Source organism: Chanos chanos, chromosome 1, assembly GCF_902362185.1.
Source record: "Chanos chanos chromosome 1, fChaCha1.1, whole genome shotgun sequence".
NCBI classification, from domain to species: domain Eukaryota; kingdom Metazoa; phylum Chordata; class Actinopteri; order Gonorynchiformes; family Chanidae; genus Chanos; species Chanos chanos.
The window spans coordinates 44,670,817-44,742,702 of NC_044495.1; the positions used below are offsets into that span (position 1 = coordinate 44,670,817).

Here is a 71,886-nt window from a genome sequence, read left to right on the forward strand (position 1 = left end):
GAAGACATCCAACTTTTAATGGCACAGAGACACGCCTCAAGGTTAGCCAATTCAGAGCGGTCATTGTGCTTGATTGGTAAGTAGATCATCAGCATAACAGTGGAAGCTAATGGTATAGCTGCGAATAATGTCTCAAAGAGGGAGCATGTAAATAGAGAATAGGAGAGGGCCAAGGACCAACCCCTGAGGGACACCATAGTTAAGCTCTTGGTACTCGGATGTCACATTATTGTAGTGGACACACTGCTTTCTCTCTGAGAGATAAGATTTGAACCAGGAGAGCGCCAGGCTACGGATGCCAATTTGATTTTCCAGGCGCTTTAACAGTATGGTGTGATTGACTGTGTCGAATGCTGCACTCAGATCAAGAAGGATAAGCATTGAGGTATCACCAGCATCCATGGCTAGTAACAGATCATTAGTCACTCTAGTTAGTGCAGTTTCAGTGGAATGAATTTTAGAAAGAAACGGGAGATTAGAGATTGGCCTATAATTATTCAAGCTTTCTGGGTCGACGTTAAGTCTTTTAAGTAAGGGGCTAATCACGGCTGTTTTAAAGGGTAGAACGCCTGTAAAGGAGGGCGGCCCCTTTAACTGAGTTTTTATTCCCTGTCCATGTAAAAGCCATACGGACGATCAGCCAATCAGATCGCAGTGTACGACAGCAAGACGAAAGGGGAGACAAACAAGTTAGAACTGGACACAAATGGCCATAGTGAGAAACCATTAAGTTTTCCCTTGTGTAGTTAGTGAACTATTACACCTTTCCCTGTGTGCGTTCGTGACTGTGAAACCACACACACACAAACACGCCCAAACCTGCAAAGTGGTCAAGCCTATCCAATACAAATTAAACCAATTTAAAGGATCAGATGTGCCCTGTCTCCCTGTGTTCTGACCGACACTCTGTGGCGACGGCCAACCCCCACCCTTGAACCAGTACACACCCTCATCCACAAAATTGGTCCTTCGAGCCGGATTGGGCCATTACCATGGCAATCCCAGGGCACAGCTCCTTCAGCTCTGCACCTGCATCCTGCCAGTGCCCGCACAGAGCAACCCAAAGGCCAGTGTACCTTGATGACTACCTCGGTAACTACGCCGGTATGCCAGCCATGCAGTCAGTTCAGCATAGAGAACCTGCAAACTGCACCCCCTTCGGTCCCAAACCCCCACAAGGGTCAGCAGGTTCACCTGACGACCTCATGCAGCAGATAGTGGAGATCACAAGACAACAGAGTGAGACTGCTAGACGCCAGACAGAACTCTTGGAGCGCGTCCTGCTACAAAGTACTCCAAGGGCATCCACTCAGTCCTCCAGAGCATCATCACGCCATCAGACACCTCGGGCCCAGATCCTGAAATCAGAGGAGAGGTAACAGCTAAAACCTGATGTAAGTCCACGTGGTGCCTCCTCAAACCTTCCTCCCTGGCAGCTGTCCCCTAAGCCTCCAACCTCACTCATTGAAGAGCTGTCTCAGGAACTGAGGAAGACCCACCTGAGTGGCCCGCATCTCCTGTCGCCACCTCCTCTGAGCAGAGATACTACCCTCTCCGAACATCGTTATGCATCACCATGTTGCACCCCATTGTCAGAGAGAATCCAGCAACATGGTGAAGCCGATTTCCTGATGCGGCCATCACCTCCAACCCCTGTGCCAAAGCAGAGCCCACTAGAGCCATCTCCCTTCCAGCCTCCAGTGGCCCCAGAGCCCCACAGTCAGTCTACACCCGCACCTAGGTCAGTGCCACCACACCAAGCATACCCCGCTGCACCCGCAGCTCCTGTTGCAGTTGGTGGCGGTCACTGGCCACCAGATCCAGTAGCCTTCTCCCAGCCTAACGTTAACACCCTACCCTATCCACCCACCCACTTTCCACCTTACTGATTTCCAATGGTACCACCTTTCCTGACTTCACTGAAGAAGAAAGGGCACAGTATGTGGAGCTCCGAATGGCTCTGAGTAATCTTCTCCATCCCAGCCTGTCAAAGAGGTACAAGTACTCTCTCCTTCTCAGGCACGTGAAGGTTCCTAATGCCCACATACTCGTCCTGGCACATGCAGAGTCATCCATGCCCTACACCAACGCCCTACAAGCACTAGACAGAAGATATGGACGACCCTATCAGTTCGTGCTTAAAGAAATAGAGACCCTTGAGAACCTACCACCCATCTGTGCTGGAGATGAACGAGCCTTTGATGAGTTCTCTCTTCGTGTGCAAGCTATAGTGGGAATGCTCAAAGCCTTGAAAGATGATGGCGTTGAAGAACTCCAATGTGAAGCGCCTGCTAAACAGGTTACCTTGCCCTCAGCAACAGCAGTTTCGTAGACATCACCTTAAGAATAACCCTGACAAGGCGAAGTTTTCCCTCCTTGAGTTCGCTGATTGGCTGCAGCTGGAAGCCAACTGCATGGAGTTTGACCCAACTGACAAGGCCCCTGCAGAGAAGAAGCAGTCAAAGGAGCAGAAAGCTGCACCTCGGGGTCAGAAGAAACCCACCTCCATACTGCATGGAGCAGAGCAGCGGAACACTGGCAGTGGTTCCACCTAAAGCACCCACCAAATCCAAGGTATTCTGTCCATACTGCCAGTCTACAACGCATTACCTAAGCCAGTGCACGGCGTTTGGAGCGCTCACCAAGGACCAGGCTGTCAGCTGGATAAAGGACAACGAGCGTTGTTGGAGATGTGCTCGGTCTCACCTGGCCAAGGATTGTAACCTCAAGAAGCCCTGCTGTCTCTGTCAGGGAAAGCACCTTTCTATCCTTCATGACATCAATCAACGGAGTAGTGACACCACCAAGTAAAGTAGCAGTCTCTATAACTCCACCGTAGAGACTCTTTACCTGGACCAGCCCCGCTGTGGCAGCAGAGTGTTCCTGAAGGTCATTAAGGTCATCCTCTACCACCAGCAGAAGTCACTGGAAACTTTTGCCATCTTTGACGATGGCTCAGAACACACAATTCTGCTGGCCACGGCTGCACAACACCTCAGCCTTGGTGGAAGCCCAGAACAGCTGCAGCTATGAACAGTGCACCAAGACATCAGGACACTGCATGGTACGTCTGTGACCTTTGACATCTCCACCACTAGCAACCCACAGAGAAAATTCAAGATCCACAGTGCCCTCACAGCAGATCAGCTTGGCTTAGCAGAGTACAACTACCCAGTAAGTGCCTTAAAAGAAAGATACGTGCACCTCAGAGGGATACCCATACCCCCTCTCACCAAGGCACGGCCCCTAATCCTCATAGGCTCAGATCACCCAGAGCTTGTCACCCCAGTGGAGCCAGTGCATCTGGGCCCACCAGAGGGCCCAGCAGCAATCAGAACCTGCCTCAGCTGGACCCTGCAAGGCCCATCTAAACACCTACAGGAGCGGCTCCCAACGTCCCAGTGTCTATTCACATCCATCTGCGCTCCATCTACCGATCTACATCATCAGGTTGAAAAGTTATGGCAGCTGGACGTCTTGCCCTACCGAAGTGAAAAGCTGATGACAAGGTCACGACAGGATCAAGAGGCTCTCAAGATGCTGGAAACACAGACCATCCGTGTGTATGTGGACGGAGTACACCGTTACGCAACCCCACTTCTACGAATCAAGGACATGCCTGCATTGCACGCGCCTAAGGAGGCAGTGATGTGTCACCTACGTAGCACAGAACGTCGGTTGGCTAGAGACCCACAGCTGGCTGCCAAGTACAGAGAACAGATCCAGAAGCTGGAGAAAGCTGGCTACGCCATCCAAATACCACCCCAGAAGGTTGAGCTGTCAGAAGAGTCGTGGTACCTTCCCCACCACATTGTGTCCCACAACTGAAAGCACAGTGTAGTATTCAACTGCTCTTACACCTACAATGGACAGAATCTCAACAAGCTGCTGCTACCTGGACCTACACTGGGACCCTCTCTCCTAGGAGTGCTAATCCGCTTTTGCGAACATCAAGTGGCCATTAGTGGAGACATAAAGGGGATGTTTCACCAGGTCTGCCTGCTCCCCAAAGATAAGCCCCTCCTACGATTGTTGTGGAGGGATCTGAAGCCAGAGGCACAATCGGCCGTGTACGAATGGCAAGTCCTTCCATTTGGCACGACATGCAGCCCGTGTTGTGCGACGTTTGCACTGCAGCAACATATCTTCACCCACTGCCAACCAGGTGACAAGACTCAACGGTCAGTTGAACGTTGTTTTTATGTGGACAACTGCCTGCAAAGCACTCCCTCCACTGACGAAGCATGTGAGCTGGTCAACGAGCTGAGGTCTCTGCTGGCCACAGGTGGATTTGAGATAAGACAGTGGGCCAGCAATGAAACCTTGGTTGTAAGCCACCTACCAAAGGAAGCTAGATCTGAGAGCACTGAGCTGTGGATCTCCCAAACCCAGACAGACCCACAAGAGATGACCCTGGGTTTAAGCTGGCACTGCCTGCCTGACACCCTCCATTACCACCATCGACCCTCCCCCTACCAAGAGGCGACAATGCGGAATATATATCGCATCTTAGCGAGCCAGTATGATCCCCTGGGATACATACTCCCCTTCACCACCAGGGCCAAAGTTTTGGCGCGACAGCTGTGGGTGAAGGAAAGAGAATGGGATGACCCACTTTTCCCCTCTGACCTCCTACAAGCTTGGAAAACATGGGAAGTGGAACTGCAGCACCTACCCCTGATCACCCTATCCAGGTGCTTTGTGTCTGCTGACCTGGATGTGCCAGAAGTCAAAAGAGAATTGCACATCTTTTGTGATGCATCAGAGGCAGTTTACGGATCGGTAGCGTACCTCCGTACTGAACATGAAGGAGAGGTCCAGCTAGCATTTGTCCTTGCCAGATCCAGGGTGGCTCCGAAGCGCCTTCAGTTAATGCCCAGGCTGGAACCCAGTGCCACACTCACCGGGGCACAGCTTGCCAAGCTGCCTCACAGTGAGCTCTCCCTGGAGATTAACAGCACAATCCTATGGACGGACTCAACAACCGTTCTTGCCTGGCTGCAGTCTGAATCATGCAGGTTCAAGGTGTTGTGGGAACGAGGGTTGCAGAGATTCAAGAGCTCACAAACGGCCACACCTGGCGCTATGTGGATTCAGCCAGCAATCCAGCTGACGACGTCACCCGCGGCAAGACTCTTATGGAGTTAGCGCAGCCTAACAGATGGAGTCAAGGGCCTCAGTTGCTTCACCTACCACCTGAGTCATGGCCTGAATACCCAGCTACTGAACTGACAGATGATCCAACCGAGCTTCGCACAGTTAAGTTCTGCGGTCTCACCTTGGCAGCATCTGACCCACCACTGCCAGATGCCAATCAGTATTCAACTTTGAAGATCTTGTGGAGGCGACTTGCAGGTCCCAACATGGGGCTGCAGGCCAGACAGGCAACCCTGGAGTGGCAGACTACCAGAAAGCTGAAGCAGCACTGATTCGGCAGGCCCAGAGGGACAGCTTCCCAGAAGAGTTTCAGGCCCTCAAAGCTGGTAAGCGTGCCCCCCCCCCAGCCGTGTCCTCACATTGTCCCCAGAGTTTGATGTCAGCACTGAGCTCATCCGTGTGGGTGGGAGACTGCGTCATGCTGTAGACTTCAGTCCTGACACCTTACATCCCATAGTTCTGGATCCCAAACACCTCGTCACCCGTCTCCTCATAAAGCAGTATGACAGCAAACTGTGCCATCCTGGCCCAGAAAGAGTCTTTGCAGAAGTACGAAGAACCTACTGGATTCTCCGAGGAAGAGAAGCCATCCAACGGCACCAGCGTTCCTGTGTCGAGTGCCAGAAGTGGAGAGCTACACCCAAGATCCCAAAGATGGCCGATCTCCCTCCAGCCCGCCTTCGCCTCCTGAAGCCAGCCCTCTACTCCACTGGAGTAGATTGTTTCGGACTGTTCATGGTAAAGCGGGGGAGATCCAGTGAGAAGAGGTGGGGTGTAATCTTTAAGTGTATGACCACACGTTGTGCTTACCTGGACCTAGTCTATAATATGGATGCAGACGCCTCCCTTATGGCCCTCCGACGATTTGTGGCCCGCCGTGGAACCCCCCTTTGAAATCCTCTGTGACCAGGGAACCAAACTTCGAGGGGGCGACAAAGAGCTGCAGAATGCCTTCAGTGCCATGAGTCCAGATCTTCAAACACTACTGGCCAAGCAGAAGATCCAGTTCCAGTATAACCCCACTAACGCACCACATTTCAGAGGTATGTGGGAGCGTGAAATTCACTCTGTCAAGGCCGCTCTCCACACCATAGTAGGAGCTCAAACGCTGACTGAAGAAGTCCTCAGGACGCTCCTGACCAAAGTTGAGGCCATCCCGAACGCAAAGCCCCTGGGCTATGTCTCCTCCGATGTAGCCGATCCTGACCCTGTGACCCTCAACTACTTGCTGATGGGGCAGCCTGATGCTTCTCTGCCACAGGTCGTTTTCCCAGAGTCAGAGCTACTAAGCCGACGGAGATGGCGTCACACTCAGGTACTGGCAGATCAATTCTGGAGCTACTTCATTAAAAATTACTTACCCTCTCTGTAGCGATGACAGAAATGGACCAATGACACTGAAGACCTCACCCCTGGGACCGTTGTGATGATCAGGGACAACCAGCTCCCTAGAGCACTCTGGCCTGTTGGGTGGGTGGAGACCACTTATCCTGGAACAGATGGCCATGTTCGTTCGGTGGACATTCAGGTCAAAGGCAAACGCTACCACCGCCCTGTAGCTCGGCTCATCAAGCTCCCCGCCATCCCTGACGATGACAACCAACGGGCACCTCCTACACAGATCACACCATCTACAGGAAGTACATTCACACAGTGAATGTAGGGGCGGCTGTAAAGGAGGGCGGCCCCTTTAACTGAGTTTTTATTCCCTGTCCATGTAAAAGCCATACAGACGATCAGCCAATCGGAGCACAGTGTATGACAGCAAGATGAAAGGGGAGAAAAACACTGGACACAAATGGCAATAGTGAGAAACCATTAAGTTTTCCCTTGTGTAGTTAGTGAATTATTATACCTTTCCTTGTGTGCGTTCGTGACTTTGAAACTACACACACACAAACACGCCCAAACCTGCAAAGTGGTCGAGCCTATCCAATACAAATTAAACCAATTTAAAGGAACAGATGTGCCCTGTTTCCCTGTGTTCTGACCGACACTCTGTGGCAACGGCCAACCCCCACCCTTGAACCAGTACACACCCTCATCCACAATACCCGACTTAATTGACAGATTTAAAAGGTTGAGGATTGTAGGGCCGAGGATTGAGAAAAGTTCTATGTAAAGTTTAGGAGGTAGGGGATCGAGCAGGGAAGAGGCTGGTTTACTGGAGTGCACCAGTTGGGAGAGCGTGTCTAGGCTCAAATTGGGTTAAAGAGTGCACATCCTGATTAGGCTCTGGGGCAGCGATGGAGAGTATACTGGTGCATTGATTTTGTAGATTACTTTGAGTATCACAACGGATTAAGTCTATTTTTTGCAAGAAAAATTTGACAAAGTCACATGCGGTAATAGAGCTGGATTGAGGGGAGCAATTCTGGGTCAATTTTGATACTGTATCAAATAGGAATCTTGGGTTGTTTTTGTTGAGATTAATTATTTTTGAATAATAGGCAGATTTGGCAGTGGAGAGGGTGCATTTATAGGCTATCAGGCTATCATGCCAGGCGAAGCAGACCTCCAGTTTAGTGGCGCGCCAGTTTCGTTCTAATCTTCTGCATGCTTGCTTCAGCACACGTGTATCGTTATTAAACCAGCGTGTTATATATTTACACCTATTTTTTAGCGTTAATGGTGCTACCATATCTAATGCATTACGGAGGGTACAGTTTATACTGTCTGTCAGATCGTTCAAAGACCCTTGTTGATGACTGAAGGAGGTGAGGGCAGCGGGAAGCAGGTTAGCAAGTACAGCAATGGTGGAAGCATTAATGCAGTGGCAGCAACGAACCACGGTAGAGACTACAGGAGGAGAGGGGAGCGTGACCTGGAAGGTAATGAGAAAATGGTCAGAGAGGGCAGTGGAATAGGGAGATACAACCACATGAGAGATAGTTAGGCCGCGAGCTAGAATAAGATCTAAGGTGTTGCCATTGGAATGAGTAGGCTCGCAGATGTATTCATTGAAGCCAAAAGTGTCTAAAATAAATGTGAATGCCTTATTAAGAAAAGCAGAGTTGTTACTGATGTGGATATTAAAATCCCCCATTATAAGGATTTTATCCACTGTAGTTATAATGTTAGAAATTGGACCCTATAGTCAAATCTAGAAATTGACTATAGGGTCCAGGGGGCTGATAGATCACTACTATGAGGAAGGATGAGGTAGTGCAGGATTGCTTCATGGAGAGCACCTCAAAGGAGGCAAACTTTGGTACATTAAAGATGCTAGGAGAGAATTCAGTGTTATAAATTAGGGCTACACCCCTACCTTTCTTCGCAGCTCTAGCAGCATGCGAAAAGGAATAGTTGGGGGGTGAGGCTTTATTTAAAGAGAAATAAACATCTGGCTTCAACCAAGTTTCACACAGACCCATCATGTCAAGGCTAAGATCAGTGATAAGATCACTGACCAGCAAGGCCTTATGGGAGAGCGATCTAATATTAATAAAACCTAACTTCAGAGTTATCGGGCTTACAACGATCAAGAGGGGGTCAGTTGAATTGGAACTAAGTTGTTGTGAGAAATGGGCTGTCTAAATCTAGACCGAAGTGACCTGCGTGGGTGTGAGAGTACACTAATAGGAAAAGCCAAATTGCTGCTGACAGAGGGATGACCATAGTGCAGGTTATGTTGTGCAACTGAGGCAGAATGAGGACCAGGCTCAAAGGGGGTCTCTGCTAAAGCCTCTCCACTAAATGAATAACTAGTCCTATTAATCTTAGCCTTATGTTGGAGGAGAGGAGTCATTGACTCATGGGACTCAGCAGCGTCTGAGGGCTTTTCCTTAGCAGGTTCTCTAATCACCTGCGACCTGGCCTGCTCTGGTGAAGGATGTCATAGCTGACTCAAACATCTATCTATGTTGCCTGATAAAACAGCGGCGCCATGCCTATTAGGGTGCAGGCCGTCCACTTTTAGCAAGCCAGGTCTACCCCAGAAAGAGGGCCAGTTATCTACAAAATCGTATCCCTGATCTGCACAAAACTGCACCAGCCAGCGATTCAGTTGCACTAGTCTACTATATCTTTCATCATTACCCCTAGCTCGTAGATGGCCACAGACAATTAATTGATGCTGACACATCTTTCTAGCGAAGTCACAAGTCCTAGCTATGTTGACTTTTGTGACTTCTGATTGCCTCATACTAATATCATTGGTGCCGACATGACTAACGATGTTGTCATAGCTGGTGTCTATGGAGTGTGCGTTGTCGATACGGCTATTCCTGTTTGCCAGCACCCTAAGGTTAGCTTTTATGTTGGGAGCTCTGGCCCTGGAGAGACACGTAACAGTCGCTGGCGTTGCTAACCTGATCCCTCGGGTCTCTGAGTCCCCTATAACTAAGGTACGGGGCTTGGGGTGGTCGAGGGAGGCAGAGGACCCGGGCCAGCAAACAGAAGGAACAAGAATAGCAAAGCGATTCACAGCCAGAGCAGTTGTGAGTCGGGCCGTACAGATGACAGCTGGCGTCGGCGTTGGCAAGACCTCCTGCCACACACGACCGTAACAAACTCCTTTTCTGCCAGCGAAACTGCACTAAAGGGAGAGGCTGAGCCGCTAATCGGCTCAGAGGCTAAACTAATGCTATCTGGGGTGCCCGTCGTATCTATAGTAATAAAACTAGAACTAGCGCTACCTTTCTCTAGCTGATGGACACGTCTCTCTAGGAGAGACAACTTCTCTACAAGAGCGAGGCAGAGAGAGCAAGACATAGTGGCAGGCAATGAAAGGTAACTTAAACGTTAACTATCAACACACTATTGCTGTGTAAGTAAGGTTAGCAAGAAGGCTAAGCTGGTATTAGCAAGCTAGCAGCCAAACAGTAGAAAGAATGTGTTGATAGGTAATGCTAACGAAGCAGAGACACAGAGCAAGATTAAAACAAGCACACAAGATTACAAGTGCAGCACAACGTAATTGTTAACGACAGACCATAGAGCAGTGACGACAATCAGCACAGCAGCGGCAGCAGACTTGCACAGGTGCGAACCGGAAACCGGAAACATCCAAGTGCTCATGGAGTCAGGGAGAACTTCGGTCTTGGAGTTCAAAGGAGGAGGCAGCCACTCTTCCTCCACACCGCTCATGGGACTGTGCCATTGACCTATTGCCTGGATCATCACCACCACAAGGTAAAATTTATCGACTTTCCATTCTTGAATCTGAAGCTCAGGATCAGTACATCGATGAGGCTTTAAAACAAGGAATAATTCGCCCTTCTACATCTCCTGCAGCTTCTAGTTTTTCTTTGTAGAAAAGAAGGATGGAGGACTTCCCTGTATTGACTATCAAAGCTTGAACGACCTTACTTTAAAGTTTCCTTACGCACTCCCATTGATCCCTGCAGCCCTAGAACAAGTCCGAAAATCCAAAATATTCTCGAAATTAGATCTCAGAAGTGCACATAATCTCACTGGCATATGTCAAGGAGATGAATGGAAAACAGCCTTTATCACCACTAGGGGGCACTATGAGTACCTGGTAATGCTATATGCCAATGCACCTGCAGTGTTCCAGTCTTTCATTAATGAGATCTTCCACGACATGATTAACCACTTCTTGACTGTATATATTGATGATCTCCTTATCTACTCTTCCAGTCTGTCTGAGTACATCAGCATGTCCAGTAGGTGCTTCAACGGCTCTGAGAACATCACTTGTTTGCAAAAGTTTAGAAATGTGAGTTCCATCAGGTTACCACTCCTTTCCTAGTGTACGTGTTGGGCCCCAACAGAGTTTGTACGGAAGGTTTCGGAAGGACAGCAAGGTTTCTGCTGTTCGCAATTGGCCAGATCCTAGGACAGTGAAAGAGTTATAGAGGTTTCTGGGCTTCGGAAACTTCTACTGATGTTTTATACGGAACTTCAGCTCAGAGGCTGCTCCACGCACAGCGCTGATTCAAAAGGCCACAAAGACTCTGCACTGGAATAATGCGGCTTGTTCTGCTTTTCAGCATCTGAAGGATTTATTCACCACTGCACCCGTTCTGAAGCAACTTGACCCAGCTGCGTGCAGGGGTGGGTGCAGTTTTATCTGATGTCTCTTTTCCACTACGACGGTGCTGGTGCCCGTGCCCGTGCCGGTGCGGAGCCAGTGCTGCCTTGGTGCCTTTTGAGAACCGGCCCGCATTTCCACTGGTTTGGGAACCGAACGCTTCATAGCGAAAGTTTGGGTAATTTCCGTGGGGAAAAAATAATATCGGACAGAACGCATTGCTTGCTCTTTATAAATTTACTTTTACGCTAGCCTTCCACACAGCGAAACACCTCACGAATTTTGTCCCAGAACTTTTCGCTCTGGGGGCAAAATTCATGGAAATAGTAAGTCTGTCACCTAGCTCAAAAGTTAAAACGAGTGTTTAAATGAAGGTCTGCATGAAGTGGTTTAATTGCACCAGCCAGAGCCGAGAGAGAGAGTGTCTTTTTCTACCACTCTGGGTCCGACTACGTTCATGTAACATGTAAACAACAGCCCGTATTGATGTAGACACAAATTGTCACTCATGCATCTTTTAATCATATACATATTTTCATGCTACAAATATCCTTTAGCCTACCGCTACTTGGTCAGACGTTTTTTGTTACTCCCGCCTCTCTAAAGAACGTCACGTATCAAACGCTGAACTGATTGGTTCTCGCGTGGTTTTTATTTGCATAGCCTCTGACGTCAGCGGTTCCAACTTTTGGGACCAGCATTTCTGTGGTGCCGTGCCGGAGCCAGCTTTTCGGCTCCGGCACCAGTATTTTGTCAGTGGAAAAGCGCGGGTGCCGGTGCTCGATCGGGCACCGGCACCGGCACTGCGGCAGTGGAAAAGGGGTAAGAGGGAGCCAGTTAGACCTTGGCGACACATAGCCATGGACTTCATTACTGGCTTGCCCCAGTCAAACAGTTATACCACCATTTTAGAAATTGTGGATCGTTTTTCCAAGATGTGTCATCTAATCCCACTGTCTGGCCTTCCTACAGCCATGGAGTTGGCTGAGTGTGTATTCAACCAGGTCTTCAGGTTTTATGGGATTCCCAAGTCTCAGACAGAGGACCCCAGTTCACTTCTTGGGTTTGGAAAGTGAACATTTGGGGTCAGCTTGAGCCTATTCTCAGGTTGCCACCCACAATCTAATGTTCAGACAGAGAAGCTCAACCAGGAAATTGGATGTTACCTGTCAGGAAAAACTTAGGACTCTGCACAGGGAGGTTTATTGTGCCACGCAACAGTATTTCAATACGCTTGACAGAGAGCAGAATCCAAAAAACAAGCAGATGTCATTACCAAAAAGCAGTCAGAGGCAGGCAAACAATCCAAAACAGCAGACAAAGGCCAATTCCAGCAACAGAGAAGGTTAAAAAAACAGGTGCAGGGCAAGACAGGAAGGCAGAGGAAGCAAAATCCAACAGGTGAAAAACAGTCAAAAAAAACAGGCAGAGGTCAAATACAGAAGGCAATCGGAATAACTGAAGGCTAGCATGACACACTGGAAAAGCGGTACAAACTAACAAACAATGGGTAGAACAGGCAGGGTTTAAATAGATAGATAGACTAATAGACTAATACAACTCCAACGAACAACAGGTGAGCACAATGACACAATAAGTGAGGGGCGGGGCCAGAGCACATGGAAAACCAAAATAAACAAAAGCACATGACCGAAAACCAAAAGCAAATGACAGCCAACACCAGAAATGACCAGCAGGGGCACAACAGACAAAACAGTTCATGCAGGAACCCTGACAGTTACCTTCGTCAATACTGCTCTAATAATCAAGCAGGTTGCAGTCGGTATCTCTCATGGGCTGAATATGCTCAAAACTCTCATTCATACCTATTTGAGATTAACACTAGAAGCGCCGAGCGCCGTGCTGGTTTGACCGCAGTGACCAAAAAAAAAAATCTTTGCACTCAATCAATTTCAGGACCCTCCTTTCATGGCTTTTCCTAGATTTGTGTGTTTTATCACCCAGCATCCTTAAATTTTCAAAATCACACCAGTGCAAGCTAATTTTAAGCTATTTTGCTCCTATTTCTGTGAAATTGCCGTAAGCCTGGCATTCGGTCATGTTGTTTCCTGCCTTTCAAGGCTGCGATTCTCTTTTCTCTCAGCAGATGTTGCAAGGGTTTGTTCGTACTAGTTTTTCTGTGAGTAAGATTTGCATTTATAGCAGTATAATAGTGTATGTGTGTGTGTGTGTGTATATATATATATGGTTATAAATGGTTTTCCTAGTTGAATTTGATCAAGACTTCTTCCAGAATTTATGCCTTTAGAGACACAGTTGCCACAAATAAATAATCAAAACATTATGCTGAATGATGGAAGGGCTGGACAACAAACATTCTAATGAAATAACCACCGACTATCAACACTGAAATGAATGATACATTGGCTGAACTCAAGTTGATCTTGTGAGCAAACTATTTGCTTTGTGCAAGAAGTGCCATCTAGTGATCATTATGTGTCAGTAACAGTGTCCATGTGTAATGATTCGGCGGTCTTTTGACTGCCTAGCCGTGCTATAAGTAGCTAAAACCAGCACGGCACTACTAGTAAGAAGTCACAGCAGTCAAATGACCGGCACTCTGCACTTCAAGGTATAAGTAGGTCAAACCAGCACAGCGCTTCTAGAGTTAACCCCCTTCCAGTGTGCTGGGATCATCCAAACCCAGCATTGGGTACATCATCTTCCTCTTGTGAAATAAGAAGAACCACAATAGTACAAGGCAACAGAAGACTGGGCAATAGGATTCACTGTCAGCTAGTCTTAACTTGCAACTGAGGTCATCAAATCTGTCTCTTCACAAGTAACTGGTAAAGAGCTACAAGCAGCAGCATCTTATTTCTGCTTGGCAGGTAATTTTTACAGTATGATAATCAAATGAAGGAATGATTGGTGCAACAATCTTCCAGGGACGACTATAGATCTTTATAAGTTTTTCCTGAGTAAAGATTCAAGAGACTGAGGTGAAGTCAAGTCATGTCACAGGATTTTGTTGAGTGCTGGGCTGTTGCACAGACATTGACTCTATTGTCAAGGACAAGGTGCTTGTCCTTGCCGTACAGACGAGCTGTCTAATTTGAGAAAGAGAGAATGACAAAGAAATAAGAATAATTCAGATTTTTCCTCTCTAAACGGCATGTTTAATGCAATATCCACTGGCAACCTTGGCTGTCTCCCAAATGTTGGCAGATAGTGACTAAACCCAGTGGCAGACTGTGACCAAATCCAGCAGCAGATAGTGACTAAACCCAGTGACCACATAGTCTGTAAAACTCTATGTTTGTGTGAGTGGCTTTACAAAATCAAACAAAATGTCTTTTTCCTCGTCTTTAAAAGTGCTGAGTATGCCAAGCAGTGTATGACTGTAATGAAGGTGGCAGAAGACCCAAGTGCAGAGCTCTTGGTACTTTAATAAATAAATTCAACAAATCCAAATCAGAATCCTCAGGAATAGTCAAGAACACAAGCCAGTATCAAAATGGAATGGAGACCATGAGGCCGAGGAGCCGGACGATCAGGGCGGGTGCGGTGGAATTCCTCAATGAATGAAGGGTCAAGGATGTCACATGCTGGGACCCATGACTGCTCCTCAGGGCCGTATCCTCCCCAGTCCACAAGGTATTGCAGCCTTCCTCTACAGTGTCTGGAGTCCAAGAGACTGAGTAGGTTGGTTCGCCAGCAACAGCAAGAGGCGGGGGAGGATGGGTAGAACCAGCGGGTAGATTCATCAAACATTTTTGAGCCATGCAGGCTTGCAGCAAATACCAAACATGTCTGAGTTAAGTCTGACAAGTCTAAGCTGGAGGCTTAAACTGAATCTATAACATTGTCTGTGCCAACAAACTGTGATCAAACCTGGGATTATCCCTTCACTTAAAAAAGTTTGTTGGGATGGATAAATCAGGGTTGAGACCCTGTAGTGTGCTTTTAGCATAATACATTAAAAATTTACCTGTCTTCACAATGAATCCCCATTGAAAATGTAATTTAGTGGTCTGAATGCTTGAGAGAAACAAACATAACCAACATAACATTATGGTGGTACATACACTCTAATAGCTATGAACATAAATGTGATTATCAAACATATGGAAAGTAACAGTTAGTTCCCTGGCCAGTTGAATTGTATCTCACTGTAATACAATTCAACTGGGCAGCAAACAACAGTGTCCCAAATTTTTTCCTCTTGAGGTCAGCAACCATACATGTCCTTTCTGTTTTGTTTTTCTACGCTTATGGCCAAATGAGAATTCCATAAAGATGTAATTAAAGAGTTCTGATTGACTGATTGATGGGTGGCAGTAGAATACATTATAGAGCCCTGACTTGGCAAAATGTGATGAAACAAAGTTTTATGAAAGCCCTTTTCCATTATGGTGTATTTTTGTCACAAATTCTGGTAAAGTCAGTTGTAAAATTATTACCATAAATAGCTTGTAACCCAGTAAGCAGGGACAGAATGTTTATTTGCACTCTGTTTTACTCACTATCTATTTTACAGCTTAAGTTTCAGCAGCAAAATTTTCAGATGACTGGTCTGTGTTATGATTGTTCATGTGAGCATTTTTGTCTGAGTAGCTTTAGAGATTATTATGTCCATAGAATGGGTGAGCAGAGGTTGTGTTTTAGTTTTTATAAGCTGTGTGCGTGTGTGTGTGTGTGTGTGTGTGTGTGTATGTGTCTTCACCACTGTTTGTACTATTGTGTTTAACTGAAGCCTGTATATACTGTGGGGCATAGCTGAATACTCTCTGTAATAACAGAATGCTCCCAGTATTGAGATAACAGTGAAGACATATGTTCACACATTGGTTGTATAACAGTATGCTCACATATACATCTTAAGCATATGCATATGTTCACACATTGCTTGTATAACAGTATGCTCACATATACATCTTAAGCATATGCATATGTTCACACATTGCTTGTATAACAGTATGCTCACATATACATCTTAAACATATGCATATGTTCACACACTCCTTGCATAATGGTATGCTTACGTGTACATTTTAAACATATGTACCATACATGGAGATCTCATCAGAATGTACATTTCTCTATCTTGTGCATTATTCCATGTAAGGCGTATTGACCCCACTCTCAGATATGGGTTAACGGTATTTACTATCTATGGCAAGGTCAAAGGCCTTGTGGAGCATGGGTATATCTTTGCACGAGAAATTGTTTCCTTTAGTCAGTACCATCATGACTCAGTCTGGGTAACATCATGTGCACAGTGTGTAGGAGAGTCTCTTCTCCTCTTCTCTCCTCTCTGTTCCTGTTTCGACTGTATCATCATTGAACTCCAATAAAAGTAGACTACTACTGAAAACCATCTTTGTGCCTGGTTACTATTTTTAACATTAAAACGTCGTTGCCCAACAATACCAATTTCTAACTGAAGTGTATGGAAAGGAAAAATATTGATGCTGGAAACTGTTTGATTCCTGCCATTCCAGCATACATATATAAGACAGAATTATGACACATAACTTTACTATATAACTTTAAGAGTAAAGGGGGGAAAAATCTAAAATTTCAGGGCACTAGCCTGACAGGCTGGTATAAAACTCTATCACCAAAGCAGGGACTTCACCATATGGTCTAACTGAAATATCTGTAGATTTTAAATAATCCAAATTCTGACTATTAAATTTATATTTAGTTTGCTGACAAACTGTAATAGGAGTCTGCAGCTCCAGTTTATATACAATTAATGTACAGATCTATGTACAGACCCTGCCAGGCAGTCAGTCGTTACTGTCTTGGAGATATTCTCAACTGGAGTCATGCTCGTGCAATGTCTATATTTATGTTTGGTAAGAGACAAGAAGAGTTCAAATCTCACAAAATTTATAGTAATTTGAAGATTTAGCATTAAATTTCTAATGTGATTATTGCACACATATGCAATCAGTGTGTACAAAGAATCTGGATCAGATCAGTGGCTTTCAATGTTTTCATGTAGTGCAAAAAAATATTCTTTTGTTTTTGTTTTTGTTTTTTGTTTTTATTTGTATATTTGTGTTCACACGTCTATACTTTTTATTTGTATATTTGTGTTCACATGTCTATACATGTGTTTGTTCTGGTGTGTGTGTGTTTTGTTTGTGTGTTCTGAGTGTGACTGCAGTAGGGACCACTCTTGTGATGTACTTTAATGTAGTGATAACTTGAAGCCCTTTTTATATATATATTGTAGGTTTATATGTGTCCACCACTCCTGCGTTGACTGTGGAGAGAAATCTGAACAAATCTGAGCTCTATGTGACCAATAAACTCTAAATGAGTGTGCAAGAGTCTCTTTCCAGATTTTAATACAATAAACACCAAGTCCTATCCAATCCCTCTCTTTGCTGAATTTCATTTTAGATGAAAGAGCCCAACCCAAACGAGGCATCTCCAACAAAAAATATATAAACAAAAAAACAGGTCCTCTGAGATGCTTTATCTGATCTCGGTGTTAACAGATATTGGTGTGATTTTAAACAAACCCACCCCTCTGACACCCCCTATGCCAGCCACACCTTACAGTTGAACAACTCTGCACATTTAACTCTTTTCCACATGGACAGTGCTAGAACCAGTGCCGGTGCCTGTGCCAGTGCGGAGCCAGTGCTGCCTTGGTGCCTTTTGAGAACCGGCCTGCATTTCCACAGGTTTGGGAATCGCATGTTATGTAACAAAAGTTTGGGTAATTTCTGTGGGGAAAAAAGTCAGACAGAATGCGTCTGCTTTGCTTGCTTTTTATAAGCTAACTTTTACGCTAGGCTTCCACACAGCAAAACACCTCACAAATTTCGCGCAACAACTTTATGGGCGAAATTCACAAAAACGGCAAGCCTGTCACCTCGCTCAAAAGTTCAAGTGCTTAAATTAAGGTCTACAGTGGTCTATTTGCACTGACCAGAGCCATTGAGAGAGTTTTTTTCTACCACTCTGGCTCTGACTACATTCATGTAACATGTAAACAACAGCCCCTGTTGATGTAGACACAAATGGTTGCCCATACATCTTTTAATCATATACATATTTTCATGCTACATATAGGTTTTAGCCTACCGCTATCTTGGTAGGCTAAAGAGAGCATCACGTACCAAACACATCACACACTGAACTGATTTGTTCTCGCGTGGTTCATATTTGCCTGACCGTCAGGAGGGGTGACACAGTGAGAGCTGTACTCCATGGTTTGGACTGTCAGAGGCCTTAGAAGCATGTGAGAGCCTCATGAAGCATTGCGAGAAGAAAAAGGAGGATTGCCTACAGTAATACTGAAACTATTTAAATACACTTTCAGTTCCCCATGTGGCTGTTTTGTTGAGTTAAGGCTGGCAGTGTGATGAGCCTGTGGAGTCTGGCCACCCACTTGTATCATCTAGACAGAAGATTTGATCAAAGCTGTCATAACAGCTGCAGCACTACCGGCCTTGTGCTGCAACACACCGCAAAAATAAAGAGACAGACATGAAACTTTGGGATGAGCTGAGAAACGTACAGGAGGCAATCAGAGAGAAACCCTCTGTACTTTACAAAGGTACAGAATTTCAGCATTATGTGATGGCCTCTCTTCAAGCAGTGAAAGTTCATAAATTCAGTTTTCTTTGAGATGGTCATTGATTGTCAGTCCTCTGCTATGGAGCTTTATCCAAACACAAAATATGACCACATGCATCTATGTATGACAAAATTCTCCCCTAAGCTATCATTGCTATGAAAACAAGAAATGCTTGGCAACATGCTGCAGTTCTCAGGAAAGGAGGGAGGTCAGGCCAGCAGAACAAGCTCAGGAGGATGAGTGCTGAGACAGAGAGTCAGCTATGAAAAATATGCAGTACACTACATGGTACACATATTTGGGGAGTAGCATTTCTACAAGCAGTGAAGCTTTTAGTTTAACTTCATTTGCCTGTACTGAGATGGCAGCACCAAACTTTTCAAAATCAATTCCATTCAATTCAAATTTATTTGTATGGCACTTTTTACAATGCACATGGTCACAAAGATAGTTTTACAGCATGCTGGACCTCAAATCAAACAGCTTTTCAGCAGTAAAGCTGTTTTATTAATCAAGTAGCAGAGTAGCGTCTACAAACCAAACATCGCCTCATTTTCCATGACAATACGTGCGTTTTAACAAATCAAGTGATGTATTTTCTGTGGATTGACAAATGACTCAACAAAATAATTTGAACTACACAGAAGTACATGCAATCTTGTACTTTCAGATCAATTTGGCATGTTCACCCATAGAATTCTTGTGGCTTGTGAATGACTCTTTAATGTAAGAAAACACATTTTCTGAAACCAGACTTCTGAAAGAAATTTTAAAACTACTGTGCTGAAAGAGCAAACACCTCTTTTATCACACACACACACACACTCACACACACACACACACACACACACACACACACACACATATATATATATAGGCACACACACACTCACATATTCGCACACGCACTAACACACACGGACACACACAATACATACGTACAAATACACACACATGCACAAAAAGGTTATTCTTGGTAAAATATATGTAGTCAGGCTGGGTTAAGTACAGAGAGCACTGTCCCTGTGTGGATCAATAAAGGCTAATTTAACTTAGCTAAATGGCATAAACACTGAATTATAAACAGCAGCTAGATGTCTCGCTGAGCTCTCAGAGAACTAGCACCCTCACAAATCATTCACAAGATGTTTGAAATAATAGTGCAGGTTGCCTGGCAACTGCACTCTGAGGTCCCTTCAAACGCACGCACACACACACACATGTACACACATACAAAAGAGTGTTTTTCAGAGGGGAGCTGCTGTGTGAGCATTCACATAGCAAATTGATTGAGTGGGAAAGACTTGAATATGCTCACCTGCTTTGAAATTCATGTTTTAATTTTAAAATAATGTGGTTTCATAATGATACGGTCTATGTGAAATGTTTATTGATGTTATGGCTTGGTGATACAGAAGACCATGGATGTGCTATTGTTGCCCGGGCAACGGCCCATTTGTCCTCTTTTGGCCACGCTGCCCCTCTGAAGGATATCTCCAACTGACCCTTAGCTATGCCCCTCCCATAGAAAAGCCACTGTCCAGTCCTACGTTGGCAACCATAACTAGGCATAGGAGGCCTGTAAAGCTTTCAGAACAAGGGAAAGTGCCAAAACGGTATGCATATGGAACCTCCAAATCCGACAACAGATATCCTCAAAGTTTACAGGGGGGTGTCGTATTTTCTGCTTTCTCGAAGCCAAAAATGCTAGAGGAGAGATGTCGAATAATGGATTAAACACAAAGGCGGCAATAATAAAAATTATTTTGTTAAAAAAAAAAACTCTCTAGGTAGAGTAAAAATATCCCTCCTGAAAAATAATTAAGAAAGAGTAAAGTAGACACTGACTTACACTTTACAAAAATGGTTGTCAGTTTAACTCTACTTAGAGTACTTTTTTTTGCAAGAGTACGTCTACTTTTACTTGTGCCACCTCTGACTAAACAGTGTCTCCATTTGTGGTCATGTCTGGCCTTCGCAACCACCACTGATGTTAGGCTATGGACACAGCCTTTATTTTATCATTTTATTTTATCACCCCTTGGCTTGTGCCATTGTTGTGGCAAACTTGTGCAGGATTTAGTTGGGCTTTCCTGTTTTGCCTTTATGAGATCCAATGTATGGGGCAATATCCTGGCATGTTCTACACAAATGGAAAAGCAGGAGAATTTAGTATTGCAATGGGCTAAAACATATATCAGATAATGAAAGTTATAAGAAGTCATAACTAAATGTTGTTATCTTAAAATAAAACAATATATTGACACCCTGCTGTGCAACATTATTGTTGTTCCTGTATATGATTGTCCTGCGCATGAATTGTCAAGATGTGGGGTGCCTGACACTTGCATTGGGACCGGCAAGTGTAACGGAGTTAGAAAACGAAGTAAATATTTATTATCAATTTGCTATATAAATTTCATAGAATTAAGCATAAAGAAATGGTGTTTAAGAGCCCCCTAGTGGTGTGTGATTTGCCGCAGATTGTTTAATTTTGGTCCCTCCGAGTTGCCGTACCCCAGTAGAAGAATTCCTCTTGCTGCGGGTACGTTAATGCATTTCTCCTCATTTCGTTTTTTAATAAGAATTTGAGAAATAATATGTTATAATCTAAAAACTTCACTGCACTTTGACCATTAGTTATACTAGCAAATATATTGAAGATAAAAGTAATGTTTTGTTAGATAGTTACAAGTTCATGGGCGTTTTTCATTTTACAATTTAGTGTGTAGTTAACTGGCGCCAAATTTTTGTTCCGACCGTTCGCTTTGCTAGTATAATGAGTGATTGATTTTGTCTTATAGTGCATGTGTTTTATGTTCTCTCCCCCTTTTGTCTACTCAAGGTCTGCGGTAATCACACGCCATTGTCTTTTTGAAGAAATTAAAATTTTCTGTTAATTGCCTTCCAGGTACGTTTCATGTATATAGTTTCTTTACATTTTTGTAGCATGCTAGCGAATGTATCAAGCTAGTATAAGCTGGTAATAAGAGTGTTTGTGTTTTATAAAAAAAAAATGTTTCTTCTGTATTCTGGCATTGAATTTGTGTTGTTGTGGACTGAGTGGAGTGTATGATTGTCGTTGTCGTTCGGTATGTGTGTGTGGGAAAACGGGCCCAGTAGAAGAATTCCTCTTGCTGCGGGTCAGCGGTAATCACACGCCATTGTCTTTTTGAAGAAATTAAAATTTTCTGTTAATTGCCTTCCAGAATTAAAAACAGATTGAACCAGTCTCGTGTTCGCATCCCTGTTTCTCGGAGGAGAAAAGATCCGTTACACAAGCTTTTCCCTCGAATTTAATGTCCTCGGACTCTTCATTCACAATACTCCACCGACAAACTACCCAGCAGGCATTTCAACGTTTAGTCACGGTTGAGTCAACGACATGGTTCAAGGTTGAATCGCAGCTGAATTTTGTTTCAATTTTGAAAATCAAACCAACGTTGAAATTGCGATATTGTTTCAACATCTTACTTTTCAACATGTCTGAAGGTGTTGCATCAACATTGAATTGTGTATTGATATTGAAAATAGAATAAACATCGACATTGCAACAATGCTATAACATCTTTCTTTAAAGCATTAATTATGCTAGAGATTGAATTAAGTTTTCACTCCAATTTACACTTTGTAATTTACCAATTTGTATGTGTAACTATATTGTGCAGTGATACTGTATGTTTATAAACACTACCTCAGAAAATCTTCTTACATCAACATGCTATACAAAATTAACCATCCCATTTATTAATCAATCATTTTGTAGTGAGATAGAACAACCATCCTGATGCCTCTGACCACACTTCACCAAAATGGTGACGTCGGAAATTACTACCTGTGACATAAAAGCTTAAAACATAGAAACAGATATCCCAAAAACACCAGTAAACATCCCCCAACACACATCTACATCAAATGCGTTGCCTAACAACAAACAAACAGTGAAACTTGTCCAACAGAGCAAAAGAGGTGGGGCCAATGACCACTCTCCGACGTTACAATATTATAACCTTGTTTGCAATTGGATCAACATGACAATACTGTCTGAATCAGGAATTTACTGTACATGTCATATGTTTTCAATGCAATTGTTATAATGCAACTTGCTGTGCATAACTTGCAATACTACTACCCCTATACTATAAACACAAAAATTAAAAAATCAGGTAAAGCTTGAATGTGACCAAATGAGACTCCCTGAAAAGAGAAATTATGGCACTTTCCTGAATAAATATGAGGGAAAGCAGCTGTTACAATTTTCTTTTGCTCATTGCTGAATACATTGTCGCTTCAACGCACAGATCTTTCAACGTCGAAATTTCAACATTGATTTATAAGTATTTTGTTGACATTTCTACAACCATTAGCATTAAATGTTGTTTCAAAGTTTTTTCAACGTTGAAAGCAACAACTGACATTACTGCAACCACATTTCAACGTTGAAGGTTGGTCACGTGCCGGCTGGGTGTATTGTGAATGTATCTCTCAAATGCATATTGTAGTCCTTTCTGTCTACCTCTCTCTGATATTTCTATTATTCCAGAAATTTGCTATTGTTTCCATTGGAATATCTCTTACTGATATCGCTGAAAATGCCAAAGATTGACATGCCAGCTTGGCCAGACGAAAGATGGCAAATTTTTGAAGACATGAGCTGCGTCCAAAACCGCATACTACATACTGCACACTAAACTTGCATTGAAGTACGTAGTGCGGAGTACGTACTAAAAGATTTTAGACAAGAAAGTATGCTAGAATTTGGACGCACTAATGAGGTAATCAAATTGCGCCACATTTTTGCGTGTGAGCTTTATAATCGCGGTTTAATGACGACTACCTGTAAACGGACACAGCAGTACATTTAAACACCGCATCAGAAACGCCCCTTTTTTCCATATGGCCTTATTGGATTGAAAAGTGTCCAGTGCTCGCATACTGCGTTTTTCCAACGGAAGTAGTATGTCATCCGGGTACTATTCACATACTACTCTATGCATACTATGTATTTGGACGTACTACTAATGGTGGCGTACTGTTTTGACGTACTATTTAGTACGTTAGTATGCGGTTTTGGACGCAGCCATTAAATTTGTGCGTGGTAAACAGAGCTAACGTTTAAAACGAAATGAATCTTTCGTCATTTCTCAAACATGGACTTCAGATATGGAAATGGGTGGTCTGGTGTGGAACCTTTATCTTTATCTTTAATAGTAACCATCAATACAACGGCCAAGTTGAACTGTTCGAAAAAAATGCAGTGCGCACTTCGAATTTAAGATTAGTTTGCTGTGATTGTTTCTTCTCCTGTGACGAACACAATATGGCCTTTCGCATTTTAGAAAGTAAAATTCTTCCGCTGATTTCTAAGCTATGCTTCAAAGTAATGATTAACGAGAACGGTGATAGGAATGTAGTCCAAAGTACATTATTTGTCTTTCAAATATAGTGGAGTAAAAGTCATAAGTTTCCAGAACAATTCATACTCAAGTAAAATACAGATACTCGAAAAACGTACTTAAGTACAATACTCAAGTAAATGTACTTCGTTACTGTCCACCCCTGGTCACCTGCAGTTTCAGTTTATTATAGCACAAATAAGGAGCAAGGTGAGTGTTTACTAAAATTTCAACACTTCCTGAAAGATGATCAAGCTCTAACTATATGAAAGCGCCAGGTACAATTATTTAAAAGTCTCTGGGGTTTAATAAGGAATCTTCCCATGTTGCATTAGCTTTTGCATATATGATCTCTCATCCTGGATTCACATTGGACCTTTCTGCAGCAGACAATTCCTTGGGGTGTGTGTGTCTTTATTGACTACAGTCATTTGTTGTTGACAGGTCCTGATTTTGCCAAGGTCTGTTGCTCTTTCCATCTTGCAGTGGTGAAGAGCTAAAAGCATTTTCAGTGGAAAAATATGAACATTGCAACATAATTCACAATGTAATATCTCTACCGTAAGCTATGACTGGTATGAGTTGCTACACAGCCGTGTGTTTGTGGTTCCTGTCTTATTCGTCTTGAGCTACAGGGGGCCTGGATAGCTGTGGAGCTGTGCTATCCACATGCTCAGGTCGGTTTAATCCACAAAAGAGAAAGATTTGTGTGGAATTACAGCCCCTGTGAGATTCAGCCACTGAGTTGAGACATACTGCCATCTAGAGGACAGCACTGAAATGACCCCTTTTCCTCTATTTAAAAAGAAACCACAACAACAACTGCATCAACAAACGGTTGAACAATCAGTAGTCCTCTTTCAGCTCAAGCGACAGTGTTTCATTCTGTATCTTGGGCACAGCTGCACATCTGAAGGTGGGGGGCACTGGAAGGCCATTTGGCGGTAGAGACCATTAGAGAGACATTGTTTAACACTAAGCAAACTCAGTACCTTCACCGTGGCAACCAAATTATTAACACTGACTGTGCAGCTAAAGCCATCTCTCTGAAAAGCAAACTGAGTGTATTTTATTTATTAAGAAGGGTGGGGGTGTGTGCCTGACGGAGGAGATGATCAAGACATTACATTTTTGAATAATGCACTATGTGATTTGAGATATTACCATAGTTTATTTTTCTCTGAAATCACAATAACAACAGGTAAATATCCACCAAGGCCCTGTGAACATTTTAAAGTGTAGCCGTCACTGAAACAATGACAATACAGTATTGCAATAGACTGGTATTTAAACAGTGAGTGAAGTGCCAGTGGTGAAATGGACAGCGGTTGCCAGGCGAAATGAGAGCCAATGCTGTCATCCACACACGCTATCACTGTTTCTCAGCAACAGTTCTGGAATCACTGTTGCATAGCAACACATCTCTGACATGTTCCAGCCCACCACAACAACTGTCACTTTTGTTTGCTGCCAGCATTCCCCCACCTCTCTCTTTCTCTTACCTCTCGCTTTCCTCCACCTCTCTCTTTCTTCCACCTCTCTCATTCTCTTACCTCTCTCCTTTTTCCACCTGTCTCCTTGAGTTACCTCTCTCTTTCTCCCGTCGCTTTCTTCCACCTCTCCCTTTCTCTCACTTCTCCCTTTCTCTCACCTCTCTGTTTCTCTCACCTCTCCCTTTCTCTCACCTCTCTCTTTCTCCCATCTCTCTCTTTCCTCCACCTTTCTCTTTCACCCACCATCTCAAAAGATGCTGGTGTTTACAAGTCATGCTCCTTCACTCAAATGGACCCAGATATATGTACAGATATTCTCTAAACTATTTTTCACTCAAATTTTTCTAGTTAACTGGTATCTACCTTTTACCCCACATGAGTTTGTTGCAAGGCTATGGAGATAGAGAAATAAAACCTTTATGTAACAGGGGGCGGAATTTCTGCAGCATTGTTTTGTCCTGTGGGGTGTGTGTGTGTGTGCGAGCACATGCTTTTTGTACCCGTGTGTAATGTGTGACAGTAGCAACAGTGAAGCTCAGAGGTTGTACCCCTGGAAATCTGTTGCCTGAGTGGTCTCATGGATGAACAGTTTTGAAATCCTGAATGCTGTGACTGCTCCTGTTACAGCTGACACGGATCATGTAATGAGCTAAAAGCGCTCACTGTACTGTGTAACATGTCTATGGCACACTCCAGAGCTGAAATTATTTTCGATGGAGACACATACAATGTGTTGTCTGCGATGCTTACTTCTCTGGCCCACACAGTTCTTATGATTTTTTTTTTTATCAAACGTTTCCTTTTTTTTAACTGTAAATCTTTAGAGAAGATAAGCATTAAATGAATGAAACAGTGGGCATGTCTTACTAAGGTAAGATAAATTGAAATTAGTTAGTTATGTGGATTTAATAAGAAAGAGACCAATTTACAATTACAGTTTACAATTTGGTATTTGGCAGACGCTTTTAGCCAAAGCGACTTACAATGGGTGCATCAGTCAGATTCGTAATACTTCATAAGCAGAGATCACAATAAGACTGAGCGTTAATTTACCCCTTCGTACTGCGTACATGAGACCATGTAAACAAGACCAAAAACGTATATTTATAGCTAGAATCATCAGCATGTAACTACAGAATTAACAGCTAATTAAAAACAAACAAAAATAATTTCATTCTATTTGGTATAAAGTACAACGTGAAAAAATGTAGAGAAAAAAATCCGCTGCGTCACTAACGGAAACGGAAGTTTGTATATACTAAACAGAGTCAAAGATGGCGCTGCTCTTGGGGAGATTACTGACAAGCAGTTGAATAATATTTACGAAGAGGAACTGCCATTACCGTATTGCAGACTATCCTGAATCAATTTAAACACCCATCGTGTTATGATCTTAGGCAGTTATATGTTGTCACAATGTCCATTCTAAGAGAAGTCAGCCGAAGCGTGCGGTTGCTGGTAGGTCAAATTCAGGCGTCCGTACCAGTAGGGACAACGTGGAACCTGTGTCATAAAATTGGTAAGGAAACAGTGTCGTAAAACTGCTCGTTTTGTACGTTAATTTTTGGGTTTATGCTGTGATTGAATTGATAATGTGGCCGAAAGAGAAACACAGTGTGCATTACTATCCTACGACGACACAGACATAGACAAGCATAAAGATACACTATCAAGAGCGCTCTCTCTGTCCTGTCAGTAAGCATATAAAGAATGCAGAATGAATATAGATTATTTGAACTCTTGAAACCTTGTCATCTAACAGCCCCGTTTTTCCCCCAGTGCGTTGTTATAGTCACACTGCACCCGAACCAGAGCTGGAGTTAAATGAAAGTATGTCCGTTTGTAAGACATTTGTCAACCGAAACCCTAGGAATCTGGAACAGATGGCTCTCGCAGTGAAGGACAGAGGTTGGGGCACAGTTTGGCCCACCAGGGAATACTATCACAGGTGTGTATGTGTGTGCACGTGCTATGCAAACCCATTTCATCTCATTATTCACAAGATCTACAGTCATGTCGACTGTAGGTCTCTCAGGGCAGCATGGTGGCTGTTGCCTCACAGCAAGAAGGCCCTGGGTTCGAATCCCAGCCGTCTTTTCTGTGTGGAGTTCTCCCTGTGTTTGCGTTGGTTTCCTCCGGGTGCTCCGGTTTCCTCCCACCATCAAGGATGTGTACTAGGATTCATACTACTGTTGGTGACCTTGACCGAGGCACTGGCAAAAAGACCTGGAGTTGGTCCCCGGGTGCCTGGGGCTGCCCATTGCTCTTAGATCCTAGTGTGTGTGCTCACTGCTCTAGTGTGTGTGTGCTCACTGGTGTATAGCATGGGTTAAATGCAGAGGCTGCATTTCACTGCTTACTGCTCCAGTGTGTGTGTGACCAATATGCAGAGAGACTTTACATTTTCTTACATCTATAACTCCTAAGCCATCCCATGATCAACTGACAAACTATGAAGAGGGTTGCTTTGAAGGAAAGGTTAATCTCTGTCTGTTCTTCTTCTCTACGTCTCTCTTTTCTCCTTTTTTCCTGTCTCCTGTTACCCTGTGTCCTTTCTTCTCTCTCTTTTTGTCTTCTCCCTGTTACATTGAATTTCACCTCTGCTTTGTCCTCATTAACTCCTGCTCTTCTTTCTTTGTCTCTTTCTCTGTGGATAGACTGGTGTTTAGACGTTCTCAGCACCATGTTATGGCAGAGGTGTTTTCACGTGACTCTCCAGAGCCAGTTTTGACATGCTCCACTAAAGAGTGGGCACTGAAACGGGAACTGGGCTCCACGCGATCAGTGGCAGCATGTCAGGCTGTGGGCGAAGTGTTGGCACAGCGCTGCCAAGAGGCGGGCATAACTCGTATCATGTACCGCGAGGTGCCATGGAAGTTCCGCTCAGAAGCTGTAAGTACTGTAATCATTTTAATGCATTTTAATATGATGTTATGGAAAATTAAGTGACAGTTTTCATATTCGGGCTCTGGTTACTATGCCAAAAACAAGTATAACCACCTGCTCAGACAGAGTCATCAGAATAGCTTTCAGTGGAGGGACAGTGAGGGAAAAGATGCCATGATAACAAAATGGGTTACATGTAAATTCATGTAAAAAAAAAACAAAAAAGTCAGAGGGAGAATGCATGTTGGAGATGATGTGAAACACTGGCCAAGGCCCTCTGAACTGCAGACTGGGCCAGTTGAGAAGTCAGACGGCCTGATGGCCTTGTCACAAATCTAAGTGAATATCAGTATGGCTGTAGATATAAGTGCCTTCATGTGCCTGTGAACATCATACAACAAAGGCAGACTAAACTGATCCCATCATCATCCTGTGTCAATGGTGACATAAATATCACAGCTCGTCAAAATACCATTATAATTGTGTGATATTATTAGCGCTGTCATGTAGTTGTGAGTGTTGTATAATAAATGCAGAGATCTTGACAACCAAAAACAGACCGACAGACCGACGTACAGTGCTGATCACCACATACCAATTTTCTAAACCAGTGGTGACATAACTATGTCCTATTATAACCCATCAAAGCATTGACCATTGGTCAACCACGCAGAGAAGGAAAACCTGATTTTTAAACATTATTACCCAGCACTAATTTAAGCATGGTTTTTAAACATTATGACCCAACACTAACATTAACCACACAGAGAGAGGAAACCTGCCTAAATTAATCAAGGTTTTTAAACATTATGACCCAACACTAACATTAACCACACAGTGACAGGAAACCTGCCTAATTTAATCATGGTTTTTAAACATTATTACCCAACACTAACGTTAACCACAGAGAGAGAGGAAACATGCCTAATTTAATCATGGTTTTTAAACATTATTGCCCAGCACTACCCCAACCCTTGTACAATATGGAGGCTAATAAAAAACTAAAACAGCAATGTTACCGTGTTTTAGCAAATACCCTTGTGTTTTCTGTTGGGTGCCAGTAGAATGGTGTTAATTTTATAAAGGTATAAAAATACATTTTTAGAACACTGATGATAGTTAGCAGTATCAGTATCACTGAGGACATTGAGTCACTGAGTCTTTTTCAAACAAACAGCAGAGAAATATCTTGTTCGATAATGCATCTGGTCATTCGTGTGTGAAATATCTTGTTCGATAATGCATCTGGTCATTCCTTTGTGAAAAATCCTGTTTGATAACGCATATGATCATTCCTATGTGAAATATCTTGTTCAATAATGCTTCTGGTCATTCCTTTGTGAAAAATCTTGTTCGATAATGCTTCTGGTCATTCCTTTGTGAAAAATCTTGTTCGATAACACATATGATCATTCCTTTGTGAAAAATCTTGTTCGATAATGCATCTGGTCATTCCTTTTTGGAATATCTTGTTCGATAACGCATCTGGTCATTCCTTTGTGAAAAATCTTGTTCGATAATGTATCTGGTCATTCCTTTGTGAAATATCTTGTTCGATAATGCTTCTGGTCATTCCTTTGTGAAAAATCTTGTTTGATAACGCTTCTGGTCATTCCTTTGTGAAAAATCTTGTTCAATAAAGGGTCTGGTCATTCCTGTGAAGCAGAATGTTTCAATTGGAGGAATTTATTTGTAGGACGTCACAGACACCTGACACAGTAACAACACACATGTCTGCATCATGTCTGCTGTCCCATAACTTTATTTAACTGAAACTCTACTATAGAATGATACTATAGAATGGAGAGTAAAGAAAGTATTGACTGGTACTATAGAATGGAGAGTAAACATGCTTTTGGCAGTCAGGGATAGAGGCTTTTGCTGGAGAAAATAAATAAAAATAAATAAATAGCAAGGCCATTATAGAAAATCTAATAATAATATAATAGACAAGATCTTGTAATTATAAAATATGTTGTGTGTGTATAACACAGTAGCTTGTATGTGGATGCATATGTGTATTTGATGTTTCCAGTGGTGATAAATATGTTGTAAACCTGTTTTTTTTTCTGTAACATCACAGATTCAGGCTTTCTGGAAGGCGATGAAGGATGGAGGAGTCACCCTCAGTGAGCCACGCCGAAAATTTGTCTAATGATTTAAACCTGGCCTTTGTCAGAATGTGTTCATATTTTTATAATAAATATAACCATGGAATCTTACTGTGACTCAAGCTCCTTGGTAAATACTTTTTTAAAGCTAAAATTTATGCATTATTTTCTATTTATTAATTTGTCTGATGATTTCTATAGTCCTACATGAGGTAGAACCAATAATGGTGCTGTGATTTAACTGCAGCAGTAAGGTCTACAGAGCCAAATGACTGATTTAGCCTGTCAGTAACACATCTTCAACTAATAACCCAACAGTCTCTACAGTCTCTTTAGTCCATACAAGAGCCCAGGTTCAATGAGATGCTCAGGTCCAGGACTAGACTGGTACATGGCTCAACTTTGGCTTCAAGAATTTTTCATCAGATGTTAGCCGGAAACAAGGTTTCCATAGATAAGTGACATAGCAAAACATTTTGTTGTATTTCAGGCCCAAGTTAGCCACATCTTTAAAGGTTGTAAGAGTGACTATTTTTCCCACTAAAACACTAAATGAGATAAGAACATAGGTGTGTTGTGCATAAGCATCATGAGGGGGTATACGTATTTGTATCAGAGTAATGCCCCAGTGCCAGTTGAAGAGAGTATTTTTATTTACATTAGTCATGTAGATAGCTGTGTCCCACGTAAACCTAATAAAGTCACACAAATGCACAGCAAAGTAATGCATAGAAAACAAACAAAGAAATGAAAAAAATATTGGGCTGAAATAAGAGATGAAAAGCCAAGTTTTATTCTTTATGTGTAATGACAGATAACAGATACACACAGCAGAGATGAAAAGCCATGTTCCAGGCAGTGCACAAGTAGCAGTTTATAGCAGCTCTTACTCGCCATTGAGCTGTTCTCTTAATTATTTTCTAGTATTTCTTACGGGGTTTTTTTTGTAATTACGTGTAATTACTTTTTAACTTATCTGTGCTCAACTTATCCGTGCACTATGGATACCAAATTCATTGTGTCAGGTGACCCTGCACACAGCCATGGCCCCATTGTTTACTCAGGGATCAGCTGAAAGCACTCCGTAACATGGTACTACCAGGGGAGAGACTCGATATTCCCCTCGTGTTGAGGATGAAGAGACAGGGCAGTTGTGCTGGGGCTGGGCGCCGCACAAGGAGGAGACATTACAAACCCATTCTCCCCTCGATCGCAATGGGGAATGTGAGATCTCTCCCCAATAAAATTGACAAATTAGTGGTGGTGACCCAGCACCAGAGGGAATACAGGTAGTGCAGCATTATGCTATTTACAGGGACATGGCTAACCAAGTTAACTTCGGACATGAACGCTGTGTTGGATGGTTTTCATATGATGCAGGTGGACAAGATAAAGGAGAGCGATAAGAGGAAGGCAGGAGGGCTGGCAGTATTTGTTAATGATCGATTGTGTGATCCTGGGCACATCGCTATTAAAGAACAACTCCGCTGTAAGGATACTGAGCTGCTGGCTGTTAGCATGAGGCCATTCTATCTACTGAGGGAATTCTTGCATGTCATTGTGATGATGGCATATACTCCCCCCTCTGCTAAGTTGAGGTGGCCTGTGATGTTATCCACTCAGTTACAAGCAGGCTGTAGACACAACGCCTGCACGCCCTCCCTCAAATCTCTGGCGACTTCAACCGTGTCTCTCTGTCCTCCACTCTGCCCACATTTTATTTAATATGTTACATGCCACACCAGAGTCAATAAAATACTGGACTTACTTTATGCCAACACCAAGGAGGCATACAGCTCATCATCCCTCCCTCCCCTGGGAAGATCTGATCACAACCTGGTGCACCTCATATGTACAAACCTCTCGTACACAGGCAGCCAGCGGTTACGCGCATCATGAAAAGATGGAGTGATGAGGCTGACGAGGCTCATATGTGGAAAGTATTATGTGATGCTCTTGGCGAAGACATCAACAATCTCACACACTGTATAACGGACTATATCAGTTTCTGTGTGGAGAATGCTGTACCCACCGGTACTGTACAGTGTTTTTCCAAGAACAAACCTCGGATTACTCCTGACATAAAGGTTCTCCTTAAGGAAAAACGGAAGGCCTTCAGGTCTGGAAACAGGGAGGAGCTGAAGAATGTGCAGAGGGAGCTGAGGATGGGGATCAGGGAGGGAAAAACAGGAGGAAGATGGAGGATCAGTTGCAGCAAAACAACACCAGTGGAGCCTGGAGGGGCCTTAAAACCATCTCTGGCAACAAGGAACCTAACTACCAGCCTGTGGGGGGCCGAAAGTGGGTGAATGACCTGAACGTTTTCTTCAATAGATTTGATCAGTCATCTGCCCCTCCCCCTGTCCGGTCCTCCCGGCTGCAACCCCCATCGTTTGCACATTCTGTATACTGCCCCACCCCCACCTCCACCCCCTTCCTACAATTTTCAGCTCACAGCCACCCTACACATACACTGCATTTCCTGTCCAATGCTCTACCCCCCCCCCACTCACATCCTCCAGCATACAGCCCCCTGCCCCAACCTGTCCTTCAGTACAAACCAGGTGAGAAAAGAACTCAGCAGGAAGATCAAGGTGAGGAAGGCTTAGGGTCCAGCTGGCATCAGCCCAAGGCTCCTCAGGTCCTGTATTGATCAGCTGTGCGGGGTGGTTGAGCACATTTTCAACCTGAGCCTGAAGTGGGGGAGAGTGCCACAGCTGTGGAAAACATCCTGCATGGTACCTGTGCCAAAGACCCTGCACCCCAAGGACCTCAATAGCTATAGACCAGTGGCTCTGACATCACAACTGATGAAGGCACTGGAGAGGCTGGTCCTTGTCCCTCTGCGCCCCCATCAATGGACCCGCTACAGTTTGCCTATGAACCTGGCACTGGGGTGGAGGATGCCATCATCCATCTCTTACATAGATCCCTCCCTCATCTGCAAAAAGCTGAGAGCACTGTGAGAATCATGTTTTATGATTTCTCCAGTGCCTTCAATACCATATAGCCCACGCTCCTGAGGGACAAGCTGGAGCACACGGGGGTGGAACAGCACCTCACAGCATGGACTACCTCACCAACTGACCACAGTATGTGAGGATACGGGACTGTGAGTCCGACATGGTTGTCTGCAGTACGGAAGCCCCACAGGGAACAGTTCTGGCTCCCTTCCTCTTCACTCTACAATGCAGACTTCACACATAACTCAGCTGTCACCTGCAAAAGTTGTGTGATGACTCTGCAATCATCGGCCTAATCACAGATAGGGACAACGGGAATACAGAGAACTGACCCAAAGCTTTGTGGACTGGTGCCAGCAGAACCACCTCCAGATCAATGCAGGAAATAACAAAGAGCTGGTGGTAGACTTCCACTGGTGCAAACGCTCTCCTCCTATACCAGGTAACAGACATTGAGACAGTGGAATCTTGCAAGTACCTGGGTGTTCACCTGAATAATAAACTGGACTGGACTGACAATACAAATGCACTGTATAAGAAAGGACAGAGCAGACTCTATCTGCTGAGGAGACTCAGGTCATTGGAGTGCTATTTATTTACTATTTATTATACTTTGCTGCCTGGTTCCTTATTTTTATTCTTAATATTTTATATCTTGCGTTTTTACTGGTCTCCTTGCTATCGCACTATCCCCTGCGCTGCTGTAACACTAAAATTTCCCCATTGTGGGACTTATAAAGGATTATCTTATCTTATCTTATCTTATCTTATCTTATCTTATCTTATCTTATCTTATCTTATTTTATCTTATCTTATCTTATTCTTTATAATAACAGATACACACAGCAGAGAAGAAAAGCCGTGTTTTATGTTTTATTCTTTATGTGGAAAGACAGATCAGTGGGTTCTTCCCCAGCAATCACACACACATTTACCTACACAGGCTTGTCCATCCAAACATATGTCATCATATTAGCAGGCAAGCATACAGTACAGAGATAAAACATGCAGAAAACAAGTTCTTCCTCATTAAGCGGTCACCCTACAAAGACACTAACCTGCTGTCCCACTGCAGAATTATGAATACTAATTACTACAACTGAACAAGCAGTATTGAAAGCAATAACTAGTGCTTGTTTTTTTGTTTTGTTTTTTTTTTTGTTTTGTTTTTTTTTTTTGATTAAAAAAAAATGTTTGGGTATTTTGGTCCAACATCCAAACCAGAGGCACCAGGAGAGGCTGTGAATAACCTAAACTCTATGAAAACAGTAGAAATGCATAAAGTACCAAGCCACTTTACAGAGAGGACTCAGAACATGCTGGAAATGAGTTGTTGGCACATTTGGAAAAGTATAAAACACTTACAGAAAAATCCACCAAACATATTATGAATATATTATCAGAATATAACCTTTAACCAAAGTGATTCTCTGTGCTGGAGATACATTCTCCCAAACTAAGCAGGTCAATAAAAGTAGGTTATATGAACTCCTATCTCATATCAGCATTTAAAGCTCAAACTGTCTTTCTTTTTATGTTGAGTGTAGACTCAACAATAGCTTGGTGCTACAAAGCCATAGAAATCAATGTTCATTTTTTCATTTTTACCCAGAGACATCATTTGAAAGTTTCTGTGTCTAATCATCAGATGCCCAGCCATTCTCATGAAAACCACAGCAGTACAGAGACATCCCTATTTTCTGTTCATTAGTTAAAGTAGAAAAAATCCCCCACACCACCCAGTGTGGCAGTACACTCTTTCACATTCACAGAATAAAAAAGATTATTGCATAGACTCGTTAAGAAAACAAGAGACCATGACAGGGAGAGAAATTATGGTTCATATAGGATTCCTTTGTTAAAATAATATAAAAATAATATAAGAACACTGACAGTACATGAGTAATAATAATGATAACAACATATGTAAAGTGACTCTTCCCATTTCTAAAACCCATCTCAGGACAACTGTCTCATTCTTTGTAGTTTCTGTGTAGTTCCTGTCTCCCCCTCCTTTTTTTCTCTCCCCCATTTTCCTCTGTCTGCATGTGTATGCATGTATGTGGGTGTGTGTGTTTGTGTTTGTGTTTGTGCATGTGTGCGTGTGTGTGAGAAGCAAACTCCTCTATAATACTGTCTAAGACATACATAAAAAACACCGTGAATCACATGGCTCAGTGTAAGAATGTGCACAGTCAGGGAGACTGACCAAAAGGCACTGGGTGACAGTGTTCCATTTTCATCTTTCTTTACTTTGACCAGTACATAAGTATGGCATGTAAGGAGCTGTCTCCATCTGCACTCTATACAGGGAAAATATATGTACATTTTGGAAACTCCCAGGGCTAATTCTGCTCCCAGTTCAGCGCTCATGGGGTGCAGAGGCATAATGTGTCTTAATGTTTTATCCAGAGATATGCACGGTTTTGTCGCAGTAGAAGGACTGGATGCATCTTTATTTGTTGTGTAAAATCAGCCATTTCAGAAGTATTTCTATAGACAGGTTATGTGTGCAGAGGTGACTTGGTAGGCAGGGTTAGTGTGTATTCAGTGTGTGTGAGTGTGTATATATGTATGAGTGAGCACTGAGCTATCTTGAGTTTCTTGTACAGCATAAAAAGTGTCCTGAGTTTGTGTGTGTGTGAGCATGCGTATGTAGCTGCTTGCTTTTGTGTGACAAGGAGAGTGAAAACTGGACCCAGAGCCCTCAGTGAGGTAAAATACCAGTCATCCTTCAAAGACATCTGCTAATGCAAAACTGACCAATTTTATGATGTAAGATTAGATGAGTAATAAATATCTTTGGATGTGTCAAAAAAGGAAGAAAATAATATATCCTTTCTTCCATACTCTTTAGCTTTTTAAACCTCTCACCTATTTTCCTTAGCCATTCTCATCCACTCTACCCTCCCTCATTCTCCTCCTCCTATCTTTCCCTCTTTCTCCTCTGTACACTTTCGCTCTTCTCCTGTGGCTCTGGCTGGAGTCGGCAGGTCCTCTTTTTGGTGTCTATTCTCCAGATGGCCACTGGGCTCAGGAGAGAGGTCCACATGGGCCCTCTGATGAGTCAGACCTCTCCGGCCCTGGCTCCGCCTCCGCTGTGCTGGTGATCGCCTCTGACTGACAACCAGCTAAGCAAACCAAAATACTCAGGTCAATGATTTGGGCAACATGTTGGTTGTGCTTTTGCAGGAATCATTACTATGACTAACTAACACACACATGCTTTCTCTAATACATTCTCTCTCTCTCACACACACAAACACACACACACACGTACAAGTTTGCTCTCTCAAAAACATATACATGTTCAGTCTCTTTCTTTCATACTCTTATGCACTCTCTCTCTCTTTCACATTCTGATGCACTCTCTCTCTTTCTATCACACTCTGATGCACTCTCTCTCTCTCACCCCCTTATTGCTTTCTCTGTCTTCATCATCCAGTTGAATGGACTGCATAAGTGAAAACAGATTCATCCTGCCACTTCTGCTGGGACTTGGAATTGGCTGAGTAAGTGAGAGTGAAAGAGAAAAAGAGAAAAAGAGAGAGAGAGAAAAAGAGAGAGAGAGAAAGACAGGACAAAGACAAAGGACATTGGCATGTGAACATTATTCTGTTCTGGAAGTGGTCACACTTTTATATAGTGGTTCAAACAGCTGAATTGGATGGCTGGACCAGCTGGCTTGGATGGCCATAGGCAGGTCTCACCTTCTCGTTGTCTGGGACAGTAAGGACAGGAATGGAGGCTGTGTCCTCCGCAGATGAGACTGAATCTAGGATGTGTTCACCCTTATTTGGCTCCTCAAAGACCTAAACACACAACAGAAAGAAAGAAAGAAAGAAAGAGAGAGAGAGAAACAGAGTGAGTCAGAGAGGGAGATAGAGGGAGGCAGAGAGCGCAACATTAGATTTAGAATATAAACCAGGAAAGTCAAAGTCTGGGAAATGCCCATATTTTAGTTACAACTGTGAACATTATTAACTTCATTGCAATCCCAAGAGTCCTTGTAGCTGAAACCTTACGTCCTCTTTTTCTTCCTCTTCATCTCCATCATTGTCCTCTGGGCTCTCCTCCCCCCCCTCCTCCTCCTCACTCTCATCCTGTCCCTCAGGATGATGGAAAGCTGGTTTATTGGTCTCTGACCGGGACTTCCTCTTCCACAGAGCACTGTGACGTTGTTTACTGTTCACCACACATACATACACACACACACATACAGATCTTGTCTGTAAATCTGTGTGTGTGTGTGTGTACATGTGTGCATGCGTATGAGCGTGTGTGTGTGCGTGTGTATGAGTGTGTGTGTGTGTGTGCGTGCGTGTGTGTGCCTGTACCTGGCGTTTAGGATGCCACAGTATGTGTTTAGCTGTTTCAGAAAGCCTTCGTTGGGTTGGATGATAGGCCGTCTTTCTTTGACATGGTTAAGAGCGTGTTCCAATGACCAGCCTTTCTCCTTCATTACAAATGCCACCACCGTGGAGGCCGAGCGTGATACACCCATTTTACAGTGCACCAGTACTGCCTGCCCACTCTTCCTGCACACACACACACATACGTTATAAATCTGCCAGTCACAGGTGGAAGATCATTACTGTGTGTGAGTGTATTACTGTGTGGGAGTGTATTACTTGGCTGTGTTGATGAAGTTGTAGGTGTCGTTCCAGTGAGAGAGTAAGTCAGTTTCCTCCACGTCATACACACGGATATTCATGTACGTGAAGGATTCTGGGAAGAAGTTGTCTATCTCCATGGTAACATTCAGGATGTAGCCCACACTGCAGACACACACACAGAAAAGTTAGTTTTTACACATTAGTGGGGTTCTCCTGACTTTCTTTCTTTTTTTTTAAACTGTCATTAAAGATTAATGACCCTACCCTAAACCTAAACTGTATCAGATAAGTACTCTTGACACTTTTTATATAACATTGTCTCTTTCGGGGAAAAAAAATAATGGTTAAACTTATGGGCCAGCAGCGACCAACAAATGTCCCCACAATGTCACTAAGTGTCACTTGTTTATCCCTATGAGAACATTTGATCCACACAATACCCTAAAACAGTAAAACACACATGCACACACTGTCCTGATGTACATCCTAATTTAAATGTGATAATAATAATAATAATAATAATAATAATAATAATAATAATAATAATAATAATAATATTCCATCTCTTAAACAACAACACCTACCCAGATGCTACCCCCCCCCCCCCCACCCAAAAGCATTAAAAGAAAGTCTAAGCATCAAAACTCAAACTCATAGTATCAACATTCAATATCAAAGCAGTAAAATAAAATTAATGGAGCAGTTTACTTGTTTTTCTGTAGCTCTTCAAAGTTAGCGGCATTCCACTCAGAACCCTGAAAACACACACCAAAGCCTTAATTTAATGTGCTCTCTCACCATACGTGTATACATGTGTGTATGTATGTGTATGTATCTGTGTGTATATGTATATACATATTCATATACATGTATGTATGTGTGTGTGTGTGTGTGTATGTATGTGTATATATATATATATATATATATATATCAGTGGTAGATGGTGAGCTGGAAACAGAGGAAGCCCAAACCTCCCCTTTAAATCTATCATTAATTTCCACCTGTTCCCGTTAATCTGCCTTGATTAACAATAAAAGTAACGGTTTGCAGAATAATTAATACCAATCACGTAAATAGAGTATCAGTGTCATTTTGTGACAGATTTAATGTTTTTTGCAAACTAGTTGAGGCCTGAGTGCTAAACTTTATTGTGCATTGCACACTCAATGCTGATACATTATATGGATAAAAGATCTTGTTTTTTCTGACCTAAAAGTTTATTCTCAGAAATTGAGATTCATTTCAATAACTTCACTTCCGTTTTTTAAATTTGAATTTCATAACACAAGAAAGCTACAATATAAAACACACTGAGGGGTTAGTTTTCCAATACGTATTCAGATAATTGCCATCCTTGTTAAACATTTAGCTTTCACTGTAGCATACAAGCTTCAGACAATCCAGGGTTTTTTGCAATCATTTCAATGCCAGAATCTTGCAAATCAGACGAGCACAGTTGACATTAATTTTCCCTGATGTTGGGCAGAGAAGGAAAAGCTCAATTTTCCACAAATTACAAGAATGTGTGGGTATAACAAATGCAACACAGTGCAGCAAAGAGAAATAATACTAACAACACTGGCAGTTATTTACTATATTAACGGACTGGTGTTAATTATTTTGCAAACCGTTAGTTTTATTGTTAATGAAGCGGATTAATGGGAACAGGTGGAAATTAATTATAGAGTTAAAGGGGAAGTTTGCGCCTCCTCTGTTTGCAGCTCACCAGCCGCCACTGATATATATATATACATATATATATACATATATATATATGTATATATGTATATATATATGTGTGTGTGTGTGTATGTGTGTGTGTGTGTCTGTGTGTATATATGTAGTAAAAGTTTATTTAGAGCGCAATATCACTATTTATAGTCTCAAAGGGCTTTACATGTCTATGATGAAGTCAAATCAGAATTATATTATCCATAAGTTAGAGAAAATAGATAAGTCTTTGGTTGGTTTTAAAGGTATGGAGATAGTTTGCCTCCCTAATTTCTGTTGGTAAACCATTCCAGAGGAAGGGAGAGCGGTGTGTGTGTGTGCACATATATAAATGTACATCTATGTATATGTATATGTGTGTGTCTGTGTGTATGTATGTATATGTATTTTTTTTTTTTTTACACGTATGTGTGTGTATACCAGGTAAAGGTAGTCTAATATTTTGGAGGGTTTGTCCATCTGTGCCATGGTGACCATCATCTCGTTGTCAATGTATTCCTTATAGTTCTTCATATCCATGCCTATCCTGACCTCCAGAGCACTGCGCACCTACACACACACAGACACACACACACACACACACACACACACACACACACACACACACACACACAGGGTACTCTGTTGAGAGGTTCAAGGGGAGATGACATATAGCTGTAGCCTGTGTTTCAGTCAGTCCCCAGTGAGACTGGCTCTCAGTGTGTCCATCTGCATGTCTGTTTGTGTCTGTCTTCATGTCTGTCTGTATGTGTTCATCTGCACATCTGTATGTGTGTGTTCATCTGTATGTCTGTTTGTGTGTGTCCATCCGCATGTGTCCTTCTGTCTTTGTGTGTCCATCTGCATGTGTCTGTCCTCATGTCTGTCTGCATGTGGTGTCTTCACTCTCACAATGTTTATCCCTCTCTTTCACACTCTCTTATGCACTCTCTCTCTCTCAACCTGTTTGGAGGTGATGCTCTCAAGATCTTCAGTTCTCATGATGTCCCTGAGCTGAGCCTTGATAAGTTTCTCCACAGAATCCCTCTCTGATGACCTGCACATGCACACACACACACACACACACACACACACACACACAAACAACGCACTCACACACATACACACATACACACATACACACACACAGACAACAGAGAGAAAGCACATGAGAGGAGTGACCACGACAGACAGATGGTTGGACTGCTGGATGTGGAATGGAGAGATCATAATGTATTTGAACACATATGGATTACATAGGTATGACAAAGCCTGAGGGATGGCAGAAGAGATCAACAGAACAGGCGTGTGGCAGAGATGGAGAAAGAGAAAAAAAAGAGGTGATGGAAAGCATAAGGGACAGAATGAATCTGATAAGAGTCAGGGTGAGTAATATGTAGTACTGCACTTTTCTGACCTGTGTCCTGCGCTGTCCTTCCTCACAGACTCCAGGCCAGTCATAGCACTCCACTCATTCAGACAGTGTTGGCCTGACTCCACATGGCCCAGGTAGTGTTTGGCCCAGTCTAATCCACAGCCAGGTATAACTGCCCCCCTCACTGCACGTTCACAACAACCATGCAATGCTTGCAGCACTGACCTGACACACAGACACACACATACACACACACACACACACACACACCACACCACACCACACCACACCACACCACAGTTTAGTCTGGGACCAAAGTGAGAGAACATCACAAAAAGGATGAGTTCTAATGTGAAAAAAAAAATTACTGGGAACCGAACTGAGGAACGATCTGCAAACAAGGCTGTTTCAGTTAAAGCAGACAGATTTCCTGCTTCTCAATGACAGTGCAGTAAAGAATCCTACAATGTCTTCCTACAATACTACAATACTAATATTAACCTAAATATTACTTTTGGCTACATCTCTGAGTTGTCAATAAAAAAAACACACACACACAATCAAGCCACTGATTTTTTTTTCCAAGTCAGTTCTTGTGTTGGTGAGTGTGTGGGGCGGGGTGGGGGGCTGTTGAAATGAGAGGATTTTAAACATAGTGACCAGACCCTATTTGTGAAGGAGATGGTCAGTAAACTAGCTATCTCACATCTCAGCTTCCAACTATCACTGACAATCTCCCATTTCAGAAAGCCTCCAACTAACCATCACTGACCATCTCCCATTTCATCCTCCAACTAACCATCACTGACCATCTCCCATTTCATCCTCCAACTAACCATCACTGACCATCTCCCATTTCAGACAGCCTCCAACCATCACTGACCATCTCCCATTTCACATTCCAACTTACCATCACTGACCATCTCCCATTTCACCCTCCAACTAACCATCACTGACCATCTCCCATTTCACCCTCCAACTAACCATCACTGACCATCTCCTGTTTCATCCTCCAACTAACCATCACTGACCATCTCCCATTTCAGACAGCCTCCAACTTACCATCACTGACCATCTCCCATTTCAGACTCCAACTAACCATCACTGACCATCTCCCATTTCAGACAGCCTCTAACCATCACTGACCATCTCCCATTTCAGACAGCCTCTAACCATTACTGACCATCTCCCATTTCACCCTCCAACTAACCATCACTGACCATCTCCCATTTCAGACAGCCTCCAACTTACCATCACTGACCATCTCCCATTTCATCCTCCAACTAACCATCACTGACCATCTCCCATTTCACACTCCAACTAACCATCACTGACCATCTCCCATTTTACCCTCCAACTAACCATCACTGACCACCTCCCATTTCAGACAGCCTCTAACTAAACATCACTGACCATCCCTGTGGTTTGAGCATTCTGTAACTGTAACAGCCTAGACAGTTTTTAAGAGCACAGGCATGCTGTCAGATGGGTTTAGGAGTTTGACAACGCTGCTTGACAACACTGCTGTTGATTGCCATTAGTCAAATACTTGAAAAGACTGTTTAATTTTTCAATAAGGAAAACAAAGATGAAAAATGAGACAAAACAAAGAAATACTCTGTAAATGAGTCAGCAAATGAACCTCGACGTTAAAATTTTTTGAATTTGTGGGAAATGGTGCACATTCTTTATTCTAATACATTCTGGTTGTGGATCAGTGCATGCATGCGAAGTCATACAGGTTTGCTGCTTACCACATGGTCTGAATGGAAACAGGCTTAAATATCCTGGTCATGTCCGCCGACGTCACACTGAACCCTCTGACAGACAGAGCCAGAAACAGAACATGAACATGTATCATGTAAAATGTATTATCAGACATTTTTATTCAGCTGATATAGATGATGATGTTGTGTGTGTGAGTGTTAATGTGCATGTGAATGTGTTTATGTGTGAGAGTGTGGCTAATGTGTGATGAAAGTGTGATGTCTCTCAGTAGGTGAGAAGAACGTGAGCATCGTTATTCACACGCTCATCATTTGTTGCTCTGTTAGTTTCCATAGAGGGACCCATGGGTGCTCTATCTCTCTCTCTCTGTCTGTCTCTCACACACACTGACACACACACATCACTCTGAGTGAACACACTCTCAGATAGCAGCTCATTATAGGCCTGTATGGGAGGGCTGATTGTGCCGGCAGAGCCCAGGTGATTCACTTACGCAACATTACAACAGATTTCTCTTAGGTCTCTGGTCCCCAGCCAGGTAAGGAGAACATTTTATTCCCTGTCCCACTTTTTTCACTGTGTCCCTCCCTCATCTCTAATCTTTCTGTCCTGGAGAAAACTCACCCGTCACCATCCAGGTACACCTGCGTGTCACTCCACACAGGCAGAACAAGACCAATCGTACATGCATCACTGACAGAGAGAGGGGGGGGAGAGAGAGAGAGATCTTAGTTTTTTGGTTGTCCAGACTTGACTGGTACTGTATGTTGTTTATGCATGTGTGAGGCAAATGTGTTTGTTGACGTTTGAGGGCTTGAACGATGTAGTTATGGGTGACGTCTAACCTGTGTGCGTTGGGGAAGTCCATGCCAAGTAGAATACTCTCCTGTTTGTTAGAAAGGGTGGATACAATGAGGAGGTACCTCACTCTCACTGGACTGACAGACTCTAACTGCACAGCCTGAGGACAGAGGACACAACAACTTTTCTTTTCCCTGTGCTTTATACAACTTACTTCTCTGGTGAACAAATTCACTGCATACCCAAGCAATGCATGGCTGAACAGAGAGGGGAGAAATCTGACTTTTTAAATCATATTATAGCTTCTTTTTACCACTGCTTACATAGCCCTTTAAGCTGATGCATAGACTGGTGCTTCTGCGTCAAACTGAATCAGGACGGTAAAGTATCAGTAGCATTTTATACATGGTTAGAGAAGTGTGGGGTCTAAAGCAGGTTTGGAACATCTTCACATAAATGATGTGAGAGGCAGGAACTCGGTTTTCCCAATGAAGAAACGTTGGGTTTTCATTTGCCGAAGTCTCTATAAAACTGTGACCATATCGGCAGAAGAGAGGATATGAGATTTTGTCTGTGTTAATATGTTATGCTACTCCGCGCTGTGTTTAAACACTTGCTTAAAGAAAACAGTCATGAATTGTGTAAGATGACAAATGCATTCTTTTACAGGGGATTAAACCATGTGTTTCTGAAGAGAAGAGTATTTCAGCAGTCTCATTCACACCGTTCTGTATCAGTCTGGGACATATTGTCTCATTCCATTTCCTACCATATTCTGTGTCCCTGTACAGACGAGAACACATGTATATTAGTCTTCCACTGTGTCTCTCCATTCTATATCTGAATACATTGTGTCTCTCCAGGATAAAGGAGTGCCTTGGGTCAGGGTTTTCAGCCCATAGTGTTAGGCAGCACTGCAGGCTGTGATGAGCGTACCAGCTTGATGGTATCTTCTGGCCGTAGCAGGGACACCATGGCCTGCAGGTGTCTGTGTTGTGTATCAGAATCTCGGTCTCCATGTCGAGAGCCAGTCTGTGTGGGGGGTGTAGTTTCTTCTTGTAGCCCAACCCTTTCTCCCTCCTCCAGAAGAAGCACCACCCCTTTTACCAGAGCAAAGCTTTCTCTAGTGAACAGAGAACAGATCACATCCACATTAGGCATCATTATTATAGGACCTGCATAAACCCACAGCCTGGTGAAGGTTATCTCCTTTGGGACTATTTATATAATTCTAAAAAAAATTAACTGGTCCAAGGAGCTTTCTCCATCAGCCCAAAATATAAAAAGACACAATATTAAACTATCATTAAAATTATAGTATATGGTACATCTCAGAAGCTACAGGTTTTGAACATTGCAAAATCTCATTTTCTCCAAAAAGACTAATTGTCTATCTGGACTGTTCTGTCTGTTTTACCGAGCTGTGACGTAAGCATTCTAATAGTTATCTGGTGTTTTCATCAGCATTATTTACCTTTTCTGAAGTCTCCCCCTTCTTGGAGTGTTTTCATCCTGTCAATAAGAATATAATTACATTACAGACAGATAGGCAACAAGATCACAGATTGTAACCATGGCAGCAGATGACACATCTGTTTCCTCACTATCACCACAGTGAATGACTGTTGGTAGAGAAGTGTTTGAAGAGTAGAGTAACCCTAGCACAGGATAGTAGAGTGACACCAGCACAACCTGGCCTACACAACCTGTCTTACCCAATCACTGGTTGTGTTGTTGGTTTTGCTTGGTCTTTGTAGAGTAGTGGGCAGTGTTAAATAGGCCCCAGTGTAGTTATAAGCCCAGAGGTAACTGCTGTAAAGAGTATGTGTGTATGATAATAATTACATTTGATGGCAAGTGCCCAAATAACATGGTCATAAGCTTTAGGAATTGAATGGAGGGGAGAGAGAGAGAGAGAGAGAAAGAGGGAGGGAGAGAGAGAGGGAAAGGGTACTGTGCTGACAAAAGTCCAGTTGTGACATGTGGTGGCAGTGATAACAGACAGGGGAAGTGCTTCAATGAAAGGAGATAAAAGAAAGGGGTGGGGGGCGTGGTATGACTGGTTCTTGGGAATGTAACTGGAGACAGTCACATTACCTGTTACACAACTGACAAGTTCAGACTGAGGCAAGGACAAGAAAATAAAGAAGAGAGGGAAGAGGAGAGAGAAAAGACAGAGAACAAGGGTTTAAGGGTTCAGAAAAGAGAGTCATTCACTCGTTCAATGTTGCAGACAGTGGCTATGACAGAAGATGACATGGCTATTTTAGTCCCAGAGTACTAATTATGCTTTGAATTGCATCCTGGCAGCCATGAGACCTCCATAGTAAAGACCACAGCAAGTCTGAGACAGTGGGGAAGATTACCATGTGACTGTACATCAATGCTCTGTCTTTATCACAGAAAATACTGCTCCAGATGCACTGTTGAATTGGCTTGTATGTACATGTTTGGTACAGGACTGACAGTCTTACAGATTAAGAGGCTGTGAATAGAGGGCTATGTGTGAATATGCAGGTTGGCTGTTCAGACCTCACACCAGACTACACTCTTCCACGTGGAAGAGAACAACAAATCAGCACTTTCCCAGTCACCCAATCACTTTCGTTTGCTTTTTGAGATGGTCTCATACTTTTATGGACAGAGGGTAACGTTCTCCTGACAAGTTCTTTCATTGTCTGGACTGATGGAAATGGGTCTTCATTAGAACCTGTTTTGCTGATTAGATCTAAGTGACCTAGTTGGAGAACAGGCATCTTAAGTGAAAAAATGAAGCTCAAGTGCTTTTGACTGGATATTTGAAAATGTGTCCAAAATCCCTTAAGTACTAGAGGGAGAAGGAATGAGAGAGAGTTTAAAATAGTAAACTGGATGTTGTCTCATGTTTGGTCGTTGTGGAACGTGAGGGAATGTAATTACATGTTGAGTTCCGGGTGAGAAACCAGGAAAGAGAGAAGCTGAGAAAGTAGAAGGACAGAGTGGTAGGTTTCCATTAGTACTAATACAATTCACAACACCTGAGACTACTATAAATGATTACTGGGGCATTTAGGCCACCACTGCAGGCATTGGGTTGCCAAACAATGTCTGACATACAATATAATGTGCAAAGTGATGTCCTGCTAAGCAACGACAGAGAGAACACGACCACAGATCTTGGAGACCGGACCACAAAATGACAACAAAGACTTTTCATTAATCCAGCACAGCAGTAGGTTAATAATATTTACATATTTAATCAGGTAATGCGTTTTTTGTTTGTTTGTTTGCCTGAAATGCATCAGCTAGTGTAGATGAACGGATGGCAGGCAGGGTTTACTCACGGGAGCAGCACAAACAGACGGTGACCTGTGCAGAGTCAGCAAAGCCATTCCACAGGCGGTTTGCCCAAATTTTAACTAGCGTCTCAGAGCGCTCCCCTGCAAGAAAAGAGTTTCAGAAAAGTCCTGATTAACCAGCAACTAATGAATAAGCACACGGTATGCTGGCACAGCGATATAACTGTAGTTAATGTGATCTGGCAATAAGCTTACAGGACCAAAAACATAGGCTAATCCTAATCCTTCACATACATCTTTAATAACAGGATTAGAGCCTCTTGCCACGCGTTAGATAAACCTTAATGAGATAAACTATAACTAGATTTTCCCCACTTTGGCATGTCTGCTAAGGTGACAACAGTCATCTCTTTCGGGACGTCGCTCATCAGGGGCTTGTGGCCAGTGCATGCCGTAAATTCCTGCGCTATGTCGGAGTCACAACAGCCACACAGATCAAGCTAGAGTGCCGATTACGTCTATTCATAGCGCTCATTTTAATGTTCAATACTAGGATAAGCTATCAGAGCTAGAGCAGGAACAGTGTAACTATACTGTAGTGACAATGTATCACACCCAGTGCGGTGTGTCACTGTCTTCACTCAGCTCACTAGCTTGTTGCAATCGAAAATCCAAATCGCATTAATACATGTATTGCAATACGATCTACCACATATAATCGTGACACGAAATTACAAGCAAGTGCGTTCGTTTAGGAGCACTTCTGTTACCTGTTCAGGCAGAATGTTTGTAAATCCAGCTGTTTGGTTTTGACAGCCAGCGATACGACAAACCTAGAGTAAGATCTCTTAGGAGCTGATCATGCTAGTTCCTTAAGAAAACCAAGAGTGGGCGGTGTAAGATAGACACAGTTCCTCTTTTATCCTACCTTCTGCAGACTATATCAAGTCTTCCTCTTTTCGTCCGTATTAAGAATCCGTATCGTTCTCCTTGTTCTTTTTCTTCTATTACCTCTTCTTTAGCATAAACTTTGGTGGCTGCTCTGATATCCCTTTAAAGGGGAGTACTGTTTCATGGAACCAGGAAGAAATATTTTCGGCGGAGAAAAGTAAACATGCCCTTAAATGGAAGCGACGGATAGTGTTTTTCTTTTTTTATTTAAAGGGGAAGGGATATTTTAACACTACGTAGGTAATTAGTTCACATCTACGTATTACACACTACGTCCAGGCCACATCCATAAGTCAGAGAATATTCATTTTTATGAATTATTCATATCTTTCATACAGGACGCTTTAATACCTGCGTGAACAACTGTCCTCCTCGAGAGCTGCATTCCTGCAGGATTTTGTTCAGGGCCTCATTTCAACTTAATCTCACCTCATCAGATACTTCCGTTTGATAATATATCAGTATCTGAGGTGTAAATCCTGTTATTTTAATGTTTAACCTGTTGAATGTTTGTATGAAACGTCAGTGTTCATTTAAAAAATTACAACCTAGTCCCTAACTTTAACCCAAACCTTAACTATCAGAAACAACCATGTTTTGACTGAATAACGTCCTTGAAATCACGTCACAGCGCAAAGGAGAACCAAGAATGAGAAATAGATGATGATGTTTGTTCACATATTTAATAAGAGGAGGAAGCTCATTTTACATACATGGATGGAATGTTCCCAAAAGTCATTGTGATTTTGACCAGCAACAGTAGCAGCAGAGAGTTCTGCCAAGATTAGCATGAAGCACAGAATGGCAGGTTTGCAGAATGAGATTAGATGTTTTTTATGAAATTTCATTGCTTTCAATGTTTAGCCGCTTGATAAAGTTTCAATTATTAATTCTGTGTGCTTATTGCAGCCCAGGACCGCCATATCTGGCTTCTGCAGTCAGGTCAAGACCCCAGTGAGGCTGACAAGCACTCAGGTGAGCTTTCCTGAGACGGTTTCTGACCATTTGTGCAGAAATTCTGCAGTTGTGCAAACCAACTGTTGTATCAGCTGTCTGGGTGGCTGTTCTCAGAAAATCTCTCAGGTGAAGAAGCCGGATGTGGCAGTCCTGGGCTAGCATAGTTACACGTGGTCTGTGGTTGTGAGGCCGGTTGGATGTACTGCCAAATTCTCAGAAATGACATTGGAGACACCTTGTGATAGTGAAATGAACATCCAGTTCAGGGGCAACAGCTCTGGTCGACATTTCTGCAGTTAGCATGCCAATTGCACGCTCCCCCAAAACTTGTGACATCTGCGGCCTTATGTTGTGTGATAAAACAGCACAATTTAGAGTGGCCTTTTATTGTAACCCGTCCAAGGCACACCTGTGCAATAATCATGCTGTTTAATTAGCATCTTGATATGCCACACCTGTCAGGTGGATGGATTATCTTAGCAGAGGTGAAGTGTTCACCAACATGAATTTCAACAAATTTGTGAACAAAATTTGAGAGAAATAAGCCTTTTGTATGCATAGAAGAAATCTTAAATCTGTAACTTCAACTAATTAAAATGGGAGCAAAAACAAAAGTGTTGTGTTAATATTTTTGTTGAGTGTATATCTTAGGGATTTTGTTTCATCGATTATCCTTCATTTTCCTTCATTTGGTGGAACAAATGCTTTGGTTGTTTCATGCCACTTCTCTGCTCAGTGATTTAAGAGAGAGAGAGGTGGATTAAGAGAATTTGGTCAGGTCATATACTTTTTTTTTTTTGTCTGCCACCACGCCCCTTCATCAGAAGACCTCTTTATTAATGCTTAGGAAGAAAGGCAATAGCCAACATCTACAACATTACTGAAGTACAGAAAGTAGCTAAAAGTGAAGAGACAAAAATAAAACCAAAGAAACAAACAACAAAACACAAACAAACAAACAAATGATAATAACAGGATAAATAGTTAGATAAAAAAAATAGAAATAGATACAATATTTATCAGTAGTCTTTCTGTCTCACCACTAGTGAGTGAATGTCCTCCACCCAAAACCAATGGCCAGTGTTCTAACCTCTTCCCTAGTCATCGCCCTCCCACTCTGTCCTTCCCCCTCCCCTATTTCCTTTCACCTTATCTTTCCTTGCTCTTTCCTCCCCACCATTCTCTCCATCTCCAATGCAATTCCAATCACCCTACCCCACCCCGGCCCCCTCCAGATGAGGACAACTTCTTCTTCTATCTTCTCCCTTAGTATACAGTGTGTTGAAATCCTTTTAATTCTTTACTTATTTCGTTTTTTAGTATTTAATTTTACTTATTTAGTATTTCTTCATTGGTTTACTTTATTTCTTCGTTTAAATATATTACCTATTCCATCCTTCAGACTCCCTAACTTTATCCCATCTTTTGGCATCAGCTAAACCTCCTGTTTCATGTACCATAAGACACTCAATTATTCAGTGATACTTGACAAAGTTCTTAAATCTCTCAGTTCTTAGTGCCTCCACTGGTGTCAACCCAAAAATAAATTATTCTCCCAGCAATATAATTATGTTGTGTATTGTATGAGAGTGTTTAGATATATCGCCCAACAACACTGTAGACAGGTTTACCTGAAGACGAACATCACGTATAGCTAACCACTCTTGAACCTTTGTCCAAAATAAAGTGACAAATGGACAATACCAAAACAAATGCTCTACAGATTCCACCTCTTCCTGGCAGAATCAGCTTAAGGGGGATGGGTCAATACCCCAGATTTTTAACATCTTTTTCATTGCCAAGAATTTATAAATTAGTTTGTATTGGAAATATCTTATTTTTGAAGCCATGTAAAATCTTGTGTGGTATGGCAACTAAATTCTTTGTTCTTAAGTAAAATTTGTATATATCCTTCTTAATCTTTGTTTTTTTTTTTTTAGCCAAGTTGCCATTTTCATATGTGGCCTACAAACTAACTGGCTTCCAGTACCATTTCTAATTTTCCTTTTCCACATTTGCGGTAAAGATCCAATAAGTTGATTGTATTGGTGTAATGTGCAAACAGTTGCATAAATACGAATTAGTTGTTTGAATGACATGGGTTTACCCTCTTTATTGACTATATCCTTTATAAAAAAAATTATACCTTTGTCGGACATTTGTTTCCAAGAAATCATTTGGAAATCATCTATCATATTATTGGAGTTCAACCATATGATTTGTTGTAAGACTTGTTCTGTATTTTCTGGTGGATGAAATTGGAATTGTAACCAGCTTTGCAGAGCTTCTTTCAAAAAAGTGGAGACATTAGAGAATAGGTAATTAATTAACATATAATACATAGGCTTGACTTGTAGGAATGGAAAAAGGCCTTTTCCAAACATGGGGTGAACGCTCTTAAGTAATCTACTTAAGAGTAGATTACTTAACCATTGTAAGCTGAAATAGAATTTGGGAATAAGGGGGGCTTTAAGTGAAAGATTCAACGCTATTAAATTTAGTAATTTTAAACCACCAGATATGTAGTCATTGCAGAGATATGTCTGCTTAATTTTATGTTGTTTGTTGTTCCATATAAATTTGAACACCTTCTGTTCATATGTTCTGAAAAATGATTCTCCAGGAGTTGGCAATGCCTTGAATAAATAAGTAAACTGGGATACAATTAATGAGTTATGGTTGTTTTACCATTAATGGCCAGATGTTTCCCTTTCCAGGGCTGCAAATTTTTTTTCAGTTCATACACTTTGCCCAAGTGTAGTTTGGATGTTCTGCAGAGGAGTAAGGGCATATGCTCTTAGCCCAGCAGGGACAGAGGTGCAGTAGTTCAGTCTGAATATAACCAGTGCTTGGGCATAAGGTTCCAGGTATACCATGTCAGGAATAGCTGGGTACATGTGATTCAGGAGAGGAGGAAATGGCAGTTCGTAGCAGTGATTTCACAGACTTGTTTTACAAACAGTCATGAACAAATTAGAAATTTTTCATATTGTTAGAAGCATTAGGCCATGAGTGGAGATAAAGAGATCTCATCATAGAGAATGCCTGACAGACAGGAAGATCAGCTCCATCTTGACTTGAATGCAGGCAAATGGCAATATGCTACATAGGTCAATGCTGTCCATGCTGTCCATGCAGTTTGGTTGGTCTGGTGACAATCATTTGTTCACTGCTTATCGCCACTAATGTTGTAGTAATGTCTAAAGAAATGGTTTAGAGGTTAGATCAAGAGGATAGGTCTAATGGACAAGTCTACAGGACAGGTTCAGGTCAGGTCCAGTGGACAGGTTTAGAGCAGAGGTTGCTTTAGACTTTCTCATTGTCCGACATTTTTGATGGACAAGGTCATAAAAAATTCTGTCGTAATCTATTATTACCTGTCACTTTCATTTTCCCTTTTTAATGATAATAAGACATATTTAATAGCATTTCATTTTCATTCATTCATATTATTTTTTTAAATAATTAGTATACAGGACAAGCTTATAAATTATGCATTTATAAAGGCATGGACAGAAAAGATCAGAACAGAGACACTGACAGTGCGGTCACTTTTCATGTCAACACCACATGAAGCAGATAAACGATTTTTTTTTCCCACAGTGACTACGGAGGCCACTAAAAACACTGTGGCCATTGTGCCTAAACAGGAAAATATGAACAATGCAATTTTACAAAATTAGACAATTACAATTAAAATATCAACAAACCATTTGCAAGAAACTAACTGAATTAAACTCAGTTGACCTGCCTCAGTTGTCTAGCCTGAACTCAAACCTTCCTCCTGGTCCACATGGACTTAAACTGGGTGCTCACTTGTGCCACTGGCTGATAAACGTTATCAGTATTACTTGCTTGGCCTTCATCCTTCACCGCATCAGTCCCTCTTTTTTTTCACCTCGTTTATCAATGCCATCACAATTATTGAGCTTTTTAAAGAAACTTTGGACACTCAGCTGCCATGATATTTTGCAATGGTATGTAGCGATATAGCCTACCAATGCGATGGCTAAAGCCAGCTAAACAACGAGGTCATGCACATGAGATCAAAGACAAGACTAGACAATAGCTAATTAATATGTACACGCACCACCTACTGGACATGGGTGTGAATTACGTAAAGTTACGGTAGATTGCCCTCAGTGTTATAATCTGTCAAAATAACAGACGGCCTTCAGATTTTTCAGTCATTGTCAAAAATGTTCAGTCAATCACAGAAAATATTCGGTTAACATGACCTCAGGTATAGAGGTCAGGTCCAGCGGACAGGTTTAGAGGATAGAAGATGTAGAGGCCTCTGTCACTGCGTCAAGAGCTTCAGTGACACCAAAGAGGACTGAGAACATGTCGAGTCTCCACTGGGAATCTCGTAACCTGACCGATTTGGTGACCTGACCGATTTGGCGACCTGAATGGCTGTGGAAAAAGTCACAACACCTAAAACAATTAGTTTTTCTCTCATCATAAAGTAAACTGATCTCAAAAGACACAAACTGACACACTGGAAAGCAATTTCTTCTTCCTTGAATGCTGAATTCAGAAGTAGCCAATAATAATTATATAGTTTAACTACCTGTAATTACAAAGTGTATTCAATGATGAGTAGCCATTAGTTTATTTATCAAGCCTGCTTTTTAAAAACTGACTTGATTTTAAAATATTGAAAATTTTTCTCATTCTATTATGTATTATGATCTAATTAATCATAATCATTATTGATTAGAATCATCCGGTCTTAATAGCATTCTTTTAGATTTCAGTGGATTACAGTCCACAAATTAGACTGTGTAATTCCTTTTCACTTTTTTTTATCATTTCTTGTCTTTAACATCTTCATTAATCAAATATCGAAAGGATAATAATACAAGTATATAACCCTATATCGAGGTTTGTTTGTTGGTTTGTTTATTACCAAATCAAGCTCTAAATGCGTTCCAGCAGCGTCCGTTCAGAAACGTCATTATTGCGCTTGCGCAACAGGGTTTACTTCCTTGTCCTCAGTCTGTAAGGCAGCATTGCCAGGTACTCTGAAAAATCAGAGAGGGAAAATCACTTCTGTCACGGACAAGTGAAACTTTTTTAAAAATGCAAAGTGTACAGCAGCTCATGAAAGTGTTCGTCACGAGACGTATTCCGCCGGAGGGCATGAAAATTCTCAGGCAATCCGGGATGTACGCAAGTTTTAATGCTTTTAGACTCTACAACATCTAATTTAGCATACCATTTTATGTTGCTCTAGCTGGTGCAGTTTCATTGCAAATTACGATGCGTTGGAGTCTTGATTCCAGACACTGGCTGTATTTATACAAAGTAAACCTCAACACAGCCATTTGGGACGTGCGGGTCATATTTGCGCATTTATATGATAATACAATGTGGCCATGCATGTATTTCACCTCGGCGTGTCTATACCTCTGACATATACGCACGCGGGCATAGATGCGGTGTCGGTTACAGTTTGACCCGTGCTGACCGCAGACATATGCATCGAGCGTGTTAGGGAAACTACATCCACTCTGTGTCAACGCCACGACCTTGAATTTGGCTTTGCAGTATACGCATTCGTTGATACAAAATGGTGCGTCCACCAGGACAAACTTTTACAAGTAAAAATTCTTCTAAGGTTTAAAACTCGATTTTGTGTAACCTTTCTCCCTCTCACTTTGTCACTATCAGCTCTGTGTTGTTATGGTAACAGATGTTCTCTGTCAGTGTGGGATTCTGATGAGCCCGTCCCTCATGCTGAGCTCCTGAAAGGTGTCGCCGGTGTTCATGGGATCCTGTGCTTGCTGACGGACCGAATCAACGCTGAGGTGCTGGACGCCGCTGGTATGATGCGAACAGGCTCCTTGGCCCTGTTTACACCTTGCATGAAGATCCGATTTTGGTGATCCTATCTCAAGTGGACAGCTCAAAAGTACAGGTGTAAACGCATCCCTTGCGCATTGAGGTCGCATCGAGATCCGATTACTCAGACCACATTCGGAGGTGGTCTGGACCGCATATGACCACATTCTTATAGCAGTGTAAACGCGAATGGGAACTCTACCACATTGAACGACCGCCTACTCAACTGACGTCCTCTGCTTACGCGGAAGTATGAACTCATTCACCGATGTGCACATTCGCTCGCCAACGGCATCCTATTAAATTGCGACAACAGGCAACAACAACAAGCAAAATGGATATTGTTTTGATATCATCTTTTTCTTCTTCTTTATAATTTCCGACAGACTAGGCTCCGAAAGTGCATTGATGCCTCCCGCCGATTCAAAACAACAACGTTTAACGTGAAAAAGCTTAACGTGGCTTGTTCCAAAACTGCGATCAATGATCACCAAATTTCTCTCGGACACCTCTTGTCAGAAACGCCTCCTCCTGTCAAAAAATTAAAATCGAATTCCTAGGAGTATGGTCGTTATCTCACGTTAAGTGTATTCATCTCCATTGACGCCCAGTATAAGAAAACAGCTTAATGTAGCGTAATGTGCCTTAATGTCCCAAAACAGCAATCAAAGATCACCAGATATGTCTGACATCTCTAATGCCATAAGCACTATCTCCAATCAAAAAAGCAAAAGTGAAATTCAGTGAAAGGGGTTACGTGTTGTTGGAAATTATTTACGTGCTTATTTGCATGTAGAGCGGGGAAGTGAGAGACACGGATTCTAAAGCCAGGTGTAAACGGACATACTTACAGCTGTCCACTTGTGATCGGATCACCAAAATCAGATCTTAATGCAAGGTGTAAACAGGGCCTTTGATTTGTGATTGGACAAAGATTCAATGTGTGGTCCATTAAATCAAACAGCCACAGTCCACTGTACTTGCTATTAAACAAGACAGCTTTATAAAGAAAGGGGAAAAAAAAAACTTAATTGCAGTGCATTGCTTCATGTATTTTTGTCTGTTAGAATTAGCTGTGGACTGATTGACCTGAACTTGCCATTCACTCACGCACTCTCCTATTGTCAAAGGTCATGTCAGGCCTCAGACACAGCCATAGCCATGTGGCATATTGGTATCCTTTGACCTATCATACCCTGAAATATTGGCTTAGACACTCACAGAGCAGTGACCAGTCAGCTAATATCTAAGCGGTGTACATTGTTTTAGTGGCTCTGTTGTTGCTAATAAATGTCTGTTGTGTATGGTTCCTATCCATGGCAGGGCCCAGTCTCAAGGTGATCAGTACTCTGTCTGTGGGCTTTGATCACCTGGCCATCGACGAGATTAAGAAAAGGTGAGTTAGGCACTTATTAAGCAAGGCGATCTCTTGCTGTGTGGCCTCCTCTAATCTTTTATTAATCTATCCAAGTTTCCATCCTACACAAGCACCACCGCCTCAGCCTGCTGCTCCAGCTGGTACATTTCCACCCTGTTATTCAAACTGTGGGATGATGCAGGCAAATGGGCACTTCATTAATTCTTGCCTTTGACCACAATGACCTTGGACAGCACCTCACAAGAGCTGATTTTAATGATGATTAATCTGTCTTTTGCTCCCCATCCCTCTTGCAATTCTTTCTTTCTTTCTTTCTTTCTTTCTTTCTCTCTCAGGGGCATAAGGGTAGGATACACGCCTGATGTGCTGACTGATGCCACAGCTGAGCTGACCGTCGCTCTGCTCCTGGCTACAGCGAGACGCCTACCAGAGGGCATTCAGGAGGTTAAAAGGTCAGTGTCACAGAAATGCTGTCTCTTTCACCTAAGTGGAATTTTGTTAGTGCTGCGTCTCTTTTGTTGTCTCAGTGGATGTTAACGGCAGTCATTCTGCTGTAAAGTTACTGGTTTCAAACCCAGGCCTGAACATTAGCTGACCATTTGATTCAGCTGTACAGAGATTTGAATGTAGTGAATATGCTGAATAGGCGCTGCTGTTCATTAAGGGAATGGAGCTGATGAAGAGTCACATAAGCTGGAATCATTTATGTTTATGTTTACATGTATTCATTAAGCTTACATTTGCATACAATTTTTATGTCTAGGAGGATATTCTCTCTCTCTCTCTCTCTCTCTCTCTCTCTCTCTGGTTTAGTGGAGGATGGAGCTCGTGGAAGCCTCTGTGGCTGTGTGGTTATGGGTTGTCGGGTAGTACAGTTGGTGTTGTTGGACTGGGACGTATAGGTACTGTTCTTATGACATTTCTTATGACTCCTCTGAAATATGTTTTGAGCAAACAACTTTTTGGTTCCATGAACAGAGTTGGAGGCCTTCCACTTAGCAACCAGTTATAGACCTTCCAGTCTACCCAGTCATTCCCTGTTCATTTATATCAAACACTCATTCTTGGCTCATTTCTAATATTATTAGCTTAATGTTTATTTGTTTGTTTATTTATTTGTTTATTTTATTTATTTATTTGTTATTAATGTTATCAATTTACTGACTTAATTATTATATTTAATATTAGTACTTCACGCAATTCTCTGTATGCCCCCTTAAACAAATCCAAATTTATGGTTCATATGATCTGAACTTAATTTTCTATCACAGCCAATGATGCCTAGTTTCCTTTGACCGACTAGCACACATGCCGCCTGTCTTTGGCCAGTGCTTGGCTGACTGATGAAGTAATCTGTTCTGTGTTGATGTGTGACAGGCATGGCCATCGCACAGCGACTCAAGCCCTTTGGCGTGAAGCGACTGCTGTATTCTGGCAGGCATCCCAAACCTCAGGCCAGCGAGGTAGATGGAGAACATGGTGAGACAAAGAGGGGGGAAGGGGAGAAGTAGAAAGAATGTGGGGGACAAATCCATCCCTTAAAAAGAAGATAGAGAGAGGAGAACGAATTAAAAGGGAAGTGAATAATGAGTAGTAGACAGACAAAGTCTAACCTAAAAACTCTCTCTCTCTCTCTCGCCCACTCTTTCTCAGTCCCGTTGGAGGTGCTGGTAAGCAAAAGTGACTTTGTTGTTGTGTCATGTGCACTGACTCCAGAAACTCAGGGTCTGTGTGACAAAGCCTTTTTCAGCAAGATGAAGAAGACTGCAGTCTTTGTCAACACCAGCAGGTACAGATATGAAACATGAAGCTCTGTCTATAGGAAATATCTTTTATCTGCTATGTCTACAGCAGACTAGGGATGAGAATTGATAAGATTTTATCGATATCAGTGCCATTATCGATTCTGCTTATTGGTCTTATTCTTTATCAATTCCCTTACTGATTCCTGGTCAGTTTTCGGGGGGGGGAGCAGGCCCACACAGGATTTCAGCATCACCGCAGCTGTTTTATTATCTCTGAACAAAGTGTAGAATGTCTGCCTAATAACATTTGAACATGTTAAAATAAATTACAATGCTCCTTTTCTTAATAGGATATAACTTGGAAAACAAATATAAAACTGATAATAATCAATTCTTCTTTAGAAAAATAGGCATGTATGACTCGTAATATTTGAATAAATTACAATATTCCTTTTCAAAAGGGATAAGCTTGAACCAAATATAAAATTTTTCCCTACCACTTTTCTCTCTGGGGACGTGGTCCTGAAAACAGCAAGCAAGTTTGGCTATCCTGTTGTTAGCCTGTCATCCAGCTCAAAAGTTCGAGTGCTTACATGAAGGTTTACAGTGGTCTCTTTGCCCCGACCAGAGCTGTAGAGCAAGGTTTTTTTTTTGGACCGCTCTGGCCCCGACTACGTTCATGTAACATGTAAACAATAACCTGTGTTGATGTGGACACAAATGTTTGCCCATACATCTTTTAATCATATACATGTTTTCATGCTACTTGTAGCCTTTAGCCTCCGCCATCTTGGTCAGACTATTTTTGTTACTCCTGCCTCTCCAGAGAATGTCACGTACCAAACGCATCACGCGCTGATTGGTTCTTGTGTGGTACTCATTTGCGTGAAGTTGGGGATTCGCCATCTCAGTTTTGCACAATCAGACAGAATGTGGCCCCCATACAACCTGAATGAGAGCGAAGCAAAATTCACTGCAATAGAGGTGTACCGTCAGAAAAAAATGCCTGCATCACTAAAAGGCATTGATAACTCGGAGGCATACTATTCCGATGGATCAAAAAATTTGGAACCGGTTCTCGATTCCCATCCCTGCAGCAGACATCTTTTTTCTGATCTGTCTATATGAAAAGTGGAACTGTTGCCCAAGTATACATATGGTGGGCTTTTGGCATTGGAATAGTAATAATATATTTCTGCTTGCAATTAAATGAAATACATATATATCTGTGCGTGTGCGTGTGCGTGTGCGTGTGCGTGTGCGTGTGTGTGTGTGTGTGCGTGTGTGTGTGTGTGTGTGCGTGTGCGTTCCCTATCCAGAGGAGCTGTGGTGAATCAGGAGGACCTGTTTGAAGCCTTGTCCACGGGTCAGATCGCTGCGGCTGGACTTGATGTCACAACCCCAGAGCCCCTGCCTGTGGACCACCCCTTACTGACACTCAAAAACTGCGGTGAGAGAAGCAAACACGTTTGTCCATATCTGTCTTTCTCTTCACATTATTTTTTCCTCCTTTATACTTCCATCTTCTTGTCAGTGCTTGCTCACCTTTAGCCAAGGCCATAAGTCTGAAATCTAGAGACCCCAGTGTGTGAGTCAGTGTGGATCAGTCTCGGCTGAATGCATGAATACAGACGTATCGCACTCTTCATACCTGACTCAACCAGAACTGTTGCTGATGATTTCAGTTAAACTGACAAGACAAATAAGGAATTTTGATAGGTACCAGATGAATGATCCAGCTAGTTTTTTGAACGTCTGTATCTTCTCGTTCTTTTCGTCTTGGCTCTTGTAGTGGTTCTCCCTCACATTGGCAGTGCAACCTACTCCACCCGTGGTACTATGGCTGAGCTGACTGCCACCAATCTGCTGGCAGGCCTGATGGGCACTGCCATGCCTAGTGAACTAACTCTGTAGTGCCCCCTCCTGGAAATGAACCTAAACTTCACCAGCCTCCATTGGAAATGGAAGCTACCTCAGAGCTAAGTCAGAGCAGTAGGGTGAGGGTGGCTGCTGCTTTAGGCAGACAAATCAGTCCTGATTTATTAACAATGAATTAATTAACCGTAACTTGCACTTCTACTGGATAATTATGGGCATTCGCAGTTCAAGTTCAATCAACAGCAAAAAAAGTTTGAAGCCCTTTGAGAATTAGCCTCTACATAAATTGTGGGTAGATTTGATAAAATGCTTGTGCTAAAATGAATGACCAATTGAACTGTGAAAGCATTGTTTATTCAGAAAGTTTCATTATCTCATGGAGATAACGGAGGAACCAGAGCTACCATACTAACACCAGAGGATGAAACAGACTGTGAATACCGTTTATAGGAATGATGGCTGGTATATTTACAGTACTATATGTCTATTGGGTCATATTGTATCAGTTGGACACATACTCAGAGCCTGCGGAAAATGTATGTTCTAATAATTTGTAACTTTTGAGTCTTGCAGCAGTGTGGCTTTCACTGTAGTAACACTGACTTGTTTCTGGTATATCAGAGTACTAACGTAAACCCACTCAGTGTATGGACCTTTCACTCCCAGCAAACAGTGAATATGCCAGTAACACTCCCAGTTTGCCTGTTTAAACATCAACCCACAACCTTAAAGCATAAATCTTATTTGTGTAATGTATATGAAATGTTTTTGAAACAATGTGAGCCAATAAACTCAGCATAGCAGGATGCCTGCATACTTACACTCCACTAAATATGATGCATTTGCAATGGTTGCTAACTGCCAACACTAATTCTTTTGCTTTTTACTTTTTAATGTAGTAAGACAAATTGAGGGAAATGCATTGTGTTTGTGAGATAAAACATTCTGTTCTGTGTAATCAGGGTATGTTGTCTGTCTTTCTATAACTTTAACAGTGTCATGCCAATGGTATGGATACATTCTGGTTAATGCTTCACTGTGAGTATTAGACTTGTTACCACTATCACTTTGCTGTAGCCTGAACCTAGTTAAATTATAGTTTTTCTGAAAAACTATTTATAGCTCAGAGCTTGGAACACTAAACCTAGAAGTTATTTAAATCAACTCCCTCATTAGCCTCAATATATAATATTAACGTAGCAAATACAAGAATACTCTTTGAATTCTGTAACTCTAGCTAAGTTCCTGGATCATCACATTCAGTAACTGGCAAATAATGTGTTAAATACTCGGGGTATAAACGTGAATGTAAATGTTTATAGCAACAACCAAATTCAAATGATACAGAATGAATCTAATGTTTAACAAAGTGGGATTTAGGTAGAATTAAAGAACATCCGCTACACACACACACACACACACACACACACGTATTCAACAGCATCTAAACTACACAAGATGAAAAACAACTAACGACAGACAATAACAATATCCTCACTAAAAGTACATTATGTATGAATAAACAACTACGCGAGTATGAGGTATCACTCATTAGGTACGCTTAATCAAAAGAAACTACATTAGACACTACACTACTACACTGTATCTGAGTGATGTTCTAGTGGAGTTACTTACGCTAATGGTAGGGAAGGAGGGGGAGAAGAGCAGGCCCATGTTCAGGTGTTAGAGACCAGAGATATTGAGGTTGAATGTAGGAGACCATTAGTGAGACTTTGTTCCTCTGGGCCGATTCTTTGCAGAGACGAGCAGAATGGACTACATGACGGCTGACAGAACCAGAGCTGAACTAAGATGTCTAGAGATGAGCTCCATTTGCATAGTTTTACATAACCTCTCATGGAGTTGTAAAATTATTTTAGCCTACTTGTATCTGCAACATTTTATTCTTCCAAGCCATATCAGATATGATTGCTCTAACATTGCGAATGGCTTTCGTCCACTGACAGCTTGAGAATCAGCTGTTGCTTAATCGGCCAGTGGTTGTTTACAATACGCACATTTATCTGGTGATGTTGTACAGGTGTAATTTTCTTTTGTTCTATACAGTTAGTGAACAAGTGGAAGAATGCAATTCCATTCCCAAGGGAAACTAACATCTGTGGTGATCTGGTCTCTGTAGAAATTGATTATCAGCATGTGACCAGATGGTATGGATGTTGTGCTCTTAAATTTTGAGCCTCGTGTCAGTTAGGTGTTAAGGCAGGTGGTTTTGCTTTGGTGTGCATTGGTCCTGAATGCAGAAAGGCTAGGGCCATAAAAAGGGTAAAAGAGACAGGGAAAGGAAGAGAGGGTCAGAGAGAGACAGAGACAGAAACAAGTCTGTGCAATGCTCAACCTCAGAATCAGTGAAACATGTAATAGCTCACACATTGCAATGTAAAAAGTCTCTTCTCCAGTTGCTGCACAACACTCCCCCCTTTTTACCTTGCGAATTAACGATGAACTGATTTGCATGGGCAAGCAAGTTATCAGTGGAGCTGATCATTCTTAAAATGATCATTTTATTCATTTAGAATAATCTGCCTAATATTATTTCAGCCTACCCATGATGAAGTTTCTTCTGTTATGAGGTGTGTGTTTACATTTCTAGAAGCTAAAATGAGAGAAGATATTTTAAAGTTGTTATTGTGAGAGCTAACTGTGCCAGTTATCTAGTAGTGAAGGGCTGTTCTTAGGTTTGGGGAATTTGAGTAATAATGCCTTGTTAGGCATTAATGCTTTGTGAACTGAACTTGTGGAGCAAGCTGAAAAGTATTTAGTCAGTTAAGCCATCATTCCTAGATGACTGTTTCAGTAGCATCCAAAGTGAATAAAGGTGGTTACTTACATAAGTGTGCTTTACTCATTGGTAATGCTGGCGTGCACAGATCACTTGAAGGAGAGTTATTTTTTCTCTAATATCTGGTTCTTTTCGGAACAATTCGGTATGTAAAGCACCAGCTTTACTCATTAAACCTGGAGTCATAAATATCAATAACTTCCCATGAGCAGCAAATTTGTTACCTTTAAGTAGCAGCACTGAATTAGCAAGTGAACTTTTGACAGCACAAACTGACATATACATCATGTTATATAACGAGAAGTGCAAAGAAGTTCTCCATTAGAGTAAATCGTATTATATATAACACACTTTAAATGCATTTCAGCAGAATCAAAGGGGTGGACTGTGTTTAATTACAACCATTTATCTCTTGTAGTAGGCAAAATAATATATAACCACTAAAAACTGTCAACCAAGTTTTGCCTTTTAATTTATATGTGAAAGGAGGTAGCTCTGGGGCATGACAAACATATCCTGTTCTGTCCAAAGAAACACAGATTAGTCTTTTTTAAATGAACAATCAATCTGTTTGTCTACAGAAAAAAAAATAGTTTTTTGATTTACATCATTACATGATATTCATCCATTAGGAAATATCTGAACTCATCACATGAACAGCAGCAACCACCAAAGAAAAGGAAAGACCTCACTGGTTGCTTGACAGGGCTTGATATAAAATGAACGAGGATCCCAATCATGGAAATGACAGTTAAACACAAGCAGAAATGATTTGACTGATTCACAATTTATTGCTTTGAGTATTGTGTTTACAGAGAGCAATACTGAATGTCTAAAACGTCATCATTCTTTTTTCTCAGCAGTGATTTCCAGGTAAGATAACATTATGTAAGAACAAAGGGGATTTTTTCCTTTAATGAGTGTACATTCAGTTGCTAGCTATAAATTTAAAAATGCAAATAATTAACAATGTACACTTAACATCTTCATGTACTGGCGTCGGATGCCGATCTGATCCCGGCTGAAAGTCCAGTCAACTCATTGGGTCCATTTGGGCCAGTGCAAGTGCACAGACGTTTTAACAGATTTTTCCAACAAACGGTTTAATGTCAGGCCGTGGAGATGACAGGAGAGATGACCGGTTTCATATGCTGTCCAGCTTCTTCAGAACGTAGGGCGCTGTGAATAGAAAATTACAAAATTCACTTCCTTTCCATATGACACGGACGGAAAAAAGCACAGCACAGAGTGAAGTGAGCACGTCCCAGAATATTTATTAAATGTCAGAGGACATTTAAGAGAATCTTAACATAACACCATGATTAGCTTCATGATACCATCCTATGTTGTATCGAGAAGATGATCTATATAGTATAACACGGGGGAAAGCGGCAGTTTGATGTCTGAAGAACTAAGATGCTGTTAACATTGCCCAGTTGAAACCCTGGTGGCCTCTATTACGACGGAGAGCCATACACACTAGTCATAAACAGCCAGGGGAATCGGGCAGTTACTGTAGCTGATCAAAGTACTGTATTACACAAAGCGAGAAATGACTTATTTTCAAGGTCTCCATTGAAAAGCACTATGGTAGCAACTTTTGCTAGGGATTCGACTGGACAAGATTGTGGGTACTTACTGACTCTAAGAAGAGCGACATAGATCAGAAAGTTGCGCACGGACGTAATGACATCCTCTCGCATTTTTCGCTTCATCTCCTCTGGGTCCATTTTCGGCCCAAGCCCCTCTATTTTAAACATTTTGGTGGGTTACGATTATGTGATCGGTCGAAATTTGTCTGCAGCCGCTAATGCCTCAAAGAACCCGCAGCGTGCTAAATGCAGGAAACATGTCATTCCTGCCAAGGCCGTGGGTCCTTTTTGAGTGAGCCTGCTGCTATGTACCTGACAGAAAGAGACTATTTATTTGAGGTTTGTGCAGTTGTAATATATTACGTGTATTTTATGTTAATTATTTTTTTTTTTCTTAATTATTTGCAATAGTTCGTTCAATTAAACTATTTTGATATATTTAATTTCGTGTAGCGGTCTTTTACAATTAGGCAGTATGATGGTAACCTACGATAATACTCCCCAGTGTTTTGATTTGAGTTACGCAGTTGTTTAAAAAGAAGATATACGTACAGAGTATACCATTCACTTGCAAACTGAAACATATATGTCTTTTTGACATCGCAAATCGTTAGCAATATTTCTCTGTCGGTATCGATATTTTACATGAAATTCCTCTAAATTGATATAGAGACAGAGAATTAGTTGGCTAACAGTTCAGAGGAAATCTCTGAAGGATTTAGGATTTAGGTTCTGCTTAGTGGCGGTGATAGTTCTTTATGTAGAGTATTAGTTACACAGAATATTATCACACTGAATCATAAACAGGTGTCTTATAAAATATGGAACAAGACAGTGGAGTACTGTCCAACCACTGCTTCGGAAACGGACATGTCACACACATATGGAGTAGCGGGAATGGGCTGTTGGAAGCATCCTCAGAGTCTCTACCGAGCAAACGCAAACGGAATGACTTGGGGAATGAAAATGGCTTTTCGTATAATAGAAGCAACGGACAAGAAACTCTGCCTTCTAAAGAATCTTTGAAACAACACAGTGAGTACCACACATGGGACACCCACACACATTTGATAAGTCTTTTCATGTGAAATTTGTCGTGCTTTTTATTTTGCTCTTCTTAGGACAAAGGATGAACGCCCCACAAGCAATCCGCCATTTTCTGTTGATGCATTTGATTAGTTGCTAAAGGCATTCATTCACTCGTTTCTGGAATTTGTAAGTTAAATAAATAATGTTTTTTTCGCGTTGGAGAAAACCACGTCAGTTCTCTTGTTTCTCTGAGGGAGTTTTGTCCTAATCGACGGACCCAGAGGTGTGTACTACTCCGAGAGCTGGGAGGCCAGCGGCAGCACACTGTACCTACCGGTCAGTGGCAGTCATCTCGCCAACATGGACAAATACGATCAGATCAGCTTTGAACAGGGATGCTTCTGCATTGGGGACGCGGCGGGCGGATTCCTGCAGAAGGCTCAAGGTCAAACACGAGAACGTCCATGGCAAACAAAATTAAAAAAGACAACCCACACTGCAGTTTTTCAGAGACTCAAAAATCATACAGAACTGCAATGTAATCTGTAGGGCAGAAACCGCAATTCTTTAGTATTTAGTTACCAGTTTTTAAACGTTCTGTGTCAGCACATATTTTGTCTGGCTCTTTAAGCTTCTTACTACCTACTGGTTCAAAAACACTTTCATGTGATTGTGTGGTAAACCTGGTCTCTTTTTCTGTGTTAAAATGTGCAGGTCAGGCAATGCACTGTTGGCGCTACAGTGAACAAGAGAAAAAGCTGTTTGTCGCACTCTCCTACTTCTTCACTGATTTCCAGGTGAGACAGTACTGTTTGCCAGATGCTTAGGCTGATCTGAGGGCCAGACAGGGCACTTAGTTCTGCCTACTAACCGAAGGTTCAGGTTCCAGTTCAAAAATCGGAGAATAGTTAAACTGATGTCCGTGAATCAACATTTCATGGGGGGGGGGGAATTTGCTTTGTTTCCTCATCAGTATGTGCTACACAATCTACTGAGCACCCCTGGAGCAACAGAATGCCAATCTCCTCCAAATTCTTAACGTCTCTTGAGTGCTTGTAGTTTGAGGCATGAAAATATGCTGCAGCAGTCTTGCAGTGTTTTGCAGGAGCGTTTTCCTTTTTTAGTTACTGTCCTTAGGGGGTGCCCTGCCTTTGGAACTGTATTTAAGAATCTAGGGAAAAGTGAGCGAAGAGGGAAAGGTGTAGTGCTGAATCGTGTTTCAGTGATGTTGAAATCCTTCTTTCTTCCCTTCTTTTTCCAGGTGTTCCAGGATGTGGTCAACTCCTTAGGCTATCTCTAATAGACACAGCAGCACAGAGGGACAGTCCAACATGTCTGGCATCTTCTCCCCATCACAGATTCAGTATCAGTAGTGAAGATACATGCATGTTGTTTTTTTGTTTGTTTGTCTGGTTTTTTTCCTCTCACCATTTTTTTTTGTCCTGTGACCATGTTTCTGGTGTCATTTTTTAACAATATAACATGAACTATATATCAGTGTTTTTTGTTTGATGTAAGAGTTTTGTCTTTAGTTTATGGAGATCTTTCTTGGCCTGTCTTAGGCCACACCCTGACAGCTGTGTCCTGCTAAGCCATTCTCTGTGCTCAGATATTACATGTGTGAGGAGCTTTGTATTTCTCAGAAACATTCCACCAGTTGTCCTTTTTTTTTTAATTATCTTTCATTTTTGAATGACGGGCAGCTACAGTGGATACTTTTGTTAATTGGGTGACTGCTGAGGTTTGTTTTAAGTGTTTAGTCTAAAGCCCTCTGTTAATGCAAGATGTCTAAGTGTGTTTCAGTCATTCATAATTTATGCTCCGGTATGTGTCTATGTGGATGTATTGAAGTAAGAAGATGTATAGAAGGATGCCAGGCTCTTGTGTTGTGCTATGGTGGTGGCGGTAGAGTACACACTGTGAATGTTATGCTATCCTTTCTTTCAGCCTCAGATTTTTAGGCTTTTTATTAGAACCTGCTATTGAGTCAAAAGCTTTGCAATAGCAGTTACCCAAACAAATGACCACTTTAGAAAACAAAAGGAACAAACACAAAAAAGATTAAGATGAAACTAAAGTTTACCTTTGGTATCATGACTGTTTGTTTGAATTTGATTGACACCTGGTGTGTTTGATAAAGTACCAGACTTCAGCTTGTAAATCTAACTTTCACTAAGCAAAAGGTGAAAGTAAACTTAAAAACAACCAACAATCAAAAAGAACTAAGCTGAATATAAGTGTGATGTAATTTAGACAGCTTGGATTTTTTGTACCACCTCATTTTTGTATGGTTTAAAAAATGTGTCTTAAATGAAGCACCTTAAATTTTGCTATGTTTGCCAGTGTAATTGCCAATGATCAAAAGGATTTAAGAGTCCAACCAAGTGACCCCACTAAGGATCATTCGTTTGCTGAGGCCTTGTGGAGTGCAGGTAGAGGCGATGTTTATGATGTAGATACATAAATTCTGACATGTTGTGCCTTTTGTATATTGTTTTTAAGTCTTTAATAAATTTGCAGCAGTATGTACAGGAACTACTGGCTCAACTTCATTTATATACCCCATTTTTTCAAGCCTGCAGTGAAATTTGCTTCACAGACTAATTTTAATAGAAATGATATTTAGAAATGATATTTAATAATTATGTTAGAAGTAATAGGATAGAAAAAATTGTAATATTATAAATAGCCAACGAACAAATAAAGACAGTAGATGCCACAGGAAGCAACAGCATATTTTGAGGCATTGTGCACATTGGATAAAGGAGAGACAAGCAAAAGAGCAGCACGGTGGTGCAGTGGGTAGCGCTGTTGCCTCACAGCAAGAAGGTTTCGGTTCTCGGCCAGGTGGCCAGGGTCCTTTCTGTGTGGAGTTTGCATGTTCTCCCCGTGTCTGCGTGGGTTTCCTCCCAAGGTCAAAAGACGTGCAGGTTAGGTGAATTAGGTGTGAGTGTGTTTGTCTGTGTGTCTGCCCTGCAATGGACTGGCGACCTGTCCAGGGTGTCCCCCCCCCCCCCCCCCTTTCGCCCTATGAGCGCTGGGATAGGCTCCAGCACCCCCCACGACCCTAATCAGGATAAGCGGCTTAGATAGTGAGTGAGTGAGAAACAAGCAAAATACAAAACAGTAAGGGAGAAAGAGAGACTCTTGAAAAGAAAGTAAAAGTACTTTTTTCATTTATAATAGTGTAAACCAGAAGTGGACCCTATGTCCTTCAGGATGATTGCATCAAGGGCATGCTAAGGTTACAGAGCCGTCTGAGTAAAGTAATTGAGCTCACTCTCTTATGCTCGACTCACACATACATGATCATCACTCTCACCGTCAAAGTCTACATATTCCAAATCTTTGGTTCTATTGTAGCTCTCATCATGCTGTACTGCATGACACAGCACAGAAAAAAAGAAACTGAATCAAGGTGTGAGACAGCGACTCCATCTCAGCCTACAGTTAGATGAAAAATCAAGACATCTTGACAAAGACAGAGATAGTAGTCACTGACAACTAACTTTACAGTCATGACACTCACTCTCTGTCTCACTCTCTGTTGGCCCTGACCGCCGGTCTGAGACAGTCTCACATGGCACTTCACTGCCAATGGGTGGGCAAGAAAGAAGGAGGTATCAATGTCATTTGTCTGTCAAAAATACTGATGTTGTGAATCACGAATATTAATATCATTAATTACTGCAAGTTAAGTAATTACAAAACATTTACTCAGCAACCTGCTAACTGTGTCAGATCCATCTCAGTCCAAAATCCATCAAATGCAGGGCTAAGATCCAAAGATCTTTTAGTTTGTTATTGATTAATTTTTGATAACACTTAATTCTACCATGTGTAGGTGATTCTTACAAAATCAAAGATGTGTTATGTCTTTGATGTCAGTGTGAAATCACTTATTTACCCATAAGACATAATCAGGACAAGGAGGTAAACTGTTTATTTGTGCTCAAGCAGTTTAGATATGTAAGCATGTAATTTTAACATTTTGATACGTTATTTTTTTTGGCACGAGCTCTCATTGCTGCAGTTTCTCTGGCTCAATTGACAAATAAATTAAATGAATATTAAGGAATTTTTTGCAAATGGAAATGCACATACACATATGTTATTTTCATTTTCTCTGGTTACCTCTACAGGTCTCATCTTAATACTCTGATGATAACTGTTGTTGCAGGAGGTGCTTAAATCTTGCAAAACATCGATATATCGCTTAGAATTGATGACCGTTAGATACCTCCACATTCTACCCTTAATTGACCTATTAATATGTTCAACAACACTAGCTTTTAGTTCACTGGCTGTGGCGAAATGGTGGATCCCTTATTTGGGCATTACATTCTGAAAATGTTAAAAAATTCTTTTCCTCACTCAGTCTGCCTTCTGCCTTACTTCAGTATGGATTCAAATGCCCTCGCTACCTCCTATCCCATCTTGTTTTTTATAACACGTGCCCACGCACATTTGCTGAAAATGTCTCAAGTCAGCATAAATTTGAAGTTATCATTTTCCTTTGCATATGCGGTCATATCCACTAGATTGGCTTGAAACTGTATGTCAATACCATGCACCATCACTCTATTCCTCTTATAGTTAATGCAAACAGGTTTGTGAAGCGTATAGGCGTCCGCTCCGGCAAACCAATCAGAAACTTGTTTGTTGGAGATGTGCACACCAGTGTCTTTGAACACTGCCTCTTTTAAGAACCTGCGTTAGAGGTCGTATAGTAAACAGATTTCAAAAGTTCTGTCGGGACAAATAATGACAATGTTTTGATTCACGCTTTTTATTTAACAGAATTACAAACTCAAAGAATTCAGGTGATGTAAATATTTTGAAATAGTTTGAAGCCCAGCGGGGGTATGCAGCCATCCATATCTTTGGCGGGTTGTGATAGTGTGGACGTAGTCTTTATGCTTCCTGGAGAAGACGATCCAGTTAGTGTTTTGGTAGACTCAGACCCTGGTATGTAAGTCAAATTCATTCTCCCAAGCATCTCGCAAAATTCATCAAGCCAGCTGCAGTCTTCAGGTATGGTTGTTTCATTTACCTGCGACATAGCTAGTCAGCGGTCAGCAAGTCTTTGAGATGGGGTCTGTCGCAGAGGTGTCAGTCTTTTAATGCATGTAGAGAATGGGTGGTGATTCCGAAAGGACACAGCCACACATCTGAAAAAGTTTCTTTGACGTCTTGGTATCTGGCCAGTGCATCACGCCATTTGAACAAACTGTGTATCTTCTTGAGCAGGCATGTCATAACTTTCAGGTTACACATGACCCTCACAAAATCTCTTCACCTGCATTCACGATCGTGTATTTGCCACAACACATACACAATCAGGATCCTTCTCAAAAGATTAGCAAATACATAGTAGCTTTTCTGTTGTGTTCCACTATTCCATGCCACGCTGTAGACACGTTCCAAACCAGCAACTTCAAGGTCTCTCCAAACTTTGTTTCTGAACAAACTCCAGTCTTTACCAAGGGACGGTATGTGTATTGTGTCCTCTGTAAATATCTCGCCAGATTCAATGGCATACAGCTTCACAGATCACGCAACTTTGTTGAAAACAAATTCAGCATCAAACAACGTGTCAGGGAAAACAGGGGACTCAGTTGCAGACTCACTGAATTAAATAGGATGTTTATTTTGCCAGGCAAAAGTCTTTCAATACACTTGACCGAAAGCAGAATCCAAAAAACAAGCAGGGGTCATACCATAGAGCAGTCAGAGGCAGGTGAACAATCCAAAACGGAAGGCAAAGGCAAATTCCAGAGACAGGCAAAAGATTCAAAACCAGGTGCAGGGCAAGGCAGGCAGGCAGAAGAGGCAAAATCCAACAGGCAAACAAAGTCAAAAAACAGGCAGAGGTCAAGCACATAAGACAATCAGAATAACAAAAGGCTAGCACGACACACTGTGGAAAGCGGTACGAACTGACAAACAAAGGGTAGAACAGGCAGGGTTTAAATAGACAGACTAATTACAACTTCAACGAGACACAGGTGAGCACAATGACACAATAAGCGAGGGGCGGGGCCAGGGCACATGGAAAACCAAAATAAACAAAAGCACATGACAAAACCAAAAACAAATGACAGCTAACACCAACATGACCAGCAGGGGCACAACAGAGAAAATAGTTCATGCAGGGACCCTGACACAACGGCCATTATATTCCACAGCTTCGTTCTCATTTTGAAGAAAATCACTCAAACTCTCAGATTTCTTCTTCTTTTTTGGTGCAAAAGTCATTTTGTCGCCCGCCATAGTATTGTTGGTAATACTGACGAGAGACACCCTCTTCACAGTCTTTGCCGCTGTAAATGCAGACATTTTTTTTAAACAACTAACTAGTTAGTCGCAAACACAAGGATACGTACAGAATTTCCAGGTCAATCGTATTTATTACCAGCAAGACTGGCCGGTACATGTCCTGACTATCCCTGTCAACCACACATGCCCCCTGTTAATCATCCCCCGGACGAGCACGAGGGAGGGTGGGAAAGGGAGGGTGGGGAGGGGTCATAAATCACAGAAGGGTTCTAAATCACTTTGATTGACAGTTTGACAGAAAGTGTAGGATATATACTGCTAGCACAGAATGTATGAACAGATGGAGTCGTTGAGTAT

The 71,886-nt window shown here is 42.1% G+C and overlaps 4 protein-coding genes across 4 annotated transcripts; 2 read left to right on the forward strand and 2 right to left on the reverse strand.

Annotated features, from left to right (window-relative positions):
• Positions 1–26,876: 26,876 nt before the first annotated feature.
• Positions 26,877–30,678, forward strand: mrpl18 (mitochondrial ribosomal protein L18). The gene is made up of 4 exons (XM_030779458.1): positions 26,877–27,124; positions 27,385–27,553; positions 28,263–28,497; positions 30,575–30,678. Exons 1-4 carry the CDS (start codon positions 27,022–27,024, stop codon positions 30,644–30,646), a joined length of 579 nt encoding a protein of 192 aa, XP_030635318.1. The 5' UTR covers positions 26,877–27,021; the 3' UTR covers positions 30,647–30,678.
• Positions 30,679–35,632: 4,954 nt separating this feature from the next.
• On the reverse strand, positions 35,633–48,072 carry LOC115815207 (protein phosphatase Slingshot homolog 3). The gene is made up of 17 exons (XM_030778172.1): positions 48,002–48,072; positions 47,119–47,214; positions 45,270–45,307; positions 44,732–44,918; positions 43,840–43,955; positions 43,619–43,687; positions 43,021–43,086; positions 41,309–41,491; positions 40,855–40,948; positions 40,333–40,461; positions 38,890–38,936; positions 38,197–38,343; positions 37,903–38,103; positions 37,591–37,750; positions 37,276–37,377; positions 36,978–37,073; positions 35,633–36,696 (listed from the first exon to the last, which is right to left on the reverse strand). The coding sequence occupies exons 2-17, from the start codon at positions 47,164–47,166 to the stop codon at positions 36,478–36,480; spliced, it is 1,902 nt and encodes a 633-aa protein (XP_030634032.1). The 5' UTR covers positions 47,167–47,214; positions 48,002–48,072; the 3' UTR covers positions 35,633–36,477.
• A 5,984-nt stretch (positions 48,073–54,056) lies between these two features.
• On the forward strand, positions 54,057–60,039 carry grhpra (glyoxylate reductase/hydroxypyruvate reductase a). The gene is made up of 9 exons (XM_030780973.1): positions 54,057–54,152; positions 54,680–54,810; positions 56,152–56,224; positions 56,542–56,658; positions 57,020–57,108; positions 57,584–57,685; positions 57,860–57,995; positions 59,271–59,401; positions 59,744–60,039. The coding sequence occupies exons 1-9, from the start codon at positions 54,067–54,069 to the stop codon at positions 59,863–59,865; spliced, it is 987 nt and encodes a 328-aa protein (XP_030636833.1). The 5' UTR covers positions 54,057–54,066; the 3' UTR covers positions 59,866–60,039.
• A 3,358-nt stretch (positions 60,040–63,397) lies between these two features.
• tomm5 (translocase of outer mitochondrial membrane 5 homolog (yeast)) lies at positions 63,398–64,484 on the reverse strand. Its single transcript, XM_030777794.1, has 2 exons — positions 64,269–64,484; positions 63,398–63,808 (listed from the first exon to the last, which is right to left on the reverse strand). Exons 1-2 carry the CDS (start codon positions 64,387–64,389, stop codon positions 63,774–63,776), a joined length of 156 nt encoding a protein of 51 aa, XP_030633654.1. The 5' UTR covers positions 64,390–64,484; the 3' UTR covers positions 63,398–63,773.
• Between the last annotated feature and the right edge of the window lie 7,402 nt (positions 64,485–71,886).

Bases quoted from the DNA above. Each gene is read 5' to 3' on its own strand.
- mrpl18 (XM_030779458.1), top strand. From the start codon at position 27,022: ATGTCCATTCTAAGAGAAGTCAGCCGAAGCGTGCGGTTGCTGGTAGGT. The intron at 27,125-27,384 runs GTAAGGAAACAG...TTTTTCCCCCAG, and splicing joins GAACCTGTGTCATAAAATTG to TGCGTTGTTATAGTCACACT. The intron at 28,498-30,574 runs GTAAGTACTGTA...GTAACATCACAG, and splicing joins GGAAGTTCCGCTCAGAAGCT to ATTCAGGCTTTCTGGAAGGC.
- LOC115815207 (XM_030778172.1), bottom strand. From the start codon at position 47,166: ATGGCTTTGCTGACTCTGCACAGGTCACCGTCTGTTTGTGCTGCTCCC. The intron at 37,378-37,590 runs GTAAGGTTTCAG...TTGTGTGTTTAG, and splicing joins AAGAGGAAGAAAAAGAGGAC to GTCTTTGAGGAGCCAAATAA. The intron at 36,697-36,977 runs GTGAGAGAGAGA...TGGTTTGCTTAG, and splicing joins ACAGAGAAAGCAATAAGGGG to CTGGTTGTCAGTCAGAGGCG.
- grhpra (XM_030780973.1), top strand. From the start codon at position 54,067: ATGCAAAGTGTACAGCAGCTCATGAAAGTGTTCGTCACGAGACGTATT. The intron at 54,153-54,679 runs GTACGCAAGTTT...TTATGGTAACAG, and splicing joins ATTCTCAGGCAATCCGGGAT to ATGTTCTCTGTCAGTGTGGG. The intron at 56,225-56,541 runs GTGAGTTAGGCA...TTTCTCTCTCAG, and splicing joins ATCGACGAGATTAAGAAAAG to GGGCATAAGGGTAGGATACA.
- tomm5 (XM_030777794.1), bottom strand. From the start codon at position 64,389: ATGTTTAAAATAGAGGGGCTTGGGCCGAAAATGGACCCAGAGGAGATG. The intron at 63,809-64,268 runs GTAAGTACCCAC...TTCTATTCACAG, and splicing joins TGTCGCTCTTCTTAGAGTCA to CGCCCTACGTTCTGAAGAAG.